General features: G+C 33.6%; 2 protein-coding genes across 2 annotated transcripts; one reads left to right on the top strand and one right to left on the bottom strand.

Moving 5' to 3' along the window:
* The first annotated feature begins 48,539 nt into the window (after positions 1–48,539).
* Positions 48,540–49,751, top strand: LOC139860222 (ethylene-responsive transcription factor ERF021-like). The gene has a single exon (XM_071848993.1). It carries the CDS (start codon positions 48,566–48,568, stop codon positions 49,121–49,123), a length of 558 nt encoding a protein of 185 aa, XP_071705094.1. The 5' UTR covers positions 48,540–48,565; the 3' UTR covers positions 49,124–49,751.
* Positions 49,752–50,186: 435 nt separating this feature from the next.
* On the bottom strand, positions 50,187–54,115 carry LOC139860216 (uncharacterized). The gene is made up of 9 exons (XM_071848987.1): positions 53,961–54,115; positions 53,412–53,492; positions 53,106–53,155; positions 52,126–52,203; positions 51,156–51,213; positions 51,026–51,075; positions 50,677–50,785; positions 50,506–50,567; positions 50,187–50,411 (listed from the first exon to the last, which is right to left on the bottom strand). The coding sequence occupies exons 1-9, from the start codon at positions 54,042–54,044 to the stop codon at positions 50,369–50,371; spliced, it is 615 nt and encodes a 204-aa protein (XP_071705088.1). The 5' UTR covers positions 54,045–54,115; the 3' UTR covers positions 50,187–50,368.
* Positions 54,116–72,089: the final 17,974 nt, after the last annotated feature.

The raw sequence follows: 72,089 nt of genomic DNA, 5'->3' as shown, positions 1-72,089 counted from the left end.
GACACGTATACAAGGTTTTGACATATCATATCGACGCATCTATATATATTATTTGGAATAACCATAGACACACTATATGCAGTAATGTTGGAGTTAGCTATACAGGGTTGAGGTTGATTCTACAATAATATATATACTTTGAGTTGTGATCGAGTCTGAGACATGTACAGGGGTCACGATACGTATTAATTAATTTGAATATTATATATTAAGCTATATATGAATTATTGGACTGTTAACTGTGGACTATCAATTGTGGACTACCGACATTGGACAATTAAAATGAATTAAAATATTGATTATAACATATGAAACTAAACAATTCTTCAAGTTTGCCACTTGATTTCATCTTAAACTTCATTTGTATCTTGACGATTACAATCCACGTTCAAACCTTTCATGATTCTTGAAAACACCTCAAACAAGAGGATGAACCAACCGCACTTCATCTACGGAAAGAAAGATTTATGCATATAGTATTGCACCTGAAAAACTCTCGGAAACTGAGTAAACGTTTAACGCGTAGCTGTGCTAATTCCTTTAGCGTTACTATTACCAAAAATAACTTTTTTGCAATCTCTTTCCAAATTAGCCAATTTTGTCACAGCTTCAGCAAGTCAACTTCGACTTTTCGTTCAAAACAACCTTATTATAACCTTGATATATATGTGTGCTATTTTATTGTTACCGGGGAACCTTTTATATTCCACCATATTACCATCAACATTTAATCATCTAAAAACACAATCCTCCTGAAACCACCTCGGATTGATAAACGATGATTCAGATATCATAGCATTAAATGCAGAGGGAACAGAAAAATTGTAGATGGTCTAAACGGCCAAAAGCTGACGAGAAAGAAGTGAGTGTTAGGAACGCTTGATAGAAAATTTGGTACTGAAAAACAGATTGAGCAAACCATAAAGGATACCAAGGCCAAATACAAGGACCATACCATGTATTCAAAGAATCCAGGTAATTCTGGATCCGATGAAACCTTCAACCAATATCTTACTCCGTACTCATGTTAAAATCTTGCGAAAAATCTTTCTTCATCAACCATCGAACTTAGAAATTCCAAAATATCATCATAAATATCTTCGATATTTCTAAAGATATTTTCATAAATATTCTCGTCCGAAATTATTTAACTCTTTGTGCTATCTATATTACATCATAAAAGGAACTACTTTAGTTTCTAAATTTCTTTAAAATTTGAGTTTGAATTATGAATGATTTTGAAGTAATGTTGGACATTGATGCATGAGTTAGTATAATATAATGACACTTGATCAACGTGATTATATTACAGTAAGTCATGCTGAGTTTCTAATGGGATGTGATGATTCACAGATTATAACGTCATCATGTACTATGTTACACGACTCTTACATTCCATCTAATCTATAAATATATCAAGAACATATCTTCTTGAAAGTCCTATCTTTTTTCGTGACTCTGGTAGTCTAATCAATCAAGATCGTGCTATTACGATCTATCTCTTAGAACATTAGTCAGGTTCATTCGAAACTTTATACTTACGAATTCTGGACCATTATTTGCTTGACTAAAATTTGGGAAGAGAAAAACAAAAGGATGGAACTTCCAAAATATAAAGGAAATGAAGAGGGTGGATTTATAGTGAAATATTCGATAGAGCAATCGAAACAGATTATTGTATTAAACCAAATAAGATCCTAATTTCCTTAATTACCGAAGAACCAAATCTTATTACTAGATTTCCTTTAATCCAAAAATCAACCGTGACTACGTCACCGGTTAAGACGAACTCATATTTACTCATTTCATTCTTTCGTGATAGCTTCACTCGTACTCTTCGAGTAATCGAATTGTTTTATCCATATTACTCTATGGTAATAAAACTCTATTTATCAGCTCATATAAGTCATGAAAACATATTTATTGTTAACTATGACAACCACACTCAAATTTCGGGACGAAATTTCTTTAACGGGTAGGTACTGTGACGACCCGAAAATTTTTGATCAAATTTAAACTTAATCTTTATTTGGTTTCGACACGATAAGCAAAGTCTGTAATGTTGAGTCTCGAAAATTTTGGAAACCATGTTCATATATTCAAATTACCCTTTGACTGTGTCCGACGATTCACGAACAATTGTTTATAAATAAATGTGTATATATATATATATATATATATATATATATAAAATTTGATATGTATAAGTGATGATATTATTAACATTATTATTATCATTAATAATACTAATATTATTATAACTAATAAGATTATTATTATAATTTATATTATTATTATCATTACTAGTATTATTATTAAGTAATATTATCAATAATATTATTAAATAGATTGTTATTATTATTAGTATACATATTATAATGTATAAATATTAAATATTAATTGTATGTTATAACATAACTAATAAATTATAATATTAAATGTAATTACAAGTTAAAACATAAATATTATATTAACAATGTTATTATTACCTGTATTATAACTATTAATATTAACATTAATAATTGTACTATTATTTTTTTAATATGTACAAGTAATATTAATATCATTATATAAATATGTAACTTATTATATCTTCAGCATTCTTATTAACTTTAACATTATCAAAATTATCATTTAAATTATTAAGAATCAGTATTACATACTGATATTATTATTATTATTATTATTATTATTATTATTATTATTATTATTATTATTATTATTATTATTATTATTATTATTATTATTATTATTATTATTATTATTATTATTATTATCATAAAAATAATACAATTTATTAATATTAGTATTAATAATATTATTATGAACATTATTATAACTATTAGTGTTATTATTTTAAAAATTATTATTATTAGGATAATTATTATTAATAGAATTATTATTATGTTATTATTATAAAATTCAGTATTTTTATTAGTAATAGAATTATTATTATTAATATAATTATATATATATTAATTATTAATATAAATTTTAAAAAAATAAAAATAAAAATCACTAGATTCAGTTCCAGATATAAATCAAATTACTGGAGATTCATTTCCTGTTTCTAATTGATATTAGTACAAATCACGACTCTAAAATCCCAATAACAGCCAACAATTTGTTAGCAGTTGCATTCAGACTTTGTATTTTTATCTTATTCCTTGTCCTTCATCTCTGCTTTTCGTTACACGTCGATTTCACTTAGCTGTTATGATCAATTATAGTAGCTACAATATGTATTTAATCACTCTTTATAAGCCACTACTGGAAATTAAATTAAAAACAGAAAAATTAAAAAGTTCCAGGCTCGTTTCTTCTGTTCTTGAGGAGTTCATCAAAAATTCGAATTTGAACCAAAATTGAAAATGTATTAATGTAATCTTGTTAGAAATCCTTCACTCAAACTCCTTGTAAATATAAAGTTCCAACTCTTTCTAACGAATTCAAATTTCGAAGTCAAACTTTTGTTTTTTAAAAGTCAAACTTTGTTCTTCAATCAAATTCGTGTTATTCGTTTCGATTCAAGTTGAATTGATGATTTCAATAGTTTCTATGAACGATTTATAAACTAATTCATGTTATGAGTATAGCCTAAAACATTCAAAAATTGATAATCTATTTTTTTTCTTCTTCCAACAGCGACGGGACAGCAAGTGTATTTTTTTTTAATTTTCTTTTAATTTTTTTTTCTTATCTCGTTCAAAGATATATATATATATATAGAGAATGTTTCTATTTTGTTGAAAGTAAAAAATGTTTAGCTAGTTGATTGAATTCATGGGTTTGATTAATCTATTGATGAGGAAGAAGGTGAAATAGGAAACCGGGTTTAAATAGGTATAACACGTGTATTAAATCAGAAAAACATTACGGAGTAGTTGGTTGGGTACTTGTGTTGGTTACCGAGAGGTCTCGGGTTCAATCCCTGAGATCCTTGCAAGAGGTCTCAGGTTCAATTCTTGGGGTGGCCAGGGAAGGGTTGGAAACAGCCAGGGAGTATTCCTGATGGGCTGCGTACACTAGAGTATGGGGTCGGATTACTCGCCCTTCTCGGGTAACCCGAACAGGGAAAACCTTACAACTTAAGACTTAAATGTTATTTAAGTATTAATATTATTATTGTTATGAAGTATTAGTATTATTATGTTTGTTATCATTATTATTATTAATAACATCACTAGTATTTTCATAATTAAAAGTTATCATTTTCATTTTGTTATTAGTAATATCATTATATTATGAATTTGATTACGATATTGGAAATGATTAACATTAGGAAGTATTAAGATGTATATGCTTACAGTTAAGATAATTAAGATATAATTAAGAATATATAAAGGTGGTATACCTAGATTACCAATGTAATTATAAAACCTAATGATTAAAAATTATAACGTACTTCATGGTTCGAACGAAAAATTATTATTATTATTATTATCATTTTATCATCTTTAGAATTTTCATTAGAATTATTATCAATAAAGTTATTATCATTTGTATTTTTATTAAAATTATCATTATCATTATTATTATTATCATTTTAATTATTACAAGTATCGGTATTATTATTAAAATGACTATTAAATTATATAAAATCATATCTAATACATATAACCTAACTCTATCATTATATTATTAGTTATTTAAGGTATATAAAATAAGTATATTTAAGTTATCAATGGAACACAAAATTTATGAAAATGACAATTACATCACTAATAATAATATATTTGTTCGATCACAATTATGTGTAATAATATATATCCAAATGATATAGGTTCGTGAATCCGAGGCCAACCTTGCATTGTTCCGTTTTGTCATATGTATTTTTACTACAAAATACAATAGGTGAGTTCATTTGATTCCCTTTTACTCTTTACATTTTTGGGACTGAGAATACATGCGCTACTTTTTCAACTGCTTTATTAAATGCTTTTGAAATACATTTTGAACTGCGAAAACATGAAATGCTTTTATAAATGTTTGACGAGATAGACACAAGCAAAACATTCCTCGAATGAATTATGTGGACGTGATAATTGCCACCATTGAATTATGTGGACGCGATAATTGCCACAATTGATATGAATATTTTTCCCCTGATTATTATTGCTTGGTAACCTAAGAATTAGGGAACATCACTAATTTTAAGAATTAGTACACGCCTAATTGACGCGAATCCTAAAGGTAGCTACCGGGTTTAACACCCCCACCCAGAATGTTCACTAGACGGAAGGGCTAGTGGGCGTGGTGTTTAGTACTTCGAAGTTTATATGATTATTATACAGACGAGATGTTCTATTTTGGGGATATTATTATGCGCATTATATGTTAAGGTCGATTACCAAGCCAAGCAATGAATGAAAAGTGAATGTTATGTATCGAGAGAATGATTTTATACACAGGTTATGTGTATGATATTTTTGTGCACGAGATATGTGTACGGTTACTAAGATTTATGAAAGATGATTTCGTACACGAGAAAGGTGTTCTGTATTTAAAAGATATCGCATGTACATTACAGGTGGGTATAGGATTTGGGCCCATTTGTACCATGCAGGATTTAAATCTTGTGGTCTATCAAAATGATGAATTTTATTGTTTTATGATAAACCTATGAACTCACCAACCTTTTGATTGACACTTGAAAGCATGTTTATTCTCAAGTATGAAAGAAATCTTCCGCTGTACATTTGCTCATATTAGAGATATTACTTGGAGTCATTCATGACATATTTCAAAAGACGTTGCATTCGAGTCATCGAGTTCATCAAGATTATTGTTAAATCAATTATAGTTGGATATATTATGAAATGGTATGCATGTCGTCAACTTTCGATGTAAGGAAAGTTTGTCTTTTAAAAACGAATGCAATGTTTGTAAAATGTATCATATAGAGATCAAGTACCTCGCGATGTAATCAACTATTGTGAATCGTTTTTATTGTATATGAATGGGGCATTTCAAGTAGAGTTTTAGATCGTTCTAGTGCCAGGAGCTGCACCCGTAGCTCGCGCACCTTATCGACTAGCACCTTCCGAACTGCAAGAGTTGCAGAGTCAACTGTAGGAATTGCTAGACCGTGGATTTATCCAACCGAGTTCATCGCCTTGGGTCGCACCTATTTTGTTTGTGAAGAAGAAGGACGGATCTTTTCGCATGTGTATTGATTATCGTGAGCTGAACAAGTTGACGATCAAGAATCGATATCCCCTTCCCAGGATTGACGATCTTTTCGATCAGTTGCAAGGATCCAGCATTTAATCTAAGATCGATTTACGATCAGGTTATCACCAGTTGAGGGTGAAGTAGAGCGATGTGATGAAGACTGCGTTCAGAACCCGTTATGGTCATTATGAGTTTCTTGTGATGCCATTCGGTTTAACCAACACACCTGCTGTATTCATGGATCTCATGAATCGAGTATGCAAACCCTACCTGGACAAGTTCGTTATCGTCTTCATAGATGATATCCTCATCTATTCCAAAAGCGAAGAAGAACATGAGCAACATCTTCGACTCAAGCTAGAACTCCTGAGACAAGAGCAACTTTATGCTAAATTCTCCAAGTGTGAGTTTTGGTTGAAGGAAGTCCAATTTCTGGGTCATATTGTGAGCAACCAGGGTATCAAAGTTGATCCCGCAAAGATCGAAGCTATCAGCAAATGGGAAACTTCCACTACTCCTACTCATATCCGCCAATTTTTAGGCCTCGCCGGTTATTACTGAAGATTCATTGAAGGTTTCTCTCTGATTGCACGTCCTTTAACTGCATTAACTCATAAGGGGAAGAAGTTCGTTTGGGAAGCAGAGCAAGAGTCGGCATTTCAAACCTTGAAGCAGAAGTTAACCACCGTACCTATCTTATCACTTCTCGAAGGTAGTAATGATTTTGTTATGTACTGTGATGCCTCGAAAAATGGTTTTGGTTGCGTAATGATGCAAAGAACGAAGGTTATTGCTTACGCCTCTCGACAACTGAAGATTCACGAGCGAAATTACACAACGCACGATCTTGAACTTGGAGTTGTTGTCTTTGCACCAAAACTGTGGAGACACTATCTTTATGGAACCAAGAGTACTATCTTCACCGATCACAAAAGCCTCCAACACATTTTCGACCAGAAGCAGCTGAATATGAGACAGCGACGATGGATCGAGACGTTGAACGACTATGATTGTGAACTATGTTATCATCCCGGAAGGGCAAATGTTGTAGCTGATGCCTTGAGCCAAAAGGAGAAAACGGTACCTCTTCATGTTCGTGCCTTGAACATCACCATTCAGACAAATCTCAATAACCAGATCCGCATAGCTCAAGAAGAGGCTCTCAAAGAGGAGAATATTTCTCAAGAGCACTTGAACATTCTCGTTTCTCGATTCTAGGTCAAGGAGACTAGATTCTGATACTTTGCCGAAAGAATTTGGGTACCTAGTTATGGAGATTTACGAAGCCTTATTCTATATGAAGCTCACAAGTTAAGGTATTCAATTCATCCAGGAGCTGGTAAGATGTACCACGACCTCAAGGTTCAATATTGATGGCTGAACCTAAAGAAGGATGTTGCGACTTATGTTGGAAAGTGTTTGACTTGTTCCAAGATCAAATCCGAATATCAGAAGCCATCTGGATTACTCCAACAACCCGAAATCCCGTAATGGAAGTGGGAAGGAATAACAATGGATTTCATCACCAAGCTACCGAAGACGGTAGGAGGTTATGATACCATCTGGGTTATCGTTGAACGTCTTACCAAATCTGCACACTTCCTAGCCATGAAGGAAACTGATATGATGGAAAGACTGGCACAGATATACATAAAGGAAGTTGTATCTCGCCACGGTGTACCCTCATCGATTATCTCAGATCGCGATACCCGTTTTGCTTCTAGATTTTAGTGTTCTCTGCAAGAAGCCTTAGGAACACGTCTTGACATGAGTACCGCATATCACCTGCAGACTGACGGACAAAGTGAACGAACGATTCAGACTTTGGAGGACATGTTGCGTGCTTGTGTTATTGATTTCGAAAAATCTTGGGAAAAGCATTTGCCGCTAGCCGAATTTTCTTACAACAACAGCTATCATTCGAGTATTAATGCCGCACCTTTCGAAGCATTGTATGGCCGCAAGTGTCGTTCTCTTATTTGTTGGGTCGAAGTAGGTGAAAAGCAACTCACCGGTCCCGAACTCGTTCATGAGACAACGGAGAAGATTGTCCAAATTCAAGCGAGACTCAAGACGGCCCGTGATCGTCAAAAGAGCTATGCCGACCTTAAATGTGGAGATCGCGAATTTCAAATCGGCGACCGCGTTATGTTGAAAGTCGCACCTTGGAAAGGTGTAATTCGTTTTGGAAAGCGTAGGAAGTTGAATCCGCGATATATTGGTCCTTTCGAGATCTTAGAGCGTATTGAACCCGTTGCTTACCGTTTGGATCTTCCGAAACAATTGAGCTCCATTCATCCTACTTTTCACGTGTCGAATCTGAAGAAGTGTCTTGCGGAACCAAACTCGTCATGCCACTTGAGGAGCTTACGATTGATGACAAACTCCATTTTGTGGAAGAACCTGTTGAAATTATGGACCGTGAGGTCAAGACCTTGAAACGCAACAAGATTCCGATCGTCCGAGTACGATGGAATGCAAAACGAGGACCAGAGTTTACTTGAGAACGAGAGGATCAAATTATGCAGAAGTATCCTCACCTCTTCCCGACTCTACCGTCTACCTCAGCCTAAAATTTCGGGACGAAATTTTCATTAACATGTGGGTAATGTAACGACCCGACTTTTTCGACTTGCTTTTGTGCTTTGTGTTTTCACGAAACTGCGTATTTGTGCATACTGGGCTATATTATACTCTGGGGACTCCCTACATGTTGATTACTTTCATTTATATGTTAAAACATATCATTAAGTACGTAGGATACTTAACTCAACCCCTGGAAGCCTTTATGACCGTTAGTGTTACTTGACGTTTTTAACGAACTACGTACTGCGATCACGTTTAACTTTTGTCGTAATCGGAATATTATGACTACGAAATACTAATTGTTATTTTATAATAACAATTACTTGGGCTTTTTGGATGCTTAATTACGCTTAGTAATTTACTAGAGCACACTAGTTAGTCTTGTTGGACTTTCTACCTTGTTGGACCTTAGCCCACCCTACACTAATTAGTGGACTATTTAATTAGCCCAATTATAAGTAACTAGTTACCCATTAATAAGTAAGACAAATGCTCATTTATTAGAGGGAACATGCTAGCATTTTTGTCAAGTATTATCCTTAATGTTGCATGTGATCCTAACATAAGCACCAACTTTAGACAACCATTAACCAAAAAGCAAAAAGTTATCCCCCTTGTCCCCCCTCCAAATTCACGGCCATCACCACCCACCCATACCCTCACCACCTATAAATACAAGCCTTATTCCATCCATTTTACACTTGCTTTCATTTGTAATTTACACACACTCACTCTCTAATTCTTTCTCTAGTTCTTTCTCTCTCTAAAAAGTGTAAGTATTTTATTTTTCTTCTTCTTCTTCTTCTTCTTCCTCTCACTCTCACGAATTCATCATCATCATCATCATGGGTCTAGCTTTTTAGCTTTTGATCTTGATTACATCTTGTAGATTCAAACATGTGTTTGAATCCTTCAAGAACATGGAAGATTCAAGCTTTCTAGCTTTGAATCTTCACCAACTTTGTAGATCTAAATCTTTTAGCTTTAATCTTGTTATTTTGTTACAAAGATTCAAACTTGTGTTTGTAATCTTCATGTATCTTAAAGATCCAATCTTTATGCTTCAAGATCTTCAAGAACACTAAAGATCCAAGCTTTTTAGCTTAGGGTCTCATTATTATGTTAAAGATCTTAGTTTTTTAGCTTATGGTCTCATTACTTTCATTATTTTGTTAAAGATCTTAGCTTTATAGCTTATGGTGTCATTAATCTTGTAAAGGTTCAAGCTTTCTAGCTTTGTAATCTTATAACTTGTGTGAAAAGGATCCAAGCTCTCTAGCTTAGGGTTCCATCACTTTATTTGATTTAGATTATGTTCATACTTGTTTGATTGAAGTAAAGTTTGTAGCTTTCATTGTACATAGAACTTGTAATTGTGTTAAGACTAAGTATATGATGTAACCTTGGTTCATCATCCATCTAAGACTCTTAAATGAGTTGTGTTCTTACTTGGTCTTAACATATTGTGTGTTGATGGTAGAATTTTGTTCAAGGTGATGCTAACCCATCAATGAGTTGTACACTTGAAGCTACAAGCATCAGGGATGAGAACCGTGATGAGCATCAAGCACCAAGAACCCCACCGGAGCACTTGTTTACTGTTTTTCGGGATCTTATCAGATTCATGGACTTTTGGAAAACTTATTTTCAGTTAGTTCATTTCGAGTAGATGACTTTTCGTTTAGGCCTCATCTTAATCCGATATACGGTTTAGGATTTATAGCCCTCCGAAAGTCACTACGCCATTGTAACGTTGTGCTGAAATTTATGACCTACTCGTGTAGTGACCCGAACTTTTCCATGTTTATATATATATTAAATGAAATTGTTATTTACATGATTAAGTGTTTCCAACATGTTAACCAATCAAACTTGTTAAGACTTGATTAATTGAAATAGGTTTCATATAGACAATTGACCACCCAAGTTGACCGGTGATTCACGAACGTTAAAACTTGTAAAAACTATATGATGACATATATATGGTTATATATATAGTTAACACGATATTATGATAATTAAACATATCATTAAGTATATTAACAATGAACTACATATGTAAAAACAAGACTACTAACTTAATGATTTTGAAACGAGACATATATGTAACGATTATCGTTGTAACGACATTTAATGTATATATATCATATTAAGAGATATTCATACATCATAATATCATGATAATATAATAATTTAAAATCTCTTTTGATATTAAACATTGGGTTAACAACATTTAACAAGATCGTTAACCTAAAGGTTTCAAAACAACACTTACATGTAACGACTAACGATGACTTAACGACTCAGTTAAAATGTATATACTTGTAGTGTTTTAATATGTATTCATACACTTTTGAAAGACTTCAAGACACTTATCAAAATACTTCTACTTAACAAAAATGCTTACAATTACATCCTCGTTCAGTTTCATCAACAATTCTACTCGTATGCACCCGTATTTGTACTCGTACAATACACAGCTTTTAGATGTATGTACTATTGGTATATACACTCCAATGATCAGCTCTTAGCAGCCCATGTGAGTCACCTAACACATGTGGGAACCATCATTTGGCAACTAGCATGAAATATCTCATAAAATTACAAAAATATGAGTAATCATTCATGACTTATTTACATGAAAACAAAATTACATATCCTTTATATCTAATCCATACACCAACGACCAAAAACACCTACAAACACTTTCATTCTTCAATTTTCTTCATCTAATTGATCTCTCTCAAGTTCTAAGTGTTCTTCATAAATTCTACAAGTTCTAGTTACATAAAATCAAGAATACTTTCAAGTTTGCTAGCTCACTTCCAATCTTGTAAGGTGATCATCCAACCTCAAGAAATCTTTGTTTCTTACAGTAGGTTATCATTATAATACAAGGTAATAATCATATTCAAACTTTGGTTCAATTTCTATAACTATAACAATCTTATTTCAAGTGATGATCTTACTTGAACTTGTTTTCGTGTCATGATTCTGCTTCAAGAACTTCGAGCCATCCAAGGATCCTTTGAAGCTAGATCCATTTTTCTCATTTCCAGTAGGTTTATCCAAGGAACTTGAGGTAGTAATGATGTTCATAACATCATTCGATTCATACATAAAAAGCTGTCTTATTCAACGTTATAAACTTGTAATCACTAGAACATAGTTTAGTTAATTCTAAACTTGTTCGCAAATAAAGTTAATCCTTATAACTTGACTTTTAAAATCAACTAAACACATGTTCTATATCTATATGATGTGCTAACTTAATGATTTAAAACCTGGAAACACGAAAAACACCGTAAAACCGGATTTACGCTTTCGTAGTAACACCGCGGGCTGTTTTGGGTTAGTTAATTAAAAACTATGATAAACTTTGATTTAAAAGTTGTTATTCTGGGAAAATGATTTTTATTATGAACATGAAACTATATCCAAAAATTATGGTTAAACTCAAAGTGGAAGTATGTTTTCTAAAATGGTCATCTAGACGTCGTTCTTTCGACTGAAATGACTACCTTTACAAAAACGACTTGTAACTTATTTTTCCGACTATAAACCTATACTTTTTATGTTTAGATTCATAAAATAGAGTTCAATATGAAACCATAGCAATTTTATTCACTCAAAACGGATTTAAAATGAAGAATTTATGGGTAAAACAAGATTGGATAATTTTTCTCATTTTAGCTACGTGAAAATTGGTAACAAATATATTCCAACCATAACTTAATCAACTTGTATTGTATATTATGTAATCTTGAGATACCATAGACACGTATACAATGTTTCGACCTATCATGTCGACACATCTATATATATTTCGGAACAACCATAGACACTCTATATGTGAATGTTGGAGTTAGCTATACAGGGTTGAGGTTGATTCCAAAATATATATAGTTTGAGTTGTGATCAATACTGAGATACGTATACACTGGGTCGTGGATTGATTCAAGATAATTGATAATGCTAAAAACGAACATATATTTCATAGCATTATTCCTCAAGAAAGACAAGCTTTTAGTTGCAATTGTTCTATTTACAAGTGATATTCGTTTAAATAATAAAAGGTGAAGACAAAAGACAGATTCGACGAATTGAAGACGCAAACGACCAAAAAGCTCAAAAGTACAAAATACAATCAAAGAGGTTCCAATTATTGATAAGAAACGTCTCGAAAGTACAAGAGTACAAGATTCAAAACGCAAAGTACAAGATATTAAATTATACGCAAGGACGTTCGAAAATCCGGAACCGGGACCAGAGTCAACTCTCAACGCTCGACGCAACGGACTAAAAATTACAAGTCAACTATGCACATAAATATAATATAATATTTAAATAATTCTTATAATTATTTAATATATTATATTATTTATAAAACCGTCGGCAGAAGAAAACAATCAAAAATGAGCCTCCCCAGCTGGCCATGCGATCGCATGGCCTGGAAGGCATAAATCCATGCGATCGCATGAGCCCCAGTTCCAGCCCACATGCCTATAAAAATCGACCTTTGGTGCACCACAAATCCATCCATCTTTCTCTTTTCTCATACGTAAAACATATATATATATTTATAATTTATATTTTAATTTTAATTATAATTCTAATAATAAGGGTATGTTAGCGAATGTTGTAAGGGTGTAAGTTGAAATTCTGTCCGTGTAACGCTACGCTATTTTTAATCATTGTAAGTTATGTTCAACCTTTTTACATTAATGTCTCGTAGCTAAGTTATTATTATGCTTATTTAAAACGAAGTAATCATGATGTTGGGCTAATTACTAAAATTGGGTAATTGGGCTTTGTACCATAATTGGGGTTTGGACAAAAGAACGACACTTGTGGAAATTAGACTATGGGCTATTAATGGGCTTTATATTTGTTTAACTAAATGATAGTTTGTTAATGTTAATATAAAGATTTACAATTGGGTGTCCCTATAAATTACCATATACACTCAATCGGACACAATGTGCGGGGTATTTATATGTACGAATAATCGTTCATTTAACCGGACACGGGAATGGATTAATAGCCACTAGAATAATTAAAACATGGGTGAAATTATGTACAAGGACACTTGGTATAATTGATAACAAAATATTAAAACCTTGGGTTACACTCAGTCGACATTCTGGTGTAATTATTAAACAAAGTATTAAAATCTTGTTACAGTTTAAGTCCCCAATTAGTTGGAATATTTAACTTCGGGTATAAGAATAATTTGATGAGGACACTCGCACTTTATATTTATGACTGATGGACTGTTATGGACAAAAACCAAACGGACATATTAAATAATTCAGGACAAAGGACAATTAACCCATGGGCATAAAACTAAAATCAACACGTCAAACATCATGATTACGGAAGTTTAAATAAGCATAATTCTTTTATTTCATATTTAATTTCTTTTATTTTATATTTAATTGCACTTCTAATTATCGCATTTTTATTGTTATTTTATTTAATTGCACTTTTAATTATCGTACTCTTTAATTATCGCAAGTTTATTTTATCGCACTTTTATTATTCGCAATTTCATTATCGATATTTACTTTACGCTTTAATTTAAGTCTTGTATTTATTTTTAATATTTTACATTTGGTTTTAACTGCGACTAAAGTTTTAAAATCGACAAACCGGTCATTAAACGGTAAAACCCCCCCTTTATAATAATAATATTACTTATATATATATATTTGTATTTTTATAAAAGTAAACTAATATAGCATTAAGCTTTGTTTAAAGATTTCCCTGTGGAACGAACCGGACTTACTAAAAACTACACTACTGTACGATTAGATACACTGCCTATAAGTGTTGTAGCAAGGTTTAAGTATATCCATTCTCTAAATAAATAAATATCTTGTGTAAAATTGTATCGTATTTAATAGTATTTTCTGCTAAAATTAATAACTATTTTATATACCACTCCGCTACCACATCAAGTATTTTTGGCGCCGCTGTCGGGGATCTCTTAAACGCCGGAAGCGCAACGCTAATATAAAAAAAAAAAAGATTTTTAGTTTACTTTTATTAAAATTCGTTTTTGTAAAAATACGTTTTAAATATTCGAAAATATAAAAAGAAAAACAAAAATATAAATATTTTTAGGAGTTTGATAAATATTTAAGTTTTATAAAGTTTCTTTATTTCCATTATTTTTTTAGTTTGTAAAAATATAAGTTTTATTTAATTAATAAATATATTTTATATTTTACAGCAAATACAGAAAAAAAAATATATATATAATTTTAATCGGCCTGTACTGTAGCAGCCCAACTCTGGCCCGAAACCCTAGCCCATGCGATCGCATGGCTGGGTAACTTAGAACTCATGCGATCGCATGAGCGTATCTGACAGGCCATCATCGTACAGCAATTAATGCGATTAGGGTTTTAATTAATTATTAATTTTATTATTAACCTTAATTAAGTTTTATTATTTAATTAGTTATTAGTTTAAGTTTAATTTGTATTTTTAGTTTAATTAGTTTATTTAAATTGTAAAATTAATAGTTTTATAAAATAAATAATATAAAAATAATATTTTTATAAAAATTGTACTTTTTACAACTTTTTATATATTTTTATTTTTTTTTTCCTTTTTAATCGTTTTAGCGTAACTTTTGTATTTTTAGCTCATATTTAGTTTTAATTCATAGTTTTTGCCATAGTTATTTTTACTTCTAGATTTTTAGGCTTTGTCGTAGAATTCCTTAAGTACTTTTTCTTTAGACTAAGATTTAGGTACTCTAGAATTTTGCGACGCCTTTTTAAGTTTTAGTTTCTTTTTAAGTTATTTCCATTTGGGATATAGTTTTTCTTGTAAGCTTTAATATTTTTAGACACCTTTTACTATGTACCAATTATCATTCCAATTAGTAATCTCAATTTGCGATTATAATTTTAAGTTAGTTGTAGTAATAAGGTTAGGTTAATCAAGTATTTTTAAGTCTTATAAGTTTCTTTTAATTTTCCGTCACCTTTTATTTTTCAACCATTTTTCTTTTTCGACCTTTTTCGACGAACTCTTTTTCTTTCTTTTTTCTCGCTATTCTAGTTTTAGGACATAGGTTTTTATTCTACTTCTTATCTAAATTTCTTAAAATTACGAAAATTTATTTTGAGTGGTTAAATTGATAGACATCAAAATTTTCTGGTTCGTAGTAATAGTTGGATTTGTACGTGGACCGGGTTATTGGAGCCAAACAGTCCTCAATTATATTGAGACCAAACGAATCCTGCCCCTCTGCTGCATCTTTTGGCTATTCGAAACGTGGGCAAAATCAGAAAAGTCTATTAATTGGATAACTTATTATAATTTTTCTTTCCTTTTTAAAACTAATAGGATATTCAGTGAATGCACCGAGCAAGACGTTCACCACCTTTTGTACGTTCACCACCTGTAACTAGATCAAGACATTTAGCAAATATTACTGCCGTTGATTTTTCTTTAGAATCGTCATCCAGTCGACCAAGTACTTCAGTTCAAATTTCCGATAATCCATTTTTTGAATCCGACCTCACAATTGAGAATCCGGAGAATATTCAGGAACGGTTCGTAGATCCTGAACCACTAAACTTTCCTCCGGAACCACCAATCATTCAAACAGAGATTATTGAGGAACGAACCATTAAATCAGAATCCTCTAGTGATTCCGATTCAACAAATTCAATTATGGAGAATCTGGAACCTTTAAGTATGGAAGACCGAATGAGAGCTAAACGCACTGGCCAAGGTCACGCAATTACTCATCCAGACATTAATGCGCCAGATTATGAAATCAAAGGACAAATTCTACACATGGTGACTAATCAATGCCAATTTAGTGGTGCGCCGAAGGAAGATCCAAATGAACATCTACGTACCTTTAATAGGATCTGCACACTATTTAAAATCCGAGAAGTGGAGGATGAACAGATATATCTCATGTTATTTCCCTGGACTTTAAAGGGAGAAGCCAAAGATTGGTTGGAATCGTTACCTGAAGGGGCGATTGACAAATTTCTTAAACAATTCTTTCCTGCATCTAAAGCCGTAAGACTTCAAGCAGAAATTGTTACGTTTACACAGAAGCCAAATGAAACTCTATATGAGGCATGGACAAGATATGGAAAGTTGTTAAGAGGATGTCCGCAACATGGTTTAGACACCTGTCAAATAGTACAAATATTCTACCAAGGATGCGACATCACTACAAGAAAAGACATATATATAGCAGCTGGTGGTTCTATTATGAAGAAAACCGAAACTGATGCTTACAAAATTATTGATAACCCTGCTTCCCACTCACATGAGTGGCACCAAGAAAAAGACATCGTTAGATCATCTAAAGCAGCTAGAGCCGATTCTAGCCATGACTTAGATTCCATTTCCGCAAAGATAGATGCTGTGGAAAGACGAATGGAAAAGATGACTAAGGATATTCACTCAATACGAATTAGTTGTGAGCAGTGTGGAGGACCACATTTGACAAAAGATTGTCTCAGTATTGAATTAACAATGGAACAAAGATAGAATATTTCATACATAAACCAAAGGCCTGGAAATAATTATCAGAATAATTATCAACCGCCAAGACCGATTTACAATCAAAACCAGAATTATAACCGAAATATTCCATACAACAACCAACAAGGTCCTAGCAATCAACAAGTATCCAATAATACTTACAATCAGCAAAGACCTAATTTTCAAAACAAACCACCACAACAAACCGATGATAAAAAGTCGAATTTAGAAGATATGATGACAAAGCTAGTTGAAACTCAAACACAGTTTTTCACATCTCAAAAACAAACTAATGAACAAAATGCTCAAGCATTTAGAAATCAACAAGCTTCTATTCAAAATCTGGAACAAGAAGTAAGTAACCTAGCAAGGTTAATAGGTGAAAGAAAACCGGGAAGTCTACCTAGTGATACAAATGCTAACCCCCGGAATGAAACAACTAAAGCTATTACCACAAGAAGTGGTACAACACTTAAACCACCTGAAATACCTGTAACTTCTGATGAAGCTACTCCTACTCCACAAGAACCACAACCTGATCAGAATAAGGAAAAAGAACCGGTAGTTGAAAAGGTTAATGAAGATAACACAGTTAAGGATAAACCTTATGTTAAACCATACCAACCACCACTTCCTTACCCGAGTAAAATGAAGAAAGAGAAACTTGAAGCCGAGCAATCCAAATTCTTGGATATGTTTAAACAGATAAATGTAAATCTTCCTTTCATTGATGTGATTTCAGGAATGCCTAGATATGCTAAATTCTTGAAAGATCTAATTTCAAATAGAAAGAAAATGGAAGAACTCTCGGCTGTTACCATGAATGCTAATTGTTCAGCAGTACTGTTGAATAAGATACCAGAAAAACTATCTGATCCAGGAAGCTTCACAATTCCATGTTTTCTGGGTAGTCTTAGTTCAATAGAAGCATTGGCAGACTTAGGTGCTAGTATAAATTTAGTGCCGTATTCACTATACGCTAAACTAGACCTTGGAGAATTGAAACCAACCAGAATAAGCATACAACTAGCCGATAGATCAATAAAATATCCTAGAGGGATAATGGAGAACATGCTAGTTAAAGTTGGTACTTTAGTATTTCCAGTAGATTTTGTTGTTTTGGACATGGAAGAAGATTCTCAAGTTCCTCTCATATTAGGAAGACCATTCTTAAACACGGCTAAAGCAATGATAGACGTGTTCGGTAAGAAATTGACCCTAAGTATAGAGGATGAGAGTGTTACCTTTTCAGTTGATAGAGCAATGCAACAACCACAATCTGCAGATGATACATGTTATTATATTCAAACTATAGATGCACATGCAGAATTATTAGAAGAATTTCCAGAATTACAAGGAACAGGAGAATGTTCTTTAGGAGAAGGTAATGAACCAATTGATGAAGCTGAAATGTTAGCTACACTTATAGCTAATGGATATGAACCAACAACAGAAGAAATTCAAATGCTAAAAGAAGAAGACAGATATCGATATAAATCATCGATAGAAGAACCTCCGAAATTAGAGTTAAAGCCACTTCCAAACCATTTGGAATACGCTTATTTACATGGTGAATCTGAATTACCTGTAATAATATCGTCTTCTCTTACTGAAAATGAGAAATCACAACTCATTTCTGTGTTGAAAGCTCATAAACCAGCCATTGCATGGAAGATTCATGATATTAAAGGAATAAGTCCTTCGTATTGCACACATAAAATCCTTATGGAAGAAGGTCATAAAACGTATGTGCAACGCCAACGAAGACTAAATCCTAATATGCAAGATGTAGTTAAGAAAGAGATTATTAAACTGCTAGATGCAGGTCTAATTTATCCAATCTCTGATAGTCCATGGGTAAGCCCAGTTCAATGCGTACCTAAGAAGGGTGGCATGACTGTCATTACAAATGAGAAAAATGAGCTTATTCCTACTAGGACTGTAACAGGATGGCGTGTATGTATTGATTATAGAAAATTAAATGATGCCACCAGAAAAGATCACTTTCCCTTACCTTTCATAGATCAAATGTTGGAAAGATTAGCCGGAAATAGTTACTATTGTTTTCTAGATGGATTTTCCGGATATTTTCAAATTCCAATAGCACCCTAGGACCAAGAGAAAACCACATTCACGTGCCCTTATGGTACTTTTGCTTACAAACGCATGCCATTTGGACTTTGTAACGCCCCTGCAACCTTTCAAAGGTGTATGATGGCGATTTTTCATGACATGATAGAAGAATGCATGGAAGTTTTCATGGATGACTTTTCAGTCTTCAGTGATACATTTGAATCATGTCTAGTTAATCTGGAACGAATGCTTCTTAGATGCGAACAATCAAATCTAGTACTTAATTGGGAGAAATGCCATTTCATGGTTAAAGAAGGCATCGTTCTTGGACATAAAATTTTAAAAGAAGGAATTGAAGTGGATAGAGCTAAAGTAGATGTAATTGCTAAACTTCCACATCCCACCAATGTTAGAGGAGTTAGGAGTTTTCTAGGGCATGCCGGGTTTTACCGACGTTTCATAAAAGATTTTTCTAAAATTGCCACTCCTATGAATAAACTCCTAGAAAAGGATGCTCCATTCATCTTTTCAGACGAGTGTATCAAATCTTTTAATATTCTTAAAGAGAAACTCACTAATGCACCGATCATGATAACACCAAATTGGAATCTACCATTTGAACTAATGTGCGATGCAAGTGATTTTGCAATGGGAGCCGTTTTAGGACAAAGAATTGAAAAACGATTTCAACCTATATATTATGCTAGTAAGACGTTACAAGGAGCACAAACGAACTATACAACTACTGAAAAAGAACTCCTTGCTATTGTCTTTGCTTTTGACAAATTTCGATCATATCTCGTTCTAGCAAAAACGGTGGTCTATACCGACCATTCTGCTCTTAGATACCTATTTTCGAAACAAGATGCTAAACCAAGATTAATCCGTTGGATCTTACTCTTACAAGAATTTGATATTGAAATCCGAGATAAAAGAGGAGCAGAAAATCTCGCCGCTGATCATCTTTCTCGTCTTGAAAATCCCGAATTAGAAGTTCTAAATGAATCAGCCATACAAGACAACTTTCCTGATGAATATCTATTGAAGATAGATTATAAAGAAATCCCATGGTTTGCAGACTATGCAAATTATTTAGTATGTGGATTCCTTGAAAAAGGATTATCGTACCAAAGACGAAAGAAATTCTTCAGTGATATAAAACACTATTTCTGGGAAGATCCACATCTGTTTAAAAGTTGTCTCGATGGAATAATACGCCGATGTGTATTTGGAGATGAAGCTAGTAAAATATTAAACCATTGTCACACAGGACCAACAGGAGGGCATTATGGGCCTCAACTAACAGCAAGAAAAGTTTATGATGCTGGATTCTATTGGCCTACAATTTACAAAGACGCACACCTTCTTTGCAAATCCTGTGATGCATGTCAAAGGGCCGGAAAAATAAGTCAACGTGATGAAATGCCACAAAATGTCATCCAAGTATGTGAAGTATTTGACATTTGGGGTATTGACTTTATGGGTCCATTTCCAAAATCTCATAATAATCTATATATACTCGTAGCCATTGATTATGTATCTAAATGGGCGGAAGCACAAGCTCTCCCAACCAACGATGCACGAGTTGTAGTCAACTTTTTAAAACGTCTTTTTGCAAGGTTTGGAACACCGAAAGCTTTAATAAGTGATCGGGGTACTCATTTCTGTAATAATCAACTTGAGAAAGTTCTTAAAAGATATGGAGTAACTCATAAAATCTCCACCGCATATCATCCACAAACAAGTGGACAAGTTGAAAATACCAACCGAGCTTTAAAACGTATTCTAGAGAAAACCGTAGGATCAAATCCGAAGGAATGGTCCATTAAATTGGAGGATGCACTCTGGGCTTTTAGAACAGCCTACAAAACTCCAATTGGAACCACACCTTTTAGACTTGTTTATGGAAAAGCATGTCATCTTCCAGTAGAAATTGAACACAAAGCATTTTGGGCTTTGAAAACATGTAATCTTGATTTACATGAAGCTGGACGTCTACGATTAAGTCAACTAAACGAATTAGAAGAATTAAGACATGAAGCATACGAAAATTCGTTAATCTATAAGGAAAGAATGAAGAAATGGCATGATAAAAGAATCAGAAGTTCAAAAGAATTTAAAGAAGGAGACAGAGTTCTTCTTTTCAATTCAAGATTCAAGCTATTTCCTGGAAAATTGAAATCAAGATGGTCTGGACCATTCATGGTCAAAAGAGTTTTCCCATACGGAATGATAGAATTAATAAATTCAAATGGGATTGAATTTAAAGTTAATGGTCACAGAGTTAAACATTACATACATGGTCCGATGGAAGTCGACAACGAAGTTAATCACAATTTCGACACCACAGCTAACTAAGTGTGGGGAGAATCAAGTCTTTAAAGGATAATATGTATTTCTGTTAGAGTTAGATTGTCTGTTTTCGTGTAGTTCTCGAAAATGGAACCCGAATGGTCTTTCCCTAGCAGACCCTAAAGAACTAGTCTTCTCCCCCCATTCTGAATTTTTATTTTTTTTAGGTTTTTACGAAATGAAGACTACCTGTGAACTAAACCATGGTCTAATGCTACACGCTTTGATCACTAAACGTAATAATGACATACTACCGAGTGAATTAGTATCAGTAATCAGAGAAAGAATGGACGGAGTTAGAAAAGAATCCAGATGCGAAGATAATAAATTACAATTTGGTAAAGGAAAATCAAAATCCGCAGCGAAAAGAAGAGCACGACACCTAGAAAGATGTCACAAATGCGGAAAATGGTCACATGGAGGTAAATGTTCAAATAATCAAACCTATTCAAATACCGAATTTGTTACTTTATGCAGAGACGGACCGTTCATATGTTTAGAAGAAAAGACACTGAATGCTCGAGGTTACGCCTATGTAGCTATGGAAAACCAATTAAACCGACTATCTTATGAATGGGATAGATCATATAACTAAGAAATCTATTTCACAGGTATGTCTGTACAGTTTTTATTTTTATTTTTATTTTTATTTTTAACCTTTTGATAATAAACGCTAATTTGTTCGCTAAAAAGTATTAAATTGGTATTGAATAAAATTAGGTTTGGCGACCGAAATTATTGATATCATTCAAAAATTTATTACATCACTGCGAAATTTAACGTTTATTCTTAAGGTATAAATATCTTTAATCAATCAACCCAAAATATTTCAAAAATTCGTCATGAGTTAAATTAGGTCTTGGAACCGAAATTAATTTACCGAAAAGAGGGGCGCATATTTTTGATAATATTTGATTGATTAAAGTGGGATAAAAAGCCAAAAAGATTTTTAATTTTATTTTTACCATGTTTTTTAAAATTAATATTTAAATCTTAAATTAATATTGTAAACTTTGTAAAAAAAATATTTTTAAAAAAAAATGTAAATATTTGAAAAATTAATATAAATTTGGTGTGAATTTATAATGTGAATTTTTAAAATTAAGTTTGGTGTGAATTTTTAATTTTTAAAATATGAATTTTTAATTTTATGCATTTCAAATTTTAAGTTTGGTGTGAATTTTTAATATTAATTTTGAATTTTATATTTATGTTGTGTGAATTTAAAAACAAAAATTTACTTTATCTCATTAAGTTAAAAATATGATTTTTAAAATTCGTCGTAAGTTGAAGACTAGGTCTTTGAACCGAAATTGCTTTACCCGAGGGAGGGACGAGAACTTTTATTATCATTATTTTTAATCTCATTGAATTAAAGTATGCCAAAAACATTAAAAAAACCCAAAAATCTTTACTTTTAAAAACCGCGCTTTGATTTGACAAATTTTAAAATTTTGTCGAGAGACAGACTAGGACAACGATCCGAAACGCCCTCGATCCTAAAGAAAAACAAAATTTTTAAAATTTAATTAATTATAAGTTTTATAAAGCATAAGGTTTAAAAAAAAAAAAAAAAAAAAAAAACTGAAAACACTGTAGCCGGCACCCCATGCGATCGCATGGGGTTTGCACTTGGAACCCATGCGATCGCATGGGGACCAAATGCAGGTCAGAAACAAATAACAGCAGCGGGTCTGTTCTTCACCACAACACACACACATACACCCGAAACTCACCCAAAAATTCACCAATTTTTGCCATTTTTCCACCGTAATTCGTCATTTTTCTTGCTCTAATCATGCCTAGATTCTCATTCCTCAGCAAATTGGTAAAAATTACACACCTTAAACTCTATAAATTCCTAGTTTTTGTGATAATTACCAATTTTTTACCTAATGCAATTTTGTTAATTTCTAGTGTAATTAGTGTTAAATTGTTAGTATTTTATGCATGTATAACCTAGATTGATGCTATTTAACATGATTTGAAGCCAAAAACTTCAAAATTTTTAGAAATCTAGGGTTTGTGTTCTTGAGAAATTTGGGGCTTTTTGATATAAACAGGTTATGGCCGATTTTTGTCATGAATTATTGCTAAATTGAGTAGTGTAACATGTTTAGATAGTTAAATGATCCAAACAATGATCCTAAACATGATTTTTGGAGATTAAAGTGGACTTTTTAAGTCCAAAATTCATGAACTTGATTAATTTGATATATTTGCCATTTGAGACTTGTTTAATTATTAATAATGAATATTTTGACATGTTATTTGAGTTAAATGCTTATGAATTTTGTATACATTTTCATATGTGCTTATTTGAAAAGTGTAGAATTGTGAAAAATTGTGAAAATGTGTATAAGTTTAATTTTGATTTAACATGTTATAGTGATTGTTTTAAGTTGTTATTTTGCTAACACTAATGCATATTTGGATGCACAATTTTTGTGTTTAATGTATTTTACAGAGAGCCGATACTGGAGGTTCAGGAGCATCATCATCTAGACGACCAGCACCAGCACAAGAACCACAGCCAGAAATGCAACACGAATAAGAACCACAACAGGAACAACAACAGCCTGATCAGCACATACCTTATTATGATCCAGTACAGTTTGTTGATGAATTCATAGTATTCCCAATGAGGCCGCCAGTAGAATTCCCAACGATTCCTGAGCACACTCTACATCCTAATCTGAGATTTGATAGAAGATGGAGAGATTACGAGACATATCAAAGGAACAAATTCAAATTGGTAACAAAAAATGTAGAGGTGCCAAGGGTAATTGATTGGGCCCCTTTGGAAACGGTCCATCTAGCTGACCGTGTTAGACAGCTTTTAGTTCAAAGGTATGGCAGTTCTTCTTTTACAGATTGGGAACGTCTTTTCACCATTCGTAGACCTGTATATAAGGAATGGTGTGTTGAGTTGATGAGTACTGTATCACTTGATACAAATATAGTTAGGATAGATGATAGAAGATTTCTTAGGTTTATCCTTGGCGGTAGGATGTACAGAATGTCCATGCTGGACATGGCCAGGGCCTTACAGATATATACTCCTGGTGAGTTGCTATTACCCAATTGTACAAACTTGATTCATTATGGTGAACGGGTAGATAGTAACTTTGACGCTAACGCCATTTGGAGGCGTATGTCACATTTTGATGTTTTTACACGATCAGGAGGACACTCCTATACACATATTGACAGAGCCGAGCTTCGTATTATTCATAGATTTTTGGCCAACTCGATTACACAAAGAGGTCATAATAAAGAAAAAATTACCTTATATGATTTATTCTACCTAAAGTGTATTCGGGATCCTAGGAGCTTTGTCAATATCCCTTACTGTGTTGCTTTTTATTTATCTAAAATGGTAGAGGGAATGCAGGACGGGAGTATAATAGGAGGAGGTATTTTTGTTACTCTCATTGGAGAGTATTTAGGTGTTGATAGGAACCAAGGGGGTCCATTACAGATTTGTAGAGAACAGGTTGAGCCCTTAGGATTGAAAGTTTATGTGGGTGCTAAGGTATTGAAAAGTAGACGTAACCAGGCAGTACCCTATGAGGGATCTCATCCTCAGGTAGAGAGAGGCTCGGACGAGGAAATGGAGGAGGCGGAAGACATTAGGGATGTCTTTCGAGATGCTATTCTTGACGTCCACGTTCGTATAGATGAGGAAGCAATGACGAATGCGGCAAGACATAGTATGTATGAGCAGTGGAACTCCGAGCGAGTATACGAGGATTATAGGCGATGCCAACACGATAGCTGGTTAGTTCATCAGCACCAAATCATGAGCCAGCTATCATATCAGGTACCAAATAACTATGTACCTACTCGACCTGCTCATTTTCCGCCACATAGCCCCGATATTCGACCACCCTTTAACCGGTATGACTATAACCAAGCCTATCAGAACACCTATAACCAACAATGGAACCTGCCCGATGAGATGAACTGGAACCCCTATCCAGACTGATTTAGTTCCATTTGGTTATTTTTATGATTATTATGTTTTTATCTTTTGACTTTTTCATGTTTAAACTTATGTTATTAGATAAATTTGTGTAATTTTTATTATTTTATTATTATTGTGTACTAATATTTCATATTTAGAATTTGAACGTGGGATATTAAGTCCCATTTCAAATTGCCATGCATGATTATACTTGTATGTATGTATATTGTCGATTGTTCAAAACAGGGTAAAACAGCGCATTTTCAAAGACTGGCATTAAGTTCAGCAAAAGCTAATAATTTTGACGACAAGATGACAAATAAATGTGATGTAACAACAGACGAAATGAATAAATGCTATGCACCATTTATCATTCAGCAAACAAATGCCAATATATTTGGAAACTTTGGTAAAATTTAATCATTTCTACGCTAATCACCCTCAATAATTTAAATTGTACTGATTTCTTGCAAATGAGGGCATTGCAAGATCTTAAGTGTGGGAAGGGGTTAAATTCTTTCGGATTTTTAAAATTTTTATCTTTATACACTTGGTTACCATTAAAAATACTAGTAAAGTAGTAGTTGTATTAGAATCTAGTGCTCTCTGATAATAAAGAACAGCCCTAGTCTTATATACTGACTACCCAATTCTAGTAAAAATTTTCAAAATTTTCAATTAAATGAACTTAAAATCATGTTTATACATATTTATGAACGATAAAACTAGGTTTTAACACCGAAATTATTGTTACCTCGGAAAGGACATAAATTGAGAAACAAACCAAAATGTTGAAATTCATTTAAAATGGAATAGAGGACGATAAAGAGGAAAATAAAAGCCAAGTGTGGGAAAATTTACCAAGTTATCTTAAACATATGTCACATATATCTGTAACAAATAACTGAAAATACTTTTGCTTTGGACTAAACTAAACCATTTTACCCGATGAAAGAAAAGAAGAGATGGATCTACACGATGAATCAATTCCATCATTAAAAGGAAGTAAAGTCTTCCGAAAAAGACACGCGCTTCTTGATTTAGGTCAAGAAGTTGTCGTCCAGACCAGCTGTAGGTTGACGAAAAATCTAGAAAAGTCATCACTAAAATCAGCAGGAAATCCACAGACCTCAGCATTAAACAGGGTCGCCAAGTGGTCAGATTTATCCTAACCATGAGAAGGATTTATCTCGTACAATGGAGGGGCACCATGCAAATTAGCTGGATAAGACTAATGAATCAGATCCCCAGAAAGGATAATCTCCTTAAAGATTAAAAATCAGCTTTTAAGACTGATATTACTCAATCCTAGAGATTGACCTTAAAGATTGAGAATTACAAACTCATGGAATTCGATGATATCTAAACTCGAGCTTGAAAGAGAAAATATTTTGATCAAATTAAAACCGATTTGTTTTCTGAAAACCCATTTTCGATGCGTTCATTACCATTGAACGTAAAATCCTAGGAATTCACCTGGAATTCATTAGGTCACCTGAACCAAATCGGGTGTCAACCGTAAGAACGGTGGTTGCATAGTGGTCAAAGACAGGACCTTGTGCCAGACCGAAAAATCATAAGGGTGAGCTTTACTATTGCTCCTACCAAGGATAGTAATTGCATCCGACACGTTATAGACCATAATTAAAAGCATGTCAGGGAACATTGCCTTAACAGTTGCTTGTTCAACGCTTTCCTTTAAAACCGGACGGTAGTTTATCGAAAGGTAATATACGGGACAAGTAAACTGGACGTGTTGCTTTCCAAATACAAGGTTAGCAAGTGGGTGACACAAAACCGCAAGTTTTGAGCTAAAATTTTCAAATCTGAAACCCACCAAAACCACAAAAATATTTTGCAAACACCGGTGAAGGGTTATTCCGGAAAACTTATCTAGGGTAAAAGCTAGATTGAATTGTCAAAAGATCAAATATTTTCATAAAGATCCAATTTCCTTAAGGATCTACATTTTCATAGTCATGTGGGACTGTAAACCGCATTTCAAATGTGCACTTTGCTTTGGAAACCGAAAGTAAATCGGCTATTTGATTGCAAGTGTCGTTGACCTAAACCCGAGGCAACTGTGGATGACACACCCACCTTTAACCATGGTTCTATCGTTACTATCATTGTTTATACCGCCGTATAGAAATCACTGATGTACAAAGTGTGAAGAATAAAGAAGTGATTCTAGTATTTCAAGACGATATTGCTTGAGGACAAGCAACGCTCAAGTGTGGGAATATTTGATAATGCTAAAAACGAACATATATTTCATAGCATTATTCCTCAAGAAAGACAAGCTTTTAGTTGCAATTGTTCTATTTACAAGTGATATTCGTTTAAATAATAAAAGGTGAAGACAAAAGACAGATTCGACGAATTGAAGACGCAAACGACCAAAAAGCTCAAAAGTACAAAATACAATCAAAGAAGTTCCAATTATTGATAAGAAACGTCTCGAAATTACAAGAGTACAAGATTCAAAACGCAAAGTACAAGATATTAAATTATACGCAAGGACGTTCGAAAATCCGGAACCGGGACCAGAGTCAACTATCAACGCTCGACGCAACGAACTAAAAATTACAAGTCAACTATGCACATAAATATAATATAATATTTAAATAATTCTTATAATTATTTAATATATTATATTATTTATAAAACCGTCGGCAGAAGAAAACAACCAAAAATGAGCCTCCCCAGCTGGCCATGCGATCGCATGGCCTGGAAGGCATAAATCCATGCGATCGCATGAGCCCCAGTTCCAGCCCACATGCCTATAAAAATCGAGCTTTGGTGCACCACAAATCCATCCATCTTTCTCTTTTCTCATACGTAAAACATATATATATATTTATAATTTATATTTTAATTTTAATTATAATTCTAATAATAAGGGTATGTTAGCGAATGTTGTAAGGGTGTAAGTCGAAATTCTGTCCGTGTAACGCTACGCTATTTTTAATCATTGTAAGTTATGTTCAACCTTTTTACATTAATGTCTCGTAGCTAAGTTATTATTATGCTTATTTAAAACGAAGTAATCATGATGTTGGACTAATTACTAAAATTGGGCAATTGGGCTTTGTACCATAATTGGGGTTTGGACAAAAGAACGACACTTGTGGAAATTAGACTATGGGCTATTAATGGGCTTTATATTTGTTTAACTAAATGATAGTTTGTTAATGTTAATATAAAGATTTACAATTGGGCGTCCCTATAAATTACCATATACACTCAATTGGACACGATGGGCGGGGTATTTATATGTACGAATAATCGTTCATTTAACCGGACACGGGAATGGATTAATAGCCACTAGAATAATTAAAACATGGGTGAAATTATGTACAAGGACACTTGGTATAATTGATAACAAAATATTAAAACCTTGGGTTACACTCAGTCGACATCCTGGTGTAATTATTAAATAAAGTATTAAAATCTTGTTACAGTTTAAGTCCCCAATTAGTTGGAATATTTAACTTCGGGTATAAGAATAATTTGATGAGGACACTCGCACTTTATATTTATGACTGATGGACTGTTATGGACAAAAACCAAACGGACATATTAAATATTCAGGACAAAGGACAATTAACCCATGGGCATAAAACTAAAATTAACACGTCAAACATCATGATTACGAAAGTTTAAATAAGCATAATTCTTTTATTTCATATTTAATTTCTTTTATTTTATATTTAATTGCACTTCTAATTATCGCGTTTTTATTGTTATTTTATTTAATTGCACTTTTAATTATCGTACTCTTTAATTATCGCAAGTTTATTTTATCGCACTTTTATTATTCGCAATTTCATTATCGATATTTACTTTACGCTTTAATTTAAGTCTTGTATTTATTTTTAATATTTTACATTTGGTTTTAACTGCGACTAAAGTTTTAAAATCGACAAACCGGTCATTAAACGGTAAAAACCCCCCTTTATAATAATAATATTACTTATATATATATATATATTTGTATTTTTATAAAAGTAAACTAATATAGCGTTAAGCTTTGTTTAAAGATTTCCCTGTGGAACGAACCGGACTTACTAAAAACTACACTACTGTACGATTAGGTACACTGCCTATAACTGTTGTAGCAAGGTTTAAGTATATCCATTCTCTAAATAAATAAATGTCTTGTGTAAAATTGTATCGTATTTAATAGTATTTTCTGTTAAAATTAATAACTATTTTATATACCACTCCGCTACCACATCAATAATATTTATCGATTTATTTCTGTACATCTAACTGTGGACAACTAGTTGTAGGTTACTAACGAGGACAGCTGACTTAATAAACTTAAAACATCAAAATATATTAAAAGTGTTGTAAATATATTTTGAACATACTTTGATATATATGTATATATTGTTATAGGTTCGTGAATCAACCAGTGGCCAAGTCTTACTTCCCGACGAAGTAAAAATCTGTGAAAGTGAGTTATAGTCCCACTTTTAAAATCTAATATTTTTGGGATGAGAATACATGCAGGTTTTATAAATGATTTACAAAATAGACACAAGTACGTGAAACTACATTCTATGGTTGAATTATCGAAATCGAATATGCCCCTTTTTATTAAGTCTGGTAATCTAAAAATTAGGGAACAGACACCCTAATTGACGCGAATCCTAAAGATAGATCTATTGGGCCTAACAAACCCCATCCAAAGTACCGGATGCTTTAGTACTTCGAAATTTATATCATATCCGAAGGGTGTCCCGGAATGATGGGGATATTCTTATATATGTATCTTGTTAATGTCGGTTACCAGGTGTTCACCATATGAATGATTTTTATCTCTATGTATGGGATGTGTATTGAAATATGAAATCTTGTGGTCTATTGTTACGATTTGATATATATAGGTTAAACATATAACTCACCAACATTTTTTTTGACGTTTAAAGCATGTTTATTCTCAGGTGAATACTAAGAGCTTCCGCTGTTGCATACTAAAATAAGGACAAGATTTGGAGTCCATGTTTGTATGATATTATGTAAAAACTGCATTCAAGAAACTGATTTCGATGTAACATATTTGTATTGTAAACCATTATGTAATGGTCGTGTGTAAACAGGATATTTTAGATTATCCTTATTTGATAATCTACGTAAAGCTTTTTAAACCTTTATTTATGAAATAAAGGTTATGGTTTGTTTTAAAAATGAATGCAATCTTTGAAAAACGTCTCATATAGAGGTCAAAACCTCGCAACGAAATCAATTAATATGGAACGTTTTTAATCAATAAGAACGGGACATTTCAGTTGGTATCCGAGCGTTGGTCTTAGAGAACCAGAAAATTTGCATTAGTGTGTCTTATCGAGTTTGTTAGGATGCATTAGTAAGTCTGAACTTCGACCGTGTTTTCTTTAAAAATGATTGCTTAACATTTTTGTTGGAAACTATATATTATTAACATGTATATATTATGTGATATATTAATCTCTTAACATGTTTGATATTGTGTGATAGATGTCTACCTCTAGAATAAGTCCCATTGACTCACCTAATAATAATGAAGAGTCAAATGTAAACTGGAATGATTCGTGGACTGATTCACAAGTTCCCGAAGAGGAACCGGAAGAAGAGTTGGAACCGGAAGAAGAATCAGAACCGGAAGAGGAGGAACCAAAGGAGAAAAATAGAACCGGTGGGGGAAATAATAAAACGGTTAAGTAAAAGAAAATCCTCAACCAACCGACCAAGGTTAATTATGGTCAATGGTGTTTCCGCCAAGGAAGCAAAATATTGGGAGGATTACCAATTCTCCGATGAATCGGATTCCGACGAGAATTCCGATGATGTTATAGAAATTACCCCAACTGAATTTAAAAAGGCAAAAGAAATAATAAGGGAAAGGGCATAAAAATAAAGAAATCTAATTCCAACCCCGATGAACTTTATATGTATCGTCAACCCCCGAAGCCCTTAAGTTGTAACAATGACCCGGGAACCTCTAAACCACCAGGTTTTTCTAAACCAATGTGGAAAACGACGGCTCGTATTAGGGGAACATCATATATCCCTAGAAACTTGGCAAAACGAACCAAAACCGAAGAAGAAGAAACGAGCGAGTCGGAATAAGATAGTTGTATTCGTGTGGTGTAATATATGTAATATAGTGTGCTTATGCTTTATGATATATGTAAAAATTGCTTGTATTAATAAGTAATTTTTTTATGAATCTAACTCTTGTCTATTTTACAGTTTAAAAACACAAAATGGATAGACAACCCAATATTTTAAGAGACCTACCCGGAGACATGATTGATGAAATCTTGTCTAGAGTCGGTCAGAATTCCTCGGCACAACTATTTAAGGCGAAATCAGTTTGTAAGACATTCGAAGAATGTTCCAAGAATGTCTTGGTTTATAAGAGACTTTCGTTTGAAAGATGGGGGATATCACATTGGGAAACCCATAAGTTACGATGTGTTTACTTTGACGCATATATTGCGGGGAACCCAAATGCTATTTTACGCAACGGGTTAAGAAATTATTTTGACTCAATGTATCCGAATATAGGACTTCATGATTTAGAAAAAGCGGCTAACATGCAACATAAAGAAGCATGCTATGCTTACGGGTTAGTAATGTTCGCTTCTCACCAAAGTGAGAACAAGAACATCGGGCTACAACTATTAAACAAAACGTTCCCACAAGTAACGGAGTAATTGGGGTAAGAAATGAGGTTTTTAGATTGTTACGGGACTGTTGGACATTACGTAACCCTCGTTCCTTTGACGACGTTACAACACGATGTCTTATCAACGGCCATAACGGTTATGTTCCACAAGACCAAGGATGGGAAGTAGTCCTAGTAAAACCAGAATGCATGACTTGTTTCTGGACGTACGAATTACGTGTCTTTATTGCCTTTGCTGAACGACTTGTGTACTAGCTAGAATTATCTTCACAACTATCTTGTATCAAAGTTATTGTGTGCTATATTTCATGCTTTATGTAAAATAAGCGGTATTGTAAGTTTGTAAAATATTGTATAAAAGTTTGAACGCTAAATATTATTATAATCAGTTTTTCATATAGAATTGTAGTAGTTGAATTGTATATTAGCTACTAAGTATGAACTTAACGGGTAGGTACTACCCGAATTTAAACTTATAAAACGCTAATATGAAGAAAAAGCTTTTATAAATGAGTTCATATTATGCTACGAAATACTATTAACTACTCTTAATATTCTGTATGATTAACTTGTTCCATTTGACTATTTTGAAGGAAATGGCACCGACTACTCGACACACCGTGAATATGAATGAAGAGGAATTCCGTACTTTTCTAGCTTCAAATATAGCCGCAGTACAGGCTGCGCTACATACCAACAATAACCTTGGATCTAGCAGTACGGGAAATCGTGTAGGATGCACCTACAAAGAATTCACTGCCTGCAAACCTTTGGAATTTGATGGAACCGAAGGACCGATCGGATTGAAACGGTGGACCGAGAAGGTCGAATTGGTGTTTGCCATAAGTAAGTGTACTGAAGAGGACAAAGTGAAGTACGCTATGCATACCTTCACAGGTTCTGCATTAACATGGTGGAATACCCATCTAGAGCAAGTGGGACAAGATGATGCGTACGCACTACCGTGGTCAGCATTCAAGCACTTGATGAACGAGAAGTACCGTCATAGAACCGAGGTCAATAAGCTCAAGACAGAACTTAGAGGGTTACGAACCCAAGGATTTGATATTACCACGTACGAAAGACAATTCACAGAATTGTGCCTATTGTGTCCGGGAGCGTTCGAAGATGAGGAAGAGAAGATCGACGCGTTTGTGAAAGGATTACCGGAAAGAATCCAAGAAGATATAAGTTCACACGAGCCCGCCTCCATACAACAGGCATGTAGAATAGCTCACAAACTAGTGAACCAGATTGAGGAAAGAATTAAAGAACAGATGGCTGAAGAGGCCAATGTGAAGCAAGTCAAAAGAAAGTGGGAGGAAAACGGTGATAAGAATCACCAATACAACAACAACAACAACAGCAATTACAATAATAATCGCAACAATTATCCCAACAATCGCAACATCAATCGCAACTACAACAAACGGCCCAACAACAACAATAACAACAACAACAACAACAGCAACTACAACAATCATCCCAATAACAATAACAACCGCAACAACAACAACAATCAGAAGCAGCTATGCCAAAGGTGTGAAAAGTATCACTCGGGGTTCTGCACCAAATTTTGCAATAAGTGTAAAAGAAATGGTCATAGCGCGGCGAAGTGTGAGGTCTACGGACCAGGGGTTAACAGAACGAAAGGAACAAATGGTGTCGGAACGAGTAATGGCGGAGCAAGTAGTGTCGGAGCAAGTTATGCCAATGTAGTTTGTTATAAATGTGGAAAACCGGGCCACATTATTAGAAATTTCCCGAACCAGGAGAACACGAATGGACAAGGCCGCGGAAGAGTTTTCAATATTAATGCGGCAGAGGTAGAGGAAGACCCGGAGCTTGTTACGGGTACGTTTCTTATTGACAATAAATCTGCTTACGTTTTATTTGATTCGGGTGCGGATAGAAGCTATATGAGTAGAGATTTTTGTGTTAAATTAAGTTGTCCATTAACGCCGTTGGATAGTAAATTTTTACTCGAATTAGCAAACGGTAAATTAATTTCAGCAGATAATATATGCCAGAATCGAGAAATTAAATTGGGTAGCGAAATATTTAAGATTGATTTGATACCAGTAGAGTTAGGGAGTTTTGATGTAATAGTTGGCATGGACTGGCTGAAGAAGGTGAAAGCAGAGATCGTATGTTATAAAAATGCAATTCGCATTGTACGAGAAGAAGGAGAACCCTTAATGGTGTACGGAGAAAAGGGCAACATGAAGCTACATCTTATTAGTAATTTGAAGGCACAAAAACTAATAAGAAAAGGTTGCTATGCTGTTCTAGCACACGTCGAGAAAGTACAAACTGAAGAAAAGAGCATCAATGATGTTCCCGTTGCAAAAGAATTTTCCGATGTATTTCCGAAAGAATTACCTGGACTACCTCCACATCGATCTGTTGAATTTCAAATAGATCTTATACCAGAAGCTGCACCAATAGCTCGTGCTCCTTATAGACTCGCACCCAGCGAGATGAAAGAACTGCAAAGCCAACTGCAAGAACTATTAGAACGTGGTTTCATTCGACCAAGCACATCACCATGGGGAGCTCCTGTTTTGTTTGTCAAGAAGAAGGATGGTACATTTAGGTTGTGTATTGACTACAGAGAGTTGAACAAACTTACCATCAAAAACCGTTATCCACTGCCGAGAATTGACGACTTATTTGATCAACTACAAGGCTCGTCGGTTTATTCGAAGACCGATTTACGTTCTGGATATCATCAAATGCGAGTAAAGGAGGATGATATTCCAAAAACTGCTTTTAGGATGCGTTATGGTCATTACGAGTTTATGGTTATGCCGTTTGGATTGACTAACGCACCAGCTGTGTTCATGGACCTTATGAACCGAGTGTGTGGGCCATATCTTGACAAGTTTGTCATTGTTTTCATCGATGATATACTTATTTACTCAAAGAATGATCAAGAGCATGAAGAACATTTGAGAAAAGTGCTAGAAGTATTGAGGAAAGAAAAACTGTACGCTAAGTTTTCAAAGTGTGCATTTTGGTTGGAAGAAGTTCAATTCCTCGGTCACATAGTGAACAAAGAAGGTATCCAGGTGGACCCGGCAAAGATCGAAACCGTTGAAAAGTGGGAAACCCCAAAAACTCCGAAGCATATACGTCAATTTTTAGGATTGGCTGGTTACTACAGAAGATTCATCCAAGATTTTTCCAAAATAGCAAAATCCTTGACTGCATTAACGCATAAAGGGAAGAAATTTGAATGGAAAGATGAACAAGAAAAGGCGTTTCAATTATTGAAGAAAAAGCTAACTACGGCACCTATATTGTCATTGCCTGAAGGGAATGATGATTTTGTGATTTATTGTGACGCATCAAAGCAAGGTCTCGGTTGTGTATTAATGCAACGGACGAAGGTGATTGCTTATGCGTCTAGACAATTGAAGATTCACGAGCAAAATTATACGACGCATGATTTGGAATTAGGCGCGGTTGTTTTTGCATTAAAGACTTGGAGGCACTACTTATATGGGGTCAAAAGTATTATATATACCGACCACAAAAGTCTTCAACACATATTTAATCAGAAACAACTGAACATGAAGCAGCGTAGGTGGATTGAATAGTTGAGTGATTATGACTTTGAGATTCGTTACCACCTGGGGAAGGCAAATGTGGTAGCCGACGCCTTGAGCAGGAAGGTCAGAGAACCCATTCGAGTAAAATCTATGAATATAATGATTCACAATAACCTTACTACTCAAATAAAGGAGGCGCAACAAGGAGTTTTAAAAGAGGGAAATTTAAAGGATGAAATACCCAAAGGATCGGAGAAGCATCTTAATATTCGGGAAGACGGAACCCGGTATAGGGCTGAAAGAATTTGGGTACCAAAATTTGGAGATATGAGAGAAATGGTACTTAGAGAAGCTCATAAAACCAGATACTCAATACATCCTGGAACGGGAAAGATGTACAAGGATCTTAAGAAACATTTTTGGTGGCCAGGTATGAAAGCCGATATTGCTAAATATGTAGGAGAATGTTTGACGTGTTCTAAGGTCAAAGCTGAACATCAGAAACCATCAGGTCTACTACAACAACCTGAAATCCCGGAATGGAAATGGGAAAACATTACCATGGATTTCATTACTAAATTGCCAAGGACTGCAAGTGATTATGATACTATTTGGGTAATAGTTGATCGTCTCACCAAGTCAGCACACTTCCTGCCAATAAGAGAAGATGACAAGATGGAGAAGTTAGCACGACTGTATTTGAAGGAAGTCGTCTCCAGACATGGAATACCAATCTCTATTATCTCTGATAGGGATGGCAGATTTATTTCAAGATTCTGGCAGACATTACAGCAAGCATTGGGAACTCGTCTAGACATGAGTACTACCTATCATCCACAAACTGATGGGCAGAGCGAAAGGACAATACAAATGCTTGAAGACATGCTACGAGCTTGTGTTATTGATTTCAGAAACAGTTGGGATCGACATCTACCGTTAGCAGAGTTTTCCTACAATAACAGCTACCATTCAAGCATTGAGATGGTGCCGTTTGAAGCATTGAGATGGCGCCGTTTGTAAGGTGATCATCCAACCTCAAGAAATCTTTATTTATTACAGTAGGTTATCATTCTAATACAAGATAATAATCATATTCAAACTTTGGTTCAATTTCTATAACTATAACAATCTTATTTCAAGTGATGATCTTACTTGAACTTGTTTTCGTGTCATGATTCTGCTTCAAGAACTTCGAGCCATCCAAGGATCCTTTGAAGCTAGATCCATTTTTCTCATTTCCAGTAGTTTTATCCAAGGAACTTGAGGTAGTAATGATGTTCATAACATTATTCGATTCATACATAAAAAGCTGTCTTATTCAACGTTATAAACTTGTAATCACTAGAACATAGTTTAGTTAATTCTAAACTTGTTCGCAAATAAAGTTAATCCTTCTAAATTGAATTTTAAAATCAACTAAACACATGTTCTATATCTATATGATATGCTAACTTAATGATTTAAAACCTGGAAACACGAAAAACACCGTAAAATCGGATTTACGCCGTCGTAGTAACACCGCGGGCTGTTTTGGGTTAGTTAATTAAAAACTATGATAAACTTTGATTTAAAATTTGTTATTCTGGGAAAATGATTTTTATTATGAACATGAAACTATATCCAAAAATTATGGTTAAACTCAAAGTGGAAGTATGTTTTCTAAAATGGTCATGTAGACGTCGTTCTTTCGACTGAAACGACTACCTTTACAAAAACGACTTGTAACTTATTTTTCCGACTATAAACCTATAATTTTTCTGTTTAGATTCATAAAATAGAGTTCAATATGAAACCATAGCAATTTGATTCACTCAAAACGGATTTAAAATGAAGAAGTTATGGGTAAAACAAGATTGGATAATTTTTCTCATTTTAGCTACGTGAAAATTGGTAACAAATCTATTCCAACCATAACTTAATCAACTTGTATTGTATATTATGTAATCTTGAGATACCATAGACACATATACAATGTTTCGACCTATCATGTCGACACATCTATATATATTTCGGAACAACCATAGACACTCTATATGTGAATGTTGGAGTTAACTATACAGGGTTGATTCCAAAATATTTATAGTTTGAGTTGTGATCAATACTGAGATACGTATACACTGGGTCGTGGATTGATTTAAGATAATATTTATCGATTTATTTCTGTACATCTAACTGTGGACAACTAGTTGTAGGTTACTAACGAGGACAGCTGACTTAGTAAACTTAAAACATCAAAATATATTAAAAGTGTTGTAAATATATTTTGAACATACTTTGATATATATGTATATATTGTTATAGGTTCGTGAATCAACCAGTGGCTAAGTCTTACTTCCCGACGAAGTAAAAATCTGTGAAAGTGAGTTATAGTCCCACTTTTAAAATCTAATATTTTTGGGATGAGAATACATGCAGGTTTTATAAATGATTTACAAAATAGACACAAGTACGTGAAACTACATTCTATGGTTGAATTATCGAAATCGAATATGCCCCTTTTTATTAAGTCTGGTAATCTAAGAATTAGGGAACAGACACCCTAATTGACGCGAATCCTAAAGATAGATCTATTGGGCCTAACAAACCCCATCCAAAGTACCGGATGCTTTAGTACTTCGAAATTTATATCATATCCGAAGGGTGTCCCGGAATGATGGGGATATTCTTATATATGCATCTTGTTAATGTCGGTTACCAGGTGTTCACCATATGAATGATTTTTATCTCTATGTATGGGATGTGTATTGAAATATGAAATCTTGTGGTCTATTGTTACGATTTGATATATATAGGTTAAACCTATAACTCACCAACATTTTTTTTGACGTTTAAAGCATGTTTATTCTCAGGTGAATACTAAGAGCTTCCGCTGTTGCATACTAAAATAAGGACAAGATTTGGAGTCCATGTTTGTATGATATTGTGTAAAAACTGCATTCAAGAAACTGATTTCGATGTAACATATTTGTATTGTAAACCATTATGTAATGGTCGTGTGTAAACAGGATATTTTAGAGTATCATTATTTGATAATCTACGTAAAGCTTTTTAAACCTTTATTTATGAAATAAAGGTTATGGTTTGTTTTAAAAATGAATGCAGTCTTTGAAAAACGTCTCATATAGAGGTCAAAACCTCGCAACGAAATCAATTAATATGGAACGTTTTTAATCAATAAGAACGGGACATTTCAACTCGCACTTAAACCGTCTCCACGGTCAAACGAAGACGAGTTAGGTTCTGAAAATTGGTCAGCGGTTAGAGGACTCATATACAGAGCCATAGCCACTGACTACACATCTTTTCGTTTTGTATAGAGGTCGTAGCAGCTGATCGAATTCAGCTTATTGTTTCTATCTCTATTCTTGTCAAACTTACTTAGCTTTTATGATGATGAATGATGATGATGATGACACTTAAACTTAATTTATTCACTTTTAACCTATTGGGACAACATACTGACCTAGTGACCTTTGACTTAGGTTGACGACCTTTCGGACCGACTTACTACATGCATACGTTTCATATCGACTTTTACTGCTTTTATCACTGTGAGTTATCGCATCCCTTTACTACTTTTTACTATTTTTTGGACTGAGAATACATGCGCTTTTCATGTTTTACTTACTTTACACGAGTACTTAAACTTTACATATGTGTGGGTTATATAACGGCATAAACTTTCCCCTTAGCACAGTAACGTTTAATCATTGGTTTTTGAACCGGTGAACGCGAATATTAGATATGGATCCATAGGGTTTGACATCCCCACTCGGGCTAGTCGCGCTAGCATTTAACGGGTGTTTGATACTTCGAGGACATACGCACTCGCCAAGTGTACTTTTAGGGGGTATTATTATTAGGTTAAGTTAGTTACCGGGTGCCCACGGATAAGCATATACTTTTCATACTGTTTTGAATACGATAACTCGTGGTCTACATTACTTTACTGATTACAAACTATAGCTCACCAACATTCGTGTTTACTTTTAAGCGTGTATATCTCAGGTGCTTAGACGATGTTGCTTCCACTGTTAGACTTGCTATCTTGGTGTTTTAGACTTGCTGTTATGGACCTGCTGTGTTAGATTTCAGCTGCATTACTTAGAGACGTCTCAATCATGGAACTTTTATCTTGCATTCGTAACTTATGTTATTTTCAAATAATGACTTTGTACAACCTTTGTGTCACGTTATCTTTTGTAAACGCTATCTTTTTATGAATGCAAAACTAGTTTTCAAACAGCATGTGGTATTTGACCGTGTAAAGATCCTGATGTTGACGAATCGTACACGATGGTTTTGTACGGGGAGTCACAATTCTAGTTTCAACCGTAAATCAAATAAGTTTAATTTAATAATAACTCATTAAATATATGTTACATCTGAAGAAAATATACACATATATATTTTCATAAAGACTGTAATAAAATTCTTTTGTACAAAGTATTAATTGTGAAAAAAAAATTAACGGGTAGGTAATACCCGAGAGATATATAAATTCACAATTAATATGTTACATTCTTCGAATCTGATCCCGCAATCATCAACAATACTCACTACTTTCACAACAATATACATTCTTTCATAGAAATCAAAACAACTATACTCATTCAAATTCAATTACATATTCTGACTTTGAAATCGCAGAATTCAATTCGAGATATAACCGGTATCATCACTCTTAGATTCCTACATCTTTCAAAGCTATACTTTGACTTCAAAACTGTGCTAGAACATCATATGTATATTAACGATTACGATCTATGTTCAAACCCTCCGAAATTTCTGAAGACACTTCAAATAATGAACAATCGAGATGATGATCCCACCACATGTTACCCACAGTTATGTACCTGAAAAACTCTTGAAACTAAAGTCATATTTTAACACATATCTGTGTCAGACCCGTTGGCATTTATTAGCTAAAATAACTTTTCAATCCCTTCTAAAGATAGACAGTTTTGTCACAGCTCCAGTAAACCAACTCCAATTGTTCATTCGAATAAGCCTTATTATAACGATTACCCCTTCATCATTGTTACCGGGGAACCTTTCATATCTCGCCACATTAGCAGTAAACTTATCAACAACTTCATTGATCTTTAAGCATCTTCGAAAAATCACTATACTTATTCATTGAAACCTTATCATGTACTCATTTGCATCTTGTAATGGTAGTTGCCATACCAAAAGCTTGAATCATTATTCTCAATTTTTCGCAGCAATTTTACGCCAACAGTTATATATATACATATAAACGTTTACCTCCAAGACTTACAGACTTCGAATGTGAAGTTTCTGAAAAACACCCTAAACTGCGAACTGGCTCTCGAAATTTTGAAAAATGCTGATGAAGCAGCAAAAACTGTAAACGGCCTTAACAGTAAAAAGTTTGATGATAAAGAATAGTGTGTTGGCAAAGCTCAGAAAAAGAGAAGGTTTGGAACTGGAAAATGGATTGAACAAACCATGAAGGAGGCTGTGGACAAATCACAAAGACGAAATCTACCTTCAAAGAATCCAAATGATTTAGTATCTACTGAAGTCATTAACGAATACCTTGCTTCTGACTCTAAACCCTTGCGGACAATATTCTTCATCATCCTCTGATCTTAAATTGACTAAGATATCATCATATCTTTCATTATAAATATCTTTAGATATTTCTGAAGATATTTTCATAACTTTTCTTAGCTGAAATCAATTATCTCTTCGATATCTGTGTTACCTCGTAAAAGAAACTAATTTTAGTTTCTAAGTTCTGAAACCTTTGAGTTTAAAATATGAATGTTTTTGAAGTAGTGTTGGGAACTGAAGCATGAGTTAGTATAATATAATGACACTTGATCAACGTGATTATATTACAGTAAGTCATGTTGAGTTTCTAAATGGAACGTGATGATTCACAGATCATAACATCATCATGTGCCATGTTACACGACTCTTGTATTCTACTTAACCTCTAAACATATCAAGAAAATATTTTTCTTGATAATTCGGTCTAGTCCGAGGTATTCTGGTAATTTGACAAATCAAGATCGTGCCATTACAATTTTCTTCTTAGAACATTAATTATGTTCATTCCAAAATTCATATCTACAAATTATGGACCATTACATGCGGTGCTTAATGGCAAGAAGAGAAAACAAAAGAATAAAGCTCTGAATAGAAATTGGAGTATAAATCGCAGCAAATAGAAGAGAGCATTAACTGTGAATGACAATGATTATTGAAGACAAAAGCAGGGACTTTGAAATATAATGGGAGATATAAAACCCAACAACAACCCAGAAATTACAAACCATATATCAATGCATATAGCAATATAAAGACACGGGAGAACTAAAAACACTATAAAACTAAGAGTATAGTAGAAGTAAATATATTCTTCCTGCGGTAGATGAAAAAGAAGAATGACAGATATAAAAGTTAGGAATATATCAAGAAGCAGAACTGGATGGAGCATATTGACGAATGGTTCAAAGTATGAATTAAAGGAGAAAGAATAGAAGATGTGAATTGTAAGGAAACGAAGGGGTGGATTTATAGTAAAATATCCGACAGAGCAATCAAAACAGATGATCGCATTTAAAGCGGATCCTAATTTCCTTGACTACCGATGAATCAAATCTTATTACGAAGATTTTCTCTAAATCCCTTGAACTCCGGAAATCAATCCTATCTAGGTCAAAAGATATGACGAATCTACATTTATTCATTTCACTCTTCTGTGATAACTTCACTCGTACTCTTCACAAAAATCGAATTATTTTATCTATATTACTCAATGATGGTAAAACTTTAATTTTCAGCCCATATGTGTCACAAAGACATACTTATTGTCAGCCATGACCATTCCAATCAAATTTCGGGAAGAAATTTCTTTAACGGGTAGGTACTGTGACAACTCGGAAATTTTCGACCAAATTTAAACTCTGATAACTCCGACAAGATAAGCAAATTGATGTGTTGCATTAAAATATTTTTTCAATAAATTTAATTAACCATTGGACTTTAACCTACGATTCACGAACAACCTATAATTTAAAACTCGAACCCGTCATGATTTATATATGATTTTACTTTCTTAAATGAAGACGTTTTATGATATGATAATTTTTATTATTATAACCTCTTAATAAAATGATTTTGAATATAATTAGTTCTAGAAAACTAAATTTTATAATATTTATATATGAAATGATAAAAAAAAAATTACTATTAAACGATGCTATTTCAAATTAAAAATTTTACGTATTAAGTCGTTTTATTTTTATGATGTAATTTTTTTAATTTTTTTTAAGAAACGAAGTTAAATTAAAAATGTACAATTTGTAAAGCACAACGTACAACAACGTGTAGCTTAAATAGTTGAATTTAAATTAATTCATTTACTATTCATTGAATAGTAAATGAAACGAAATTAATTAATTTACTATTCACATGAAAGATGATAGAAATTATTAATTATAAGTTACATAAAATACCCCTGAAGTATTTAATAAATACAATTTTTTTTAACAATTCAATTTGATTCTAAATTTATTATTATATTATTATATTTTATTTTAATATTATTATATTATTATATTTATTACATTATTATATTTAAATTAATATTATATTATATATCTTTGTTCAGTCAAAAATTAGGAAAACACATATTACGCGTACAAACTTTATAAACAAACCTTTTTACAACTAATTTTATAAAGCTTAAGACCAAAACAGATATATATGTATATTCAAATATAAAAATCGGAATTTTTATCCATATTTTTACCCGTCAATTATTAGCAACAGAGTACGAAATACCGGTCCGTGAAAACTGTCGGCATAAACTAACAAAAATGGGGCGGCTAAGATTACACACGTTTGATTCCTTTTATTATTATATTATTATTTTATTATTATATTATTACTTTATTATATTATTATATTATTATAATATTATATTTATTATCAATATATATGTTCGATCATCTGTGAAGATATTCATAAAAAAAACTTCACATACTACTCCGTATCATATTCATTATTATTATTATTATTATTATTATTATTATTATTATTATTATTATTATTATTATTATTATTATTATTAAGATTATTAGTACTATTAATCGTATATAACTATTTATATTAGTTATGTATACATAAAATACTACGACGGGGTTATGTTCGGGTGATTTCAAAACGAGTTTTCAAATGGGTTAAAGCTAAGGAATTTATGGGTTATATCTAAGGAGGTTATGGGTATTGTTCTGGGGTTTTGTTCGTGAATCAAAGGTCAACCTTGCATTTATCATTTCCGTTGCGTCTGCACATTTTTTCTACAATATTGAACCACAATATTGATACGTGAGTTTTATTTGCTCCCTTTTTAAATGCTGTTGTATTATATATTTTTGGGCTGAGAATACATGCGTTATTTTTATAACTGTTTTACGAAATGGACACAAGTACTAAAAACATATTCTACATTGAGTTGTACCACTTTGCATATTTTTCCCTAATAGCTTGGTAACTAATATTTACATGTTGTAAGAGCATGTAAACGCGAATCCTATTGATAGATCTATCGGGTTTGACAACCCCAACCGGGCTAGTCGCTCTAGTATCGTAAACGGTTGCATAGTACTTCGTTTTTACTACATTTGGTATAGTGTAGGGAGATTTCATAATAAAGGGAATATGCTACATTAATGTTAAGTATGGTTACCGAAGCGCTCAACAACTTATAGAATACTTTTATACACTTGCGAGTGTACGGATATTTATGAAAACTGAAATCTTGTGGTCTATTACTATTACGGAAATGATTGATTATGATAAACTAATGAACTCACCAACCTTTTGGTTGACACTTTTAAGCATGTTTATTCTCAGGTATGAAAGAAATCTTCCGCTGTGCATTTTCTCATTTTAAAGATATTACTGGGAGTCATTGATGGCATATTTCAAAAGACGTTGCATTCAAATCATTTGAGTTCAAAAAGATTGTTAATAGATGAATGTCAGATTAGTCAATTATATTTAAGAACATGATAATATTATTGGTATGCATATTTGTAAACTTTCGTTGAAATGAAAGTTAGTCTTTTTGAAAGAATGCAATGTTTGTAAAATGTATCATATAGAGGTCAGTATCTCGCAATGTAATCAACTATTATGAATCGTTTATAATCGGTATGAATGAGTCGTTATATATATATATATATATATATATATATATATATATATATATATATATATATATATATATATATATATATATATATATATATATATATATATATATATATATATTCTAAAGCTATTTAAGATTTATTGTAAAACCGACACCTCCACCTATTTTTATATGCATATATATATATATATATATATATATATATATATATATATATATATATATATATATATATATATATATATATATATATATATATATTTCAAATGTATTACAGTATTTTATAAGGATGTATATATATATATATATATTTCAAATATATATATATATATATATATATATATATATATATATATATATATATATATATATATTTCAAATGTATTACAGTATTTTATAAGGATGTAGTGGGATATAGAAATAGAAATAGCTTCAAATGAAAAGTTTAGCAATTTCGAAATGTATAATTTTTTTGATAGAAAAGAAGCACCGTCAATCCGTCATGTATGCATATTTATAAAATTGAGCAGGCCCACGATATCTAATAAAATGAGATTCGTCATAGACCTACTCACTTTGACTATCAAAAGGGGAAGACTTGTTGTCGCATACATCTATCCACAAAACATTTGATCAAAATATCATTTTTGTTGGTGTGTTCACATTACATGAGAAACAATACCTTCACAGAAAAGTTTATAAAAGATATTCCAAACATATTGACAATGTGTACCAATGAGAAACAAATAACAATGTAATTGGTCCAATTACTCATTCACATCATTATGTAAATATTTTTGAAATTTTGATTAGAGTCTCAAAACCTTACATTAGTTTACACGGAAGAAGATCCAAAACTAACCTCCAAATAAAAGGGAAAAGTATATGAAAATGCATTTAATTTTCACTAAATTTCTATTGTATGCATCCAACTTTGAAATCTCCTATTGTATGCATTTAACTTTATAAACTGTTCTATTGTATGCAATCCATGACTTATTAATCAGGTAACATGTTACTAAAGTTAATTTTTTGACGTAATTAGTCCCTCAACATAACGAAATCAACATATACATCAATTTATCTAACGAAATCATATATCTTTTCGAAGCAGAATTTATTCAACCATCTACACATACGAAATCATCCGAATGAATTTATTGTGGAAATAAATTGCAGCTTCAAATCTCACATACTTGCCCTAGATAACTTCACTCCTTCAAACAATAAAAGGTCACTGCCTCCTTGAAAATCAATACATGCCCAATATTCAATTCAATCACCAAACACACCTGAATTCCAACAACCGTAAAATTATCATCTCAACCTTCATCACCAAATCAATATATACCCATGACTTGTTCTCAAATCAAAAATCAAACTAAAACCCACTTCAAATTAAAATACATTTCGTTACCTCAAATCTGGAAGTTTGAAGATATACTCGACGACGAAGGAAGAAAATTTAGAAGGAATTGTCTATGAGTTGAAACCAAAAGCTTCAGATCTAATTTTGCTTCAGATCCATTTCAGCGGTTGAAACCGACCACCTGCAACAACTAATGTTCAGCCGGACCTGGGTATTACGGCGGTGGAATGCGGCGGCGGGTATTACGGTGGTGGTAGATCCAGATCTAGTTAAAGATGTGTTGCTACCTTTGATGATTTTCACACACACATCTAAACAATTCACTGCCATTATTTGTGAGAAAGATTTGAATTTGGGTTCTCAAAAATGAAACGTGAAACATCAGTGGCTTAAGAAATGTGAACCGCTTCTAGAATCTGAAGTTAAGGCTCTTTTCTTGAAAGTAATGGAAATACTTGAAGAAAGCAATGCTCAATTATATTTAATTTGATTTTATTGTGAATATTATTATTTTTGTGATAATTTGTTGATTTGTTGTTGACTGTTGATTTTTATTTTTAATTTTAGGATGCTGGTAAGAAATTTCGTGTGATGAATGATTCTAGAAATGATGAAATCTGGGAAATCTGGAATCTCTAATGGAAGAAAGATGAAGATTTAACAAACATGATGAAGGGATCAATAAAATTAAGATTTACAAACATGAGGGACTAATAATGTAAATATCTAATTGAATGTTACTATTATAACAGGTTAAATACATACAATAGAACAATTTAGAAAGTTAAATGCATACAATAGGAGATTTCAAAGTTAAATACATACGATAGAAATTTAGTAAAAGTTCAATGCATTTTCATATACTTTTCCTCCAAATAAAAATAAACTTTGTGGGACAACAATTTATTCCATGATGTACTCATGGCACTAAGGGAGAAGGCAAGAAGAGTCTATGTACTCTCTCGTACTACTAACTTGAAACTCACCATTATCTGACAAATTCCAAACCCATGTACCCATTGTATCCGAACGAGATACTCAGCTTTTTAGTATGGAGTTCTCGCGAAACGTTGAACTTTTTTTTATTTTTATTTTTTCTTGATGGTTGAAAGCTCTTTATGTGAGTCATTCTAACTTTTGAATACCTGACTCACTTCTTCACTTTCTACCTTTAGTTTTCAACCACTAAAAGACAAATATAAACTACTCTAGTCCTCGTGCTCATACTTTAATAAAAATAAAAATATAAAAATATAAATCATGACTCTTATTAAAGTCTTAAACTAGTGATAAGGTGACAAATGTAATACTCCGTACTACATTACTATAATGAGAAAACGACTGATTCTATGGGAACTTGGTAATATCCAGCTGTTCTCTACAATCAACTAAAATGGATCATATATTAATTTTCAAAACTCCCATCATATTTCCCATTTTAATTTACCAAATTCCAACTTTCACCTTAACTTTACAAAGTCAAACCAAAACATGATGTTAATATCCCTCCTCCATGACTCCAATCTACCAACACTACCATTATGAATACTACACAAGATGCCTGAAGCAAAACAACTACACTATTTATAAATAAAATAATAATTAAAATAATAGATTCCTAGAAGGGAATATTCTTTAGACATAGAATTAAAGGAAGATTTGGTCCTAGGTAAAGATTAAATGGGCCCAACTGAATTAAGGATAGGCCACCTGCAGGGAAACCGCGTTTATAAACAGTTTAAAACTAAATTTCTGTCATCCACAATCAAAGTGCTAATTTTGAAGAAATAAAAGGGTCATTATCCAAGATTCATGAACAAAACAAGACACACGAGTGAAGGGACAGATGTCCATGCTCTCAGCGGACCAAAGATCATTGTCTTTATGTTAAAAGATTTTAAACATATAAAGGTGTTAATGATTGTTGGAAGTAAATTGAAACTACTTGGAACCTCACTTCAAAAGCTTAAAAATATATAAATAAGTAATAATGACTTGCATTATATCCATCCACATCTATATAAACAATCCAGGATTTGAATCTAAGACATCACCATTGACAGAATATTGTAACAAACACAACAATTTAGTTATGAACGGAAACGGTCATCGTTCCACAAATGGAGGTGGTACGTCTTCGGTTTACAGGGGTGTCCGCAAGAGGAAATGGGGCAAATGGGTGTCCGAAATACGTGAGCCTAAAAAAAACTCCCGAATCTGGCTCGGGAGTTTTGAGACACCAGAAATGGCGGCGGCTGCTTACGATGCAGCTGCATTTTACCTCAGAGGTGATTTAGCCAGGCTTAATTTCCCAGAAAGGGCAAATGGGCTTCCGAGGCCACTTAGTTCAAGTGCTGAATGCATACGCATGGCGGCCCAAGAAGCGACCATGCAGTTGAAAGCCGAAATGTTAGGATACGAGCAAGACATGGTTGGGTCAAGCTCAGGTCATACGGTACCGGTCAATGTTCGACTTTCACCTAGCCAAATTCAGGCAATAAATGATTCACCACTTGATTCACCTAAATTTTACATGGAATTAAGTGATGTACTTATGGCAGAGCAAAAACTGTATTTTTCTAACACTGATAATTTCGAACCTATGGGTGACTGGGAAGAGATACCAGATTATTCCCTATGGGATCCTTAGGTAACAAACATTAAACAAATATATTAGAGAAAGAGAACCATACCATACCATACCATTAAACAAATAAATTTTACATACGCAAAGTTTTGCATGTAGATTTTTCATTTGGCAAACCTTATTTTTTACAACCAACAAATGGTCAAAGTTACTAAAAGGTATCTACTTATAGATTTTTCTTATAAATAAGACTTGTCTCCACAGATATTTACATTTTTTTAAAAGCATGTGGGACTCAGTTTACATATGCATCTACTGCAACTTTCATCAGAGAATCAAAGGAGCTGAGTTTTAATAGCTCATTTGACAATATTTCCTGGGATAGTATAGTACTAGAAAAGGCCATGTGCATAGCATAATTGATTATTTCATGTTTTGTGTTTTTATATTATATAATGTGTAATACTATATTCTTCTTTCCCTAAACGAAACAGTAATGTTTCATGCAAGCCTGTAATGTTTGATACTCCAAAGTTATGTTGGTTTCTATGAACTTAGTAGCTTTATCATCACACCCTGTTACTAACAACTACGGAGTAATAATTATAAGTTTCAAACCTATGACCAATGCTTCAAGAGATTCGATTAGTACCGACCTCCTAATTCTAGTTGCAAAATATGAGGTTCAGATATCGTATTAAACGGAAGGCAAGGCTAATTACGGAGTACTATAAAAGAAGTGGATTTGTGATGGGACTTGCAAATTTCAAATGAGTAAATAGTCCAACTGGATCTCTAGAATCGTGGACTTTTGGTTCGGTCAATCTGACCAAACCAAAAACTTAGTACTCCGTATTATCCAACTCGTCCATTTTGCTACCTCTAACTTGAGCAGAGCGGACATTAACATAAAAAGTAAATATTTGAGTAATACTAGTAAAGGTTTTGTGCTCATATCTTGCTCTTAGAAACAAAGCCTAATATTGAGGTAGGTGTTTGCATCATACTTCTTAACTAAGGTAGCACAATCAACATAATCACTTATCAACTATCTAATTTAACATTTTAAGGAACACGAGAGGTAAAAAAGGAAACGAGCATGCAAAATGACTCGTCTCACCATATATAGCACTGCAAATTTCTAATAAGATATATTGCAGACACATGACACATCGTATAAGTCTAGTACATAATAAGGTTTGCTTAAATGAGAAACAAAGGGTATATTAGTACTTGACAGTTGAAGGTAGCCAGGTAGGTTCTACTAACATCTTTATAACTTGCATGACTACTTCGACACTGGAAAACTCACTCCACATGTGACATGCCACCTCCACTTTCAGATTTTGCCCTGCAAATTAAGCAACAATTTTACAGTTAGAAAGATAATTAACAAAAGTTGGCGAAAGAGACATACAAATGATCAAAAGGTGTGCGGCAGTTACTTGTGATCAGAAGGGTTAGGCATAAGCTCATAAACGATTGTTGCAACAACATCTCTCTTCATCTGAGCAATCATAAAAGTAATTAAGAGTGTAATACACAAGAAAAAAACAACATATACAGAAGAAACAAAATTTAGAAAAAGAGAAAAATCTCAAAAAAAATAAACCTACCTGAGTTGCTTCACCTTTTAGCCCAATGTATTGAATTCTAGAAGTGTCACCACCGTAATTGTCAGGAAAATGCAATGTCAGATTTCCAACACCTTGAAACTTAGAAAATCTGGTAAAATACATATATCAACACGCATTAAGCAAGTAACAGCAACTATTTTAGAAGCAAAATATGTAAAAGCATAGTTATGAGTTCCACATAAATTTCAAATACAAGCCTCGCAAATAAGATTTGTCAATTAAAAATGAGTACTTTTTAGTTTTTACAATCTTATGTGAAAAATATTTACAAATGATACAAAGTGAAAAGATGGAAGGTTGTGTCGTTATAATGGATGTGACTGTGCACCTTGTCTGGTATTCTAAGACTCCTTGCAAATTTTCTGCCAATTCCCACTCCTAATGAAGACAAAAATTAATTTTAAAATAGGTGAATAGAATTAAAAATGGTAGATTCTGTGACATTGTAACTTGCAGACCTGAACAGCTTGCATGCTCTGAGCATCTGAGAAGTCGATTCCTTCTCGGTTGATAAGCCTACATGCAAGAAGTACATTAAGGTTAGTTTGTAGCTGCTGAATAATAATAAGTAACCATATTATCATTAAGCTATTAACCAAAAATTATGACAACCAAGGATAATAAGTTTGCAGATCACATCTTTTGAACATTAAAGGTTAATACTAATAAACTGGAAGATACAAGTTTAAATAATTATAATTAGACTAGAATGACAATCAGGCCAACAAGTTTAATTCCTTCCAGGTAATTGAAATTCACGAACTGAGCAATCAAACAAAATTGAAATTTCAAAAGTAGGAATTCTATTTTTCATTAATAAGACCACGGGTTGCATTCTTCTAATGGCCATAGAACACCGGAAGAACCTCTCATTATAATTTACTATTAATTCTAGTTTATGTTCAATACATATTTGATCTAAGTCTGCTCTTGCATCTTGTAATTTCAGAAGGTCTAAGAATAATTTATCTATGATATTTGTCCCTTGTCATATAGAAGGTAGCTGTAGAATTTTTGGAAGTAATAATGATAATAATACCAATAAAAATTGGTCTTAGCATCCTCGTGGGCATGTGAATAAACAGTTTTATCACAAAACTATTAAACTTCATCATAAGGTCATTGTCTACTGATTAGTGAATAAAAGGCTTACATACACACAACACTTACTAAATAATCAGATAATCAATTACTAAGTTTCCCTCATTTCACTGCAGACCGTAACTTAACATTTTTCGTGGGAACAATTTTCTTATAGAGAACTTCCAACAAGAGTGGCCATTTTGTTGACGTATCGGGATACCATGACCAGTTATTAAGATCACGATGAACTTTGCATACACATGTGGTGTACTTTCTTTGAAACATAATTTAGCAACTTAATTAATAGAAGTAGCTGAAGAAATATGGTTTAAAATTTCTACTTACGCTCTCATCTTGGAAGGACTTGTTCCATCAGCTCCACCAACAATTGAAATGCTCTTTATCTTAACATCAGACGTAAATCTATCATAATCAGTTCAAACAAACGAGCATAAATATTAGTCAATTTACAAGCCTGAAATATGAATACAGTACAGCAGCAGAAATAACAAATATTTTCAATTTGGACACTGAGTTTTGTCAGAAATACCAAAATCATATATTGACAGTACGTGATATCTTGGGACACCGCATAACGGTCTTCTAAGCAATTACTTGGTCACGTGTGTTTGTACATTAGATTACATTGATGGTATAATATTACATCATTGGTATGTAGATATATCAGTACCGAAATCTTGATGTAAACATTATAAATACAGGATTTTCCTTTTGTAATATGTATCTTCTTAAACCTTTGAGTGTTTTGGTCAGCAACCCTAATAGGCTAATAGATTAATGCAATAAAAATATTAATAGTATGGCTTATTTTCAAAATATTCAAGCAAAAAATATAGCTTACAGAAACTAGTGTTGAACTTACAACAGCCATCGAATAAACTATAATCCACTGGTAGCATGCGTATTGGTAAGTAAAGTTTGTATTACGCATTTACAAATATCACAAATACTAGGATTCAAGGCTTACTTCAGGAATATAGTTATTAAAATATTCTTACGACTGCAATCTCTAGTTCACGTATATTTACAGTTCTACTTCATCAATGATCCCAACTTTAACATGGTTATCAAATAAACTTTTTTTATGCGGATTAGATATGGATCTTATTAAATCTTCTCAGAAATGAGAAACCGCTAATACAAGAAGACCCCATTTGCACAATGCATAAATGATGCATTGGAATGACAATTACAGAGCTAGATTAAAACAAGGTAGCAAATCAAGTCAAGTAAAGTGGTCATAAATTATCTAAAAGAATTAATAATATTAAGTAAATAAATAGTATAAAAAATGTACTGCTTACGGAATAAAAACAATTAACTCAGGATCATCCTCATTGCTTTCCAAGAAACCCTGTACCAGTAAAATAAAATCACTAATCAAATTGAGGTTTGCGGTTCAAAATAAAATTTATCGAATTCAGGTTAAAATGCTAGACAATGAGTCAATGACTCCAGTAATAATCATATAGTTGCATAAAGTACTCAAGGTTGTTTAAGGTAGCAGATTCAATTGGTTAGTTATTATGGATATAAAAATGAGACGTGAAGCAGCAATAATTCGAAAGGCAAGAAAAAAACCAATTTGCACGCATTGAATACACCATTACCTCCGAAGAACTTAGACGTTGCTCCCAAGCTTTAAAAACAGCTTTCACACTTCCAGGAACAGCCTCATTCAATGCAGACACCTTTACATTTACAGTACAATCAAAACATACAATAAACTCCAATTAGTCATGATATAAACCACTAAAATACACTTAAAAGGTATATAGGTATAATGCGAGCTTCATATTCACTCTATGAAAACAATCAATCAGTAACAAAAACGAGCTATGTTCTTAAACAATCAAATACGCTACTAATTATGTTCTCAGATGATTCAACTGATCATAACAACGTCACTTTAACTACGCAATAAAGTAATACATACAAAACCGAGTTTGCTATAAATAGAATCCGCTTAATATTCACCCTACGAAAGAGATCAGCGACAGATAACATACTACCGGCTAGATGTTAATTGCAGTGGAATAATCATAATTATATGAGACGCTGAAAACGATATCAGTATTAATATTGGCAATAGAAATTGAATTGATAGTTAGGGTTTTAGGAAAAAGAAGAAAAAAAGGGGGGAAATTAAAGAAATGAACCTTGGGGATGTCTATATGTTTGTAGAGAGACCAATCGGAAGAGCAATCGTGATCTTCGCAACTGTGATCATGCGTACACGCCATTTACTTGGTTTTCTGTAGTAGTAGTAGTAGTAATCTGGAATCGGAATGAAACTCTAGAAATAGAAATAATAAGGGTTTATAATAGTAATTTGCAAGTTACCACTACTTCTATCTGAAGGAAAGAATGATTTTACCTAAAACTTTCAACGGTTCCTCAAGAATTTATGGTTTCTTATTTATGAAGATTCGAATCGAATACGGATAGGAATATCAATAGTTCGAAAGTCTCGTGCCTACTTAAGTCTCGTGTCTTGACCGAACCCTCAGTTCGAAAGTCTGCCTCAACATGTTACGAAGCTCGAGCCTTATAATCAACTTGATGCTGAAGAGGCATAAGTACAGTTCGACCCTTTGCTCGGTTCGATTTCTTTCTCACTCCCATCTATTTGGAAACCACTAGAGTGAAAGGTTTGAAATGATTCAAGTAATAACAATAGGGTAAGATAGAACTCGACGGATAAGAAGACAACTGACTCCTTTTCAATAGAACATAATAGTCAAATCAACCCAGTTGGCTACTCAATCTCAGAAAGAAGATAAGCCGGCAAATCGGAGGCGTACGACCATAGTTTCGACCTTACCGGCCACCAGGAGTGTACAAATCAATAAACCGTCTCACGGATGCTCTTCCTATCGATGACAGGCTCAGAGGCCTTCGAATGCCCCTTCATAAAAGGGAGGTAGATTCTTCCCAGTAACCTTAACGCATACCCTTGCGACAAAGGGGCGAGATGGGGGTCGGACCATACTACTAATAGCACTCGACTGTTGTTAACACGCATAAAATGTTTGTACAATCGGATAACTGTCACCCCAAAGTTGATAACCAACTGTTATATACAAGTGTTTGATGCGTATTAACGACGGCCTTAAGAGTTGTTAGTGTTGGAGTGCGAAGCGAGTTAAATAAGGATTCGGAAAAGAAGATTTTGGTTCGCCAGACAAGGCGCGCCGCGACCTAGAGTGTGAACAGGGGTCGAGCTGAAGAAAACTTCTGTTTCGGATTTTGCCTTGGTGGCGCGGTGCGGCCCTCTTTGGGTGCGACGTGGCTATGCCTGACGGGCAAGTTTCCAAAAACGTGTTTTCTTGTTCCCAAAGCTATTTCCTTGTTGAGTTTTGCCTATTTAAGCATCTTATTGTAACTCATACATGTATTCACAAAATTTATCAATAAAAGAACTCTCTTTGGTGGCCGAGGATTAAAGTAATCATTCGTGATTACATATAACCTCGTTAAATTCTATTGTCTTTATCGTTTTTGCTAGTTTCTTCATAAATATCAATTATTTTCGTTTATTGTAAGTGGGTTTGATAACCTACGGTTATCTGGTCTTTTTAGGGCTTATGTGCTTTATTCCCAACAAGTGGTATCAGAGCTTAGGTTCGGTTTCAAGGGAACAATGGTGGAAAAGAGTGATGTGAAGATTGATAAGTTTGATGGGAATGATTTTAGCTTTTGGAAGATGCAAATTGAAGATGTGCTCTATCAAAAGAAGCTTTACCAACCGTTGAAGGGTGTTAAACCGGAAGAGATAACTCAAGGCGAGTGGGAGTTGTTGGATAGGCAAGCCCTAGGAGTTGTTCGACTTTCTCTGGCCAAGAACGTTGCTTACAACATCGTGGGTGAAACCACAAAGGCGGGTGTACTTACGGCTTTATCTAACATGTATGAAAAGCCATCTGCTTTGAATAAAGTTTTCTTGATTCGGCAATTGGTGAATGCTAGGATGATGGAGGGTTCCTCGGCGACGGATCATGTTAACGAATTTAATTCGATTTTAACTCGTTTGAAGTCGGTGAATATTAAATTTGATGATGAGTTTGAGGCGTTGTTTTTGCTATCTTCATTGCCCGAGAGTTGGGCCGGTACGGTTACGGCGGTTAGTGATTCAACTGGAACTACTAAGTTAACTTTTGAAGAAATTCGTGATTTGATTCTTAGCGAAGGTATTCGTAGGAAAGATTCGAATGGAAGTTCAGGTTCGGCTCTAAGTGTTAGTCGGGGAAGAGCTAGGTCAAGAAGTTCATCAAGGAGCAAGAACGTGGTGTGTTGGAATTGTCAACAAGTTGGTCACTATAAGTCAAAGTGCCCGAGTCTTAAGTCGGGTGGGAGCGTATCGACTGTGGTGATCGAAGATGCGTTGATGTGTCAAAAAGAGGTTCTTGACGAATCTTGGGTTTTAGATTCGGGTGTCTCGTATCATGTCACCCCATACATGAACGAGATGGTGAACTTAAAGGAATACTCCAGTAAGGTTCGAGTTGCGAATGGGAGTATACTTGAAATTGCGGGTATTGGTGACCTCGTGGTTAGACACTTGAATTATGCTTGGATCTTGAGGAATGTGCGGTTCGTTCCAAAGCTCAAGATTCAGTTGATTTCGGTTGGGCAATTGGATGACGATAATTGTCATGTCCTATTTGGAGATCAAAAGTGGGTAGTGTTTAAGGGAGATTATGTGGTTGCTCGCGGGTTTAAAAGGGGAACCATGTATATGGTTGAAGTTCATAAGGAGGAATGGCTAGGTGATTTTGTGGAGGTTCAAAGTCCTAGCATGCTAATGCTTTCCGGAATTGTTGAGTGATCTTGTTTGAGTGGGAGCTCAAAGGAAATTGAAGCTAGTGAAAATTCGAGTCGAATTGGGTACACTAGAGCTTTCAGTACTTCGGGTAGATCTTCTCCAATGGCAACTTTGTTGTGGTCGACCGAGGAAGATGAACAAGAGGTTTTCTTAAGAGTCATGATTGATGATACATCCGTACAGTGGGAGTTGGCTCGGGATAGAAAATCGAGTTTGTCAAAAGACGAGCACACGTATGTGGTCAGTGTTCCAATGGTGAAAGCAAAGGTGGTTATGTGGAAGATCAAGGGTGTGATTGCGTTCTCACACGACTGCCTTGATTGTGTTATCCACATGTTTGATCTACCGGCGGGTTTATTTTTTATTGGAAAGTTGAATAGGGTGGATGATATTGTGTACGGGTGAATCGCTTGGGCGATGGGGTTAATTGGGTCGGGTCGGAATCAAACGACCCGTTATCTCCAAAACTAAGGAGGTATGTGTCATAACCAAAGAGAGGTTCTTGTTTTTCCCAAGCTAGTAACATAAAGGATCGAATTATAGCTCAACGGTATTTTTTGGTGTCAAAAGACTTCACTTGTTCGAAGGTTATCGAATGAAGTGCGACGTGATTCGGGTAAAAATCCAGCGGTATCAAAAGGAGGTATAATTAGCTGGTCAAAGTTGTTATTGTGGGACGATGATGAAGTTGATGATGTTAGGTTAAGATGGATGTTGTGTAACAACCCGGAATTTTCCAACGTTTATTATTAATATTTATTATTAATACTTGCGCTTTAATAAATGTATTTATATACATTTACTTGTTATCGTATTTGAATTACCATGGCCCGACATTTCTTAATGACGTGCGTACTTTTCACGAATAATATTTTTGAATATTATTTACATTCATGATTATTTATTATTAATCATTTTTAATTAACTAAGGTTAGTAGTTAATTACTTGGGCTTTATTTATTTAAATTGCATAATTACTTGTACTTGGGCTTGGACTTTTATTTCATGGACTAGTAAGCCCACCCTACACATTTAATGGACTTGTAAGCCCATGTATTATACTAGTATTACATTAAGGTTAAGCATGGTTTATTAAGCTAATTAGGAGACCAAGTTGTCTCAAGCATGCAAGGGTTCTTTTAACTTATTACTCAATCTAGCTCACACCTTATTCCAACACTTGAAAGCAAGCTTTGACCTTCCTCTCTGGCTACAAGAAACCATCCACTTTGTGCTAGTGTAGGAGTTCCATTTTCAAATTTTTTTGATACATATTTACTTGTATTCTTTCATTTTTTACACACACTTCCTTACTTGCATTTCTTTTCTTCTCACATTTTCTCTCAAAACTTAGTAAGTAATAAGCTTTTTCTTCTTCTTTTCTTATTACAAAAACCGAAATATAATCATCATGTATCATCATCAAAATTGCTTGTTCTTTGTTTGTTGTTTACTTACTTGTTACTTGTTGTTGTAAAGATCAAACTTCCTAGTTTGAATCTTCATGGATCTTGGTTACTTCTATCTCTTGTTTGATGAAAAACCAAGAACAAGAACCTAAAACTTGTTAGTTTGTGGTTCTATACTTAAGTGTTTTCAAGATCTAGAGTTCATAAACTTGATGATCTTCTTTATGTTCATGTTTTGTAGACTTGAATTCTTAAGATCTAAACTTTGGTTTGAATCTTCTCAAGTATGAAGCAAATATGAACATAATACTTGTAACTTTAATTTATTTCTTCATTTCATGTACTTTAAAGTTGTGATTGTTGTAAGCATGGTCAAGTATTACTAGTTAATCTTGATCTCATATTTCTTGAAACCAAAGTTAACTTTGTAAGTTCAAGAACATGGAAGTATAACTTTCTAGTTATAACTTCATATATTTATGTTAGATCTAAGTTTATATAACTTATGGTCTTCTAATTTTGTTGTAAATAAGAGCTTACAAGCTTACATACACTTTACAAGTTGAAAATCTAAGTTTCATAACTTATGGTTTCATTAAAGTGTAGATCCAAGTTTTGTAACTTAGGATCTAACTTAAGAACACTAGATCTAGACTTTCTAGTCTAGGATCTTTAAGATCTATCTAAGATCTAAGTTCTACAACTTATGATCTTGATTATTTAGTTTACTTTCAAGTTTGTAGCTTAATATTACTTTTGTAACTCATGTATGTGTCGGATCTAAGATCTTGATGTAACTTTGTTTTATCAAACTACATACAACTCTTAAGTGAGTTTTGCAACTTATCTTAGACCTACACAAGTGTTATGATGCTCAAACCTTGGTTAAGATGATGCAAACCCATCAACGAGTTGTACACTTGAAGCTATACGCATCAAGGATGAGAACCGTGATGAGCATCAAGCACCAAGAACCCACCGGAACACCTTTAGCTACTGATTCTGGAACTGATCAGACTACCTGGGCTACTGTAAAGTTTATTTTCAGTTAGTTCGGTTCGAGTAGATTATTTTCCGTTTAGACCTCATCTTAATCCGAGTTACGGTTTAGGATCTATGGCCTCCCGAAAGTCACTACACCCTATTAACGTTGTGCTGAAATTTCTGACCTACTCGCACTTAAACCGTCACCACGGTTAAACGAAGACGAGTTTGGTTCTGGAAATTGGTCAGTACCTAGGGGACTCATATACGGAGCCATGGCCACTGGTCTCACCTCATTTCAATTTGTATAGAGGCCGTGGCGACTGAACGAAGTCAGCATTTGTTTCAAACCCTAGTCTTTACTTGAAACTTACTTTACACTTTTTGTTAAATGATGAATGATGATGATATTTAAGACCTAATTTACATACTTATAAACCTATTGGGACGATTTACTGACCTAGTAACTTTTGACTTAGGTTGAGGACCTTTTCGGACAAACATACTTGCTTACCTTTCCCGTGTCAACTTTACTACTACTTAACCACTGTGAGTTATAGCATCCCTTTTTACTTTAACTATTTTGGGAACTGAGAATACATGCGCATTTTATGTTTTGCATACTAGGCACGAGTACTTAAACTTTATATATGTGTGGTTATACAACGGCATAAACTTTCCCCTTAGCTCGATAACGTTTAGTCATTGGTCTTTGAACCGGTGAACGCGAATCTTAGATATGGATCCATAGGGTTTGACATCCCCACTCGGGCTAGTAGCGTTAATACTTCGTAAACATACGCACTCGCCAAGTGTACTTTTAGGGGGTGATAAACGTTAAGTTAGTTACCAAGTGCCCACGGTTAAACATATACTTTACATACTGTTTTGAAACGCTCTTTGAAGCACTGAAATCTCGTGGCCTACCTTACATTACTGTTATACTTAAACTATAGCTCACCAACATTCATGTTGACATTTTTAAGCATGTTTTTCTCAGGTGCTTAAGGTTGTTTGCTCCCGCTGTTGTACTAGTCATGCCTTGTAGACTCCGCTGCGCTTTAATAGAGATGTTACCGCATGAAATATTTTATCTTGCATTCAAACTCTATTACTTTTGAACAATGATTTGTAACGACCTAAGGGTCACGTACTATTATTACTTGCTTCCGTTCATAGAAGCATACTTTTGGTTGTAAAACATTTGACGTTGGTTATGACGTCACCTTTTATCATGAATGCAAACTTGTTTTGAAAACGCATATAGTGTTTGACCTTGTAATGATCCTGTTGTTGATGGTCCGTACATGTTGATTTAGTACGGGGCGTCACATTTGGTATCAGAGCATTGGTTGTAGGGAATTAGGTTGCATTAGTGAGTCTGGACCGACCCGAGTAGGATTCACTAATAGGACTAATCTACAACTTGCTAGTTTACTTGTTTATGCGGAACTTATTGCATGATGCTGCTTACTTTTGCTATTATATGCCATATACTGCTACATGTTTACTCTACTGCATGCTACTATATGCTTTCGATTTCATGATACTTCTGTACGATTTGCTATTATTGCCATACTACTTACTGTTATACATGATCTAGACTGTTATAGTTACTTTTCCTAATACGTGCTTGCTTTATGACTTACTGATATGGAAAAAGTTATTTTTCCTTGTTCAGATGTCGGATGCCCCGCCCACTATCATTCACTTGGAGAGCGACTCGGACTCATCGGCCACCTCACCTACCGTTGTTGCTGACTCGATCCCGTCATCTGCACCTTCCAGCGACTCCGGCGATTCATCCTCCGGAGCCAGTAGCCATGCGCCCGGCCCAGTGATCACCTCTGACGGAGCCGAGGACCTACAGGAGATTCCAGCTCCACTTGCCCCAGGACCCTCGGAGCCACAACACCATTCCAGTGGTGCTGTGATTCCCGCGGAACTTGGGGAAGGTCCAGTCCGTAATGAGCATAACCATTGGTGTCGACGCCTTCCTGATGGACGTCTCGTGCCGATCGGGCCCGCCAGATACCGACATATGATGGCCGCCCGAGGAGAGCCACCCGTGCAGCCACCCCCAGCCGATCTAGACGACCCATCATCCGCCGATTCTTCATCCGACGACTCATCCTCTGACGACTCTAGTGACGAGGATTCAGATGAGGACCCTGATGATGCACCTGTACAGCCACCCTCCACCCCGCCGAAGAAGCGGTACCGTTTCGATGGTACCTTCATTCCAGGGATTAATGGAGGTCGACCATTCGTTGACGCTCATGGTCGGCGTCGTAGGGTTACCACCCGTAAGCGGCTTGTGCCGTATCCTGCTGATCCCTTCATCCGTAAGCCTTACCGCTATGCACCATCTACTTCTGGAGCCGGACCATCTGCACCACCGGCACCACCCGTACCGACTGCACCACCTGCCCCACCATATCCCTCTATCGAGGAACTGACAAGGGAAGTGGAGATCCTCCATGCTCGGGTAGCTGAGCTCGAGGACCAGATGTCCCAAGTAATGGACATCCTACACCCACCATCACCATAGGACATTTGTAGTAGATTTCATTATGTGATCTCATTTATAGTTTTATGTTTTACTTATGTATTGTACGAACCTATGCGGATGTATACAACTTATTATTAATGAATGGAACTTTGTGTTGTTTAATTGTTGCACGGTGTTCTATTTACGTTACTGTATGTTGATTCTGTGGTATCTGAATCTATTTGCGTTACTTAATAAACATGTGATATGTTGATTTCATGTTGGTTACCATATACTGTATTATTACTATTTGAATACTATATTTTGACTTGAGTCAAAAATTTTGTTTAGAACATCAATGGCCAACGGAAGATCAATACCCACCGTAGCCCAAATCGAGGAAATGATCAATGAACGAGTCGCCGCAGCTTTAGCGGAAATGAACCCCCAAGCTCCACCGCCACCAGTTATCCAGCCCATTCGTAATGGATGCACATATAAAGAGTTTCAAAGCTGCAAGCCCCACAACTTTAGTGGAACTGAGGGGCCAGTTGGTCTCACTAGGTGGTTTGAGAAATTAGAGTATGTGTTCCGAGTTAGTAACTGCTCAGAGGCGAACAAAAGCAAGTATGCTTCATGTACACTGTCTGACGGCGCCCTAACTTGGTGGAACACACTGGCACAAGCAAAGGGTATTGATGAGGCATATGCCACTCCGTGGGAAGAGTTTAAAGGGGCCATGATTGAAGAATATTGCCCTAGGATCGAGATCCAGAAAATGGAGATTGAGTTTATGCAGTTGAAGGTTGTGGAAAACGATCTCGATGGTTACAACCGTAGGTATCTAGAATTAGCCTTGATGTGTCCTACCATGGTTACCCCGGAGTTTAAACGAATGAAAAGGTATTTGTGGGGACTTCCTAAGTCCATTAAGGGAAATGTCACCTCGTCTAAGCCACTCAATGTCCCGGAAGCAATGTGCATGGCGCATACCTTAATGAACCAAATCATCATCGATGAACCGGAAAAGGCAAAACCCGAAGCGGGTAGTAGTGAAAAGCGCAAGTGGGACAACAACAACAAAGGGAGAGCCTATGATCAAACTCCCGCTAAGAGGCACAACAATGGTGGGAATCCCAATCCGAACACCAACTCGAACCCCAACTACAAGGGCAGTCTGCCACAGTGCAAGAGGTGCTACAAGCACCATACCGGGTACTGTAACGTTGTTTGTGAAAAATGCAAAAAGACCGGGCATATTGGCAAGGACTACAAGATCACCACCATGACTGGGAAGCTGAACCCCAATGGACCGAGAAAGTGTTATGAATGCGGACAGACGGGCCAATTCAAAAATGAGTGTCCCAACAAGCGAAAGGACGGCGGACCACCGCGTGGACGAGCTTTCAATGTAAATGTAAGGGATGCTCGTGAGAACCCCGACTTTGTAATAGGTATATTCAATATCAACAATCTATTAGCTTCTGTCCTATTTAATACTGGTGCCGATAGAAGTTATGTATGTAGACACTTTTGCGATAAGATAAATGGGTCGTTAGTTCCTTTAAAGGAGAGTATTCTTGTAGAGGTAGCCAATGGGAAACTTGAGAAAGTTGACCAAATTAGCCGAGGAGCTATTATCAATATAGCTGGTGTAGATTTCGAGATTGACTTGATACCCATTAAGTTGGGAAGCTTTGATGTTATTGTCGGTATGGATTGGTTGACCAAAGTAAGGGCCGACATTATCTGTGGAGATAAAGCTCTTCGTATACCACATGGAGATGGTGAGCCACTAATTATTTACAGAGAGAGATGTAGCTCGAGACTAAATCTCATTAGTTGCATGAAAGCGCAAAAGATCATGAAGAAGAGACGTCTTGCTGTTTTAGCACATGTGAAAACGTTAGAAACCGAGGTGAAGAGCGTGGATGATGTACGAATTGTGAACGAATTTTTTGATGTCTTTCCGGAAGAATTGTCTGGATTACCGCCACCGATAGCAGTAGAGTTTCAAATCGATTTAGTGGTAGGAGCTGCACCTGTAGCTCGCGCACCATATCGACTCGCACCTTCCGAGATGCAAGAATTGCAGAGCCAATTACAAGAACTGTTAGACTGTGGATTTATCCAACCAATTTTCTCGCCTTGGGGCGCACCTGTTTTATTTGTGAAGAAGAAGGACGGATCTTTCCGCATGTGTATCGACTACCGCGAACTCAAAAAATTGACGATCAAGAATTGGTATCCTCTTCCCCGAATTGACGATCTTTTTGACCAACTACAAGGATCGAGCATTTACTCTAAGATCGATTTGCGATCCGGTTATCACCAGTTGAGGGTGAAGGAGAGTGATGTAATGAAAACTGCATTCAGAACTCGTTATGGTCATTATGAGTTTCTCATGATGCCATTCGGATTAACCAACATACCTGCTGTGTTCATTGACCTCATGAATCGTGTCTGCAAACCATACTTGGACAAGTTCGTTATCGTCTTCATAGATGATATCCTCATCTACTCTAATAGCGAAGAAGAACATGAACAACATCTTCGATTAGTGCTTGAACTCTTGAGACAAGAGCAACTTTATGCCAAATTCTCCAAGTGTGAATTTTGGTTTAAGGAAGTCCAATTTCTGGGCCATGTTGTGAGCGACCAGGGTATCAAAGTTGATCCCGCCAAGATTGAAGCTATCAGCAAGTGGGAGACTGAAAGGACCCGTTCATATACATTATAAACGATTCACAATAGTTGATTACATCGCGAGGTATTTGACCTCTATATGATACATTTTACAAACATTGCATTCGTTTTTAAAAGACAAACTTTCTTTACAACGAAAGTTGACGGCATGCACACCATTTCATAATACATCCAACTATAATTGGCTTAATAATAATCTTGATGAACTCAATGACTCGAATGCAACGTCTTTCAAAATATGCCATGAATGACTCCAAGTATTATCCTTAAAATGAGCTAATGCACAGCGGAAGATTTCTTTAATACCTGAGAATAAACATGCTTTAAAGTGTCAACCAAAAAGTTGGTGAGTTCATAGGTTTATCATATCAATCATTTCAATATATTAATAGACCACAAGATTTCCGTTTATAAATATATGTACACTCGCAAGTGTATAAAAGTATTCTATAAGTTGTAGGCACCCGGTAACAAGCCTTAACGTTCATGTTTTACCCTCTGAAGTACACCAGATCAGGTGTGTTTAAAATAACCTCGAAGCACTAAAGCATCCCATAGTCAGGATGAGGTTTGTCAGGCCCAATAGATCTATCTTTAGGATTCGCGCCTACCGTACATAGACAAGTAGTTTAATGTTACCAAGCTAAGGGTATATTTCTGGTTTAAACCCACGTAGAATTAGTTTTAGTACTTGTGTCTATTTCGTAAAACATTTATAAAAACAGCGCATGTATTCTCAGTCCCAAAAATATATATAAAAGGGAGCAAATGAAACTCACAATACTGTATTTTGTAGCAAAAATACATATAACGTCATTTAACAAGTGCAAGGTTGGCCTCGGATTCACGAACCTATATTAATTATATATATTTATATGTTGATCAATATTTGTCTAACAATTTTTGGTCAAGTCATAGTGTACCACAATCCTAATGCTCGAGACTAATATGCAAAAGTCAACAAAAGTCAACTTGACCCAAAATGACTTCTAAAATTTATACGTGTTTATTATATAACTTAACTATAGTCGTTTTATATATTTAAAAATATTTATTAGATTTTATAATAATAAAAGTCATTTATTAATAAAAATTTATATTAACGTTTATATATAATAAAATATACTTTTATATATCTTAAGTAGTAAAATTTATAAAGTTCACTTAATATCTTAAAACTATAGTGGTAAGTATTATTAATGTAATTATATTACGCGTGGTGAAAAATATCTTTGTATCCCCTATTTATTTGATAAAATAATATTGATCATAATAATAATAAGTAAAAGTTGTATTATTTTGTAATAATAATTATTATTATTCTATAAAAAAATGACAATATTTATATTTACTAAAAATGTTATTATGATAAAATGATAATACTAACATAATAGTAATAATGATATTTTATAATAACAATGATATTTCTATTAAAATAATAACGACGATAGTAATAATAATCATTTTAACAATAATACTAAAATTCAGTTGACTATAACTTCAAATCTGTTCATCGAAACCATTCGATATCTAAATGAAAAGTTTTTAATTTTTCTCTAGCTTTCCAATGACATGCATATCATATACCCTATCTCAGTAGCATATGTATCTAATTCAGGATTCAACAAACCTATCTAAGGACAATATCGAATGTACAAGCATGCATAATTTTATATACTCGAGCACTAGTCAGGGATACACTATTGATATATAAAAGTTAAGTTATGAGTGCTCACGTATCAATATTGAGATTCAATATTGCAGGAAAGTACGTAGACGCAACGGAGATGATAAACACTAGATTGACCTCACGAGCATACACATGAACCATACCCATCACCTCCATAGCTATAACCCATAATTTCCTTAGCTTCGACTCATTCAAAAAACTATTTTGAAATCACTCGGACATCACTCCGTCGTAATATTTTATGTATACTAATAATATCTTGAAATAATACAGAGCAAATATATATATATATATGTAAATCGATTGAGAGAGTTTAGAGAAATATATTTTTAAGTTTCTATGAAATAATGAAACCTATTGAATTCTATTTATAATAGATTTTTGAATTATTAAAGTGAATTATTAAAGTATGAATTATTAAAGTGAATTATTAAAGTATGAATTATTAAAGTGAATTATTAAAGTATGAATTATTAAAGTGAATTATTAAAGTATGAATTATTAAAGTTAAAGTAAAGTAAAAGTAAAGTAAAGGTAAAGTTAAAGTATAGTAAAAGTATAAAAACTATGTATGTATAATATGCGTATAAATATATATAATATTAATTTAAATTATTATATATATTTAATGAAATAAAATATAAATATCGTTATATTTATTATACTGGTTAAGTAATGAGTTGTCAAAAGTGATTCTAGATATTTATAAAAGTTATATACGTTTTAATAATAAAGTTCTTTTTAAACTGAAAACGTTTTTGTACGCTTGAAAATAGATTAATAGAATATTATGGAAACCAATTCTCCACTAGCTTTTGTCTAACTTTCGTAAATGACACTTTTTATTTTTATTTATAAATAGCTTTACAAATTATTATGAATATCGTTAAGAGGAATAGATTTCTCAAATCATAGTGGACCTCTCAACAGAGACTTGTAATCATAATTCAATGTTTCTGATAATTCAATCATTTAATATATATATATATATATATTTTTTTTAATTTCATCGATAATCATATTGAAACAAATACGTTCATATAAAGCATTATACTTTTAAATACTTTGTTGACATTTTCAATTTATAACATATACACATATACATACATAATCATATATGTTCATTTAATGGTTCGTGAATCATTGGAATTTGGTCGAGGTTTAAATGAATGTATAAATATAGTTTAAAATCCTTGAGATTTAACTTAACAAACATTGCTTATCGTGTCAGAATAATATAAAGATAAAGTTTAAATTTAGTCGAAAATTTCCGGGTCGTCACAGAGACCCCCACTACTCCAACTCACATCTGCCAATTTCTAGGTCTCGCCGGTTACTACCGAAGATTTATTGAAGGTTTCTCTCTGATTGCGCGTCCTTTGACTGCACTGACTCACAAAGGGAAGAAGTTCATTTGGGAACCCGCACACGAATCAGAATTTCAAACCTTGAAGCAGAAGTTAACCACCACACCTATCTTATCTCTTCCTGAAGGCAGTGATGATTTCGTTGTGTATTGCGATGCCTCGAAAAGTGGTTTTGGTTGCGTATTGATGCAAAGATCGAAGGTTATTGCTTATGCTTCTCGTCAACTGAAGATTCACGAGTGGAATTACACTACGCACGATCTCGAGCTTGGAGCCGTTGTCTTTGCATTAAAACTGTGGAGACACTATCTTTATGGAACTAAGAGCACTATTTTCACCGATCATAAAAGCCTCCAACACATCTTCGATCAGAAGCAACTGAATATGAGACATCGTCGATGGATCGAGACACTGAACAACTATGATTGTGAACTTCGTTATCACCTGAGACGACCCGACCCAATCCATAGGGACGAATACAATAACATATGATAACATTGCGAGGTACTTGACCTCTATATGATACATTTTACAAACGTTGCATTTATTCTTAAAAGGCAAACTATCATTACATCAATATTTGACATTTTCGTCTAACATTTCATAATATCCAAATGACCTAATCTGTCATTTACTTATTTATATTCTCTATTGAACTCCAATGACTCGAATGCAACGTCTTTGTATCATGGCTTAAAAGGTCCCAAGTAGTATCCTTAACATGAGCTAATGCACAGCGGAAAACTTAATTCATACCTGAGAATAACATGCTTTAAAACGTCAACATAAAGTTGGTGAGATATATAGATTTGATGCTAGCAGCGTTATAACAATGGAACACAAGATTTTATATATAAACATTTTAATAAAAATATTCTAAGTGGTTGAGCACTTGGTAACCATACTTAACAATTAATCACGTCGCATATTCCCTTTAATATGAAATCTTACTACACTGTACCAAGTGTAGTCACAAAACGAAGTACTGTGCAACCGTTGAATACTGGTCGTCCAGTCCGGTTGGGGTTGTCAGGCCCGATAGATCTATCAACAGGATTCGCGTTTACAATACCGCTGTAAATATTAGTTACCAAGCTACAGGGAAGTATGCCAGTGGTACAACTCAACGTAGAATATATTTTTTTTCAGTTACTTGTGTCCATAACGTAAATCATTTATAAAAACAGCTCATGTATTCTCAGCCCAAAAATATTTAGAGTTCAAAAAGGGATCTATATACTCACCTAATGTATTTTGTAGTAAAAATACATATAACATCATTGATCAAGTATAAGGTTGGCCTTGGATTCACGAACCTATATCATTTATATATATATATATATTAACACACACAATTGTAATCGAACAAATTATGCATTGATGTTAATAATATCTTTAACCACTAATAATAACTTTTTGAAAATAATAATTTTTTTTTTATATTTGTAATAATAGTAATACCATAATAATAACAATGATAAAACAATATTAATAAAGGTATATTATGTTGATGATAATAACAATAATAATAATAATAATGATAATAATAATAATAAAGATGATAATTTTTATAAAATGTTAATTTTTAATAATAGAAATGATACTTTGGTTGTTAATGATAATTTTAATAACAAAAATAATATTTTTAATATTAATAATAATTTTAATAACAAAAATGAAATTTGTAATATTAATAATAGATTTAATAATAATAAGTATAATAATACAAATAATTACAATACTTATCTTAATACTAATAATGTTAATAACAATAATAATAATAATACTAAACAATACTTGTTATTAATAATCATAATTATAATTTTAATAACAATAATAATAATAATAATTAACAAGAAAACTACCTTCATAGAAAATCGCCCAAAAAAAATAACATTGTCACTGCAGGGACTCGAACCCCGGTCACCTCGATACCCGACACCATGTTTAACCATCTGGGCTACTGCCCTCTTTGCGAAATGAAACAGAAACGTTTTATTTTAACCCGTATCATATTAGTTCCTTGTTCTTCTTCATCATCACGATTAATCAACCAGGGAATATCAGTTATGAAACGAGTTTTACTACTTCAAATTAATAACTAATTTATATCAAATGTTTATATTAGATGAAAACAACAAAGAAAAATAAAAAAAAAAATAAAAAAAACTTGCGACTTGCTTTGCTGCTGTCGCTGCTATTTGTAAAAAAAAAAAATAAACCTTGATTTCTAAGTATTTTTAGATTACAATTTCTTCACAACTTATATTCCAAATCACTCCTAGACACTATAAAAATCGTTAATTGAGCTTAAATCATTAAAACTGGTTCGAATTTCCCTCAAGAATGGTTCTGTTGACTTTTTGGAAAATATCTTTGACCTCAAAATTCTCGATCAATAACATGAATTGGAACCTTATATTTTACAGATAGTTCTAGTGAAATAATCCTAACAAGACTGCAATATTACTTTTTGAAAATAAGTTCGAATTCGAACCTTGGTAATTCATGGTTCATAAACAGAGGTATCGACATTTTTTTTAAAAAAAAATTGTTTATATTATCAGGTTTAATAATCAGTGGAAGTGATAGTTGATACGAGAGTGATGAAAACAAATTCGTGGTATAACAAGGTGAATTGATCAGTTGCATATATAAAGGAGGGAGGTCGACAGCTTTTCACAAGGGAAACAGAGAAACAGATAAAAAAAAACAAAAACATATAAAGCAGATAGGGATCACGCGTATATATATCTGTATTAAATAATTTGACTTAATATCTGTCTTTAATTTTATAAATTATTTATGTATTTATATATATTAATATTAATCTTATTACCTAACAATTATAATAATAATAATAATAATATTCTTAATATTATAGATAAAAATAATAAAATTTATAATTATATAATAGTAATATTAATAATAGTATTTTTATTTTTTATTTTTTTTTGATAAAAATGATAATAATAATTTATAACAACAATATTAGTAATAAAAATAATATTTATTATAATAATACTTCATATTATTAATGATAATAATACTATTAGTAATGATCCTATAAAAATTTTATATTAAATTTTCATATATGTTATGTATTAAAATAATACTATTAATGTTACTGATTTTAACATTGATATTATTATCGATGATACTAATGAAAGTAATAATCATAACAACTATATCATATCACAATTTAGTAATGCATTTCAAGTTATAATATGTATACATATCTAGTTACAAACAGTTGTTCGTGAATCCTCAGGAATGGTCAAAAGGTAATTGATTTCATGAATATAGATTTCGAAACTTTCGAGACTCAACATTACAGATTTTGCTTATCGTGTCGGAAACATATAAAGATTAAGGTTTAAATTTGGTTGGAAATTTCCGGGTCATTACAGTACCCACCCGTTAAAGAAATTTCGTCCCCGAAATTTGATAGAGGTTTTTTTTTTTTTTTTTTTTTTTTTTTTTTTTTTTTTTTTTTTTTTTCATGACGAATATAAGGTAGTAATGGAGTGTTATAATTATTGAGAGATATAGATAAAACGATTTGATCATGTGAAGCGTACGAGTGAAGCTATCACAAAAGAATGAAATGAGTGAATATGGAATTGTTTTAACCGATGTCGAGATTAGGATTGATTTCCAGAATTTAAGGGATTTAAAGAAAATCTTATGTAATAAGATTTGGTTCTTCGGCGATTTGGAAAATCAAAATCTTCTTTAATTAATGCAATAATCTGTTCCTGATTTCTCTGTCGGATATATTGCTATAAATCCACCCCCTTCGTTTTCCTTATTCTCCACACCTTTTATTCTTTCTTCCTCTACTCATTCTTAATATGTTCCATCCAATCCTGATTCTTATTATACTTCTAACCTTCATATCTTTCATTCTTCTTTTTCATTTGCCGCCAGAAGAATCTATTCACTTTTATGATTTTCTTGGAATTATAATGTTTCTTATTCTCCCGTGTCTTTACGTCGCAACATGTATTGATATACACGGTTTGTAGTTTCCGGGTGATTATTGGGTTTTATATCTTCCCTTATACTTCGATGTCCTTGCTTTTGTTTTCTATAATCTTTATCATCCACAGTTAATACTCTCTTCCATTTACTGCGATTTATATCCCAATTTCTATTTCGGAGCTTCATTCTTTTTCTTTTCCTCCTTTTCAACTAAGCATCTTTTGTAATGGTCCGGAATTCGTAGGTATGAAATTCGAAATGAATATAGTTAATGTCCTAAGAGAGAATTGGTAATGGCACGATTTTTGATTTGTCAAATTACCAGAATATCCTGGAAAAGATAGAACTATCAAGATGATATGTTCCTAATATGTTTGAGGATTGGATAGAATGTAAGAGCCGTGTAATATGGCACATAATGATGGTACTGTGAATTATCACGTTCCATTAGAAACTCAACATGACTTACTGTAATATAATGAAGTTGATCAAGTTTCATTATATTATACTAATTCACGCATCAGTTCCCAACACTGCTTCAGAACATTCATATTTTAAACTCGGAGGTTTCAGAATTTAGAAACTAACACGGTTTCTTTTATGCTGTGACACAGATATTATGGAGAGATTCATGATCGCAGATAGGAATAGTTGTGAAAATATCTCCAGAAATATGGAGAATATGTATAACGGAAGATATGAAGATATCTTATAATATCTAAGATAAGTTGATGATAAAGAATATCATCCGGGAAAGGTTTAGAATAAAGAGTAGGGTTCATACTGACGGTTTCAACAGACACTGAATCATTTGCATTATTTGAAGGCAGGT

The sequence above is a fragment of the Rutidosis leptorrhynchoides genome, chromosome 1 (genome assembly GCF_046630445.1).
Source record: "Rutidosis leptorrhynchoides isolate AG116_Rl617_1_P2 chromosome 1, CSIRO_AGI_Rlap_v1, whole genome shotgun sequence".
Classification (NCBI taxonomy): domain Eukaryota; kingdom Viridiplantae; phylum Streptophyta; class Magnoliopsida; order Asterales; family Asteraceae; genus Rutidosis; species Rutidosis leptorrhynchoides.
This window is presented reverse-complemented; position numbering and strand designations above follow the sequence as displayed.

What these genes read in the sequence shown, in the direction of transcription:
- LOC139860222 (XM_071848993.1), top strand. Translation starts at nt 48,566, where the DNA reads ATGAACGGAAACGGTCATCGTTCCACAAATGGAGGTGGTACGTCTTCG.
- LOC139860216 (XM_071848987.1), bottom strand. Translation starts at nt 54,044, where the DNA reads ATGGCGTGTACGCATGATCACAGTTGCGAAGATCACGATTGCTCTTCC. An exon ending in AACATATAGACATCCCCAAG is followed by an intron (nt 53,493 to 53,960) that starts GTTCATTTCTTT and finishes GTAAATGTAAAG; the next exon opens with GTGTCTGCATTGAATGAGGC. An exon ending in AGTCCTTCCAAGATGAGAGC is followed by an intron (nt 51,214 to 52,125) that starts GTAAGTAGAAAT and finishes TCTTGCATGTAG; the next exon opens with GCTTATCAACCGAGAAGGAA.